General features: G+C 35.4%; 2 protein-coding genes across 7 annotated transcripts in view; one reads left to right on the top strand and one right to left on the bottom strand.

Moving 5' to 3' along the window:
- Positions 1-1,448, bottom strand: part of CNEP1R1 (CTD nuclear envelope phosphatase 1 regulatory subunit 1) — a 9,431-nt gene extending 7,983 nt beyond the window's left edge. The window contains 2 exon segments of the mRNA XM_031954456.1: positions 1,255-1,327; positions 1,329-1,448. Coding sequence (XP_031810316.1) covers positions 1,255-1,327; positions 1,329-1,433 — 178 coding nt within the window. The 5' untranslated portion in view covers positions 1,434-1,448.
- A 17,392-nt stretch (positions 1,449-18,840) lies between these two features.
- Positions 18,841-50,502, top strand: LOC100928248 (nuclear receptor coactivator 5). 6 transcript variants are annotated; one of them, XM_031954450.1, is made up of 13 exons: positions 18,858-19,001; positions 19,601-19,643; positions 22,738-22,819; positions 24,246-24,342; positions 25,597-25,664; positions 34,062-34,136; positions 39,550-39,635; positions 39,776-39,902; positions 43,074-43,273; positions 44,855-45,130; positions 46,073-46,276; positions 47,826-47,966; positions 49,859-50,502. In XM_031954450.1, exons 5-13 carry the CDS (start codon positions 25,606-25,608, stop codon positions 49,906-49,908), a joined length of 1,218 nt encoding a protein of 405 aa, XP_031810310.1. In that variant the 5' UTR covers positions 18,858-19,001; positions 19,601-19,643; positions 22,738-22,819; positions 24,246-24,342; positions 25,597-25,605; the 3' UTR covers positions 49,909-50,502. The 6 variants fall into 6 exon arrangements, with proteins under 6 accessions (XP_031810311.1, XP_031810315.1, XP_031810310.1 ...); XM_031954452.1 differs by lacking the exons at positions 19,601-19,643; positions 22,738-22,819 and having other exon boundaries at positions 49,862-50,502; XM_031954449.1 differs by lacking the exons at positions 19,601-19,643; positions 22,738-22,819.
- The last annotated feature ends 21,587 nt before the right edge of the window (positions 50,503-72,089 follow it).

The following is a 72,089-nucleotide window of genomic DNA, read 5'->3' as shown; positions in this document are numbered from 1 at the left end:
TTAAACTTCATAGCATTAATAGCTATACAATTTTTAAAAAATGACTAATTAAAAGCCCTCCCATAAAGTGAATTCAGACCTTGAATTATTTACAAAGAGCTATTCCTTCAACTCAAGAGAGTATGACTTTGGAACCAATTAAGATCTGGGGTCAAGTCCGGCCTCAGACACATTCTAGGGGTGTTAAGCAAGTTAATGAATCTTCCAATGACCCAGACAACTTTCCAGACTATAAATTAGTCAGAGTTGTAGATGTGCATCTGGGGGTGGAATTTCCATACAAAGCTTTCCCTATAGACTCCTCCCCCATCCCTGTATAGTCTTCTACTAATAAAATATAAAAACTGGGGCAGGTAAGTGGTGCGGTGGATAGATAGAGCTGCGACCCTGGAATAGGGGACTACTGTGTAACCCCAAGCAAATCACATCCCCCACGGCCTCAAAAAAATATAGAGATCTATCTTTGCATCTACATACATACACACACACACACACACACACACCCACCCCTGAAATTACGTACAACCACCTAAGACAGTTGTTCTTTTACACTTAAAAAGACGCTTTGGAGAGAATACTCTCTAAATCTCGAGTCTAGGATCTGAATTTACTTAAGGCTGGTGACTAAGTTCAAATAGGAGAGACTGAAGTGCTTTCTTACCACGATTAGTATCCGAAACCATGGCGAAGCAAAACTAAGAGTTGTTTATTGCTCTCAACTTGAGGAAATTGATATACACACAACCCACGACGCCAATCAAGCCAGCCTGACAGTCAGTCCTGAGCCCTTCTCCGGAACCGAGGGGCTGGGCCGGGGCAGTCCTAGGGGCTCCTGGGAGCACTGGGAGGCTTCCTCGCAGGACGTGAGTCCCGCCTCCCCCAACCCCGGTGGCGGCTCCTCGGGCCTGAGCTTCCTGGGCACCCTGGGGGTGGGGTCTCAGCTTCCCACCTCCCCCCCTCCGATTTCCTCGGTTCGCGAAGGAGAGCAGCTTCCGACTGGGCGGAGGTGGGCAGACACGAGCGTGCCGGCGTCCCTACCTTCCGCTTGCTCCAGCGAGTTCATGTCTGGCGGCAGCTCCAGTCACTGCCGCTGCACCGTCCGCATCCCGACCCCGGCCTCAGCCCCGCGGCGCCCCGCAACCCCTCAAGACAGCCTCGGTCCCAACCGTCCCTCACCCCCTACTCCGAGCCCGGCTGCCCCTCGCCTACACCCAACTCTCTCATTGGGCCCCAGGACCGTACCCCCAAACTAACCTGATTTCCCATTGGCTAGGGAGAACGCTCGCCGCTGTGCCATTTTAGGATTGGGCTCCTCCCCCTCACCCCGAAGTGAGCGAGTGTCTCCAGCAGAAGGACCTGTTCCTGCTCTGGTCTGGCTCCTCCCGCTGCACCGGTGCGGAATTGCATCCTGTCAAATGTCTTCCTATCACCATCTGGGGAAATCTACTTTTCGCCCAGCCGCTGGAAATGAGCACCTTCCTAAACTTTGCTTTCGGCCTGGTTGTTTGTTTTTCGTTTCCCTTTTTTCTAGATGGCATTTTCCCAGGCACCGAGGTACAGAACATAAAAAATTTGTACTGTTATTGCTCCTCTAGGATAAAATACAAATTACTCTAATTTTTCCAAGTCTTTCCCAAACTGTTCCCAATCAATCTTTCCAAACTCACACTTTGCAGTTTAGCTAAAGAGGCCTTCTGATACACAGTAGGTGAATAAGTGCCCATTGATTGATTACAATGCACTTTGACAGAGACCAGGAGTGATAGACAAATCATACATGTTCCCTGCACTAAAGTCAATAATCATTTAAAAATCACTGTCACTATGAATGTAGTATTTATAACAATCATTAATCAAAGACTGAGCCAAACATGAGATAAATCTCTTAAAAAAAAACCTTTGGGAAAGGGACCCACTTGTGCAAAAATGTTTGTGGCAGCTCTTTTTTATAGTGGCTAAAACCTGGAAACTCAGTGGATGCTCATCAATTGGAGAATGGCTGAATAAATTATGGTATATGAATGTTATGAGTGTTATGGGATATTATTGTTCTGTAAGAAACGGTCAGTGGGATGATTTTAGAGAAGTCTGAAGAGACTGAGACATGTAAGTCTCTTAGTGAGAACTAAGTGAAGTAAGCGGAACCAGGAGACCATCATACATGGCAATAACAAGATTATATGATGATCAATTCTGATAGACATGGCTCTTTCTAACCCTAAATGACATAATTCAGATCAATTCCAATAATCTTGTGATGAAGAGATCCATCTACATGCAGAGAGAGGACTGTAAGGACTGAGTGTGGATCACAACAACATTTTCACTCTTTTTGCTGTTGTTTGCTTGCATTTTGTTTTCTTTCTCACTTTTTTCCTTTTTTATCTGATTTTTCTTGTGCAGCATGATAATTGTAGAATATGTATAAAAGAATTGCACTTGTTTAATATATATTAGATTATTTGCCATCTGGGGAGGGAGTAGAGAAAAGAGGGGAAAAAATTTGAAACACAAGGTTTTGTAAGGGTCAATGTTGAAAAATTATCCATGTATATGTTTTTTTTTTTTATTATAGCTTTTTATTTACAAGACATATGCATAGGTAATTTTATAGCATTGACAATTGCCAAACCTTTTGTTCAAATTTTTCCCCTCCTTCCTCTCACCCTCTCCCCCATATGGCAGGTTGACCAATACATGTTAAATATGTTAAAGTATAAATTAAATACAACATAAGTATACATGTCCAAACAGTTATTTTGCTATACAAAAAGAATTAGACTTTGAAAAAGTGTACAATTAACCTGTGAAGGAAATAAAAAATGCAGGCGGACAAAAACAGAGGAATTGCGAATTCTATGTAGTGGTTCATAGTCATCTCCCAGAGTTTTTTCCTGGGTGTAGTTAGTTCAATTCATTACTGTTCTATTGGAACTGATTTGGTTCATCTCATTGCTGAAGATGGCCACGTCCATCAGAATTGATGATCATATAGTATTGTTGAAGTATATAATGATTTCTTGGTCCTGCTCATTTCACTCAGCATCAGTTCATGTAAGTCTTTCTAGGCCTTTCTGAAATCATCCCGTTGGTCATTTCTTACAGAACAATGATATTCCATTAATATTCATATATCACAATTTATTCAGCCATTCTTCAATTGATGGGCACCCACTCAATTTCCAATTTCTGGCCACTACAAAGAGGGCTGCCACAAATATTCTTGCACACATGTATATGTTTTGAAAATAACAAGCTTTAATTTAAAAAAAAAACCCTTAAAAATGATCATTTTATAAGTTGAGGATGTGTTCAAAAGTAGGAACATGCAGTTTAATAAAGTTGATTTTTTAGTTTCGCTTTGCTTTTTTTCCTCAATAGTATTTTCTTTTTCCAAATACCTGTAAAGATAATTTTCAAAATTCATTTTAATAAGATTTTGTATTCTAAATTTTCTTCCTCTTTTTCATCTCCTCTTTCTCCAAGATAGCAATCTAATATAGATTATACATGTTCAATGCTTTTAAGTGTATTTCCATATTTTTCATGTTGTGCAAGAAAAATCAGACCAAAAGAGAAAAAACCATGAGAAAGAGAAAACAAACAAACAAAAAAAAACCCCAAATTTAAAATACTATGCTTCAATCCACAACCAGTTTCCATCGTTCTTTGTTTGGATGTAGATGGCATTTTCCATCCCATGTCTATTGGAATTGTCTTAGATCAATGAATTTTTGAGAACAGCTAAGTCTTATCATAGTTTTGCTATTGCTATATACAATGCTGTTCTCCTGGCTCTGCTCACTTTACTCAGCATCAGTTAAAATAAGTCTTTCTAGGTTTTTCTGAAATCACCCTGCTCACTGTTTGTTATAGAGCAATAAATATTCCATTACATTCATATTTTTCCAATTGCTTAGATCTGATTTTAGTTGTGTGGAAAGTGTTTTGTTGTTGTACTCATATAGTTCCTCACTTTCTCTTGGCAGATAGACTCCCAAATAATTTATACTCTCAATAGTTATTTGAACTGGAATTTCTCTTTATATCGCTTGCTGTTGTATTTTGTTAGTGATATATAAAGATGCTCATGATTTATGTGGATTTATTTTGTATCCTGCAACTTTGCTAAAATTGTAGATTATTTCTAATAGTTTTTTAATTGATTCTCTAGGGTTCTCTAAATATACCATCATATCATCTGCAAAGAATGATAATTTGGTTTCCTCATTATCTACTCTAATTCCTTTCATCTCTTTTTCTTCTCATTGCCAAAGCTAGCATTTCTAATACAATACTGAATAGTAATAATGATAGTGGGCAACCTTGTTTTGCCCCTGATCTTATTGGAAATGGTTCCAATTTATCCCCATTATATATGGTGCTTGCTGATGGTTTTAAATAGATGCTATTGACTGTTTTAAGGAAAAGCCCATTTATTCCTATACTCTCTAGTGTTTTTATTAGGAATGGGTCTTGGATTTTATCAAATGCTTTTTCTGCAATTATTGAGATAATCATATGTTAATTTAGTTATTTTAGTTATTTAGTTATTAATATAATCAATTTTGCTAATAGTTTTCCTAATATTGAACTAGCCCTGCATTCTTGGTATAAATCCTACTTGGTCTTGGTGTGTATTATTCTGAAGATGATTTTCTGTAATCTCTTTGCTAATATTTTATTTAAGATTTTTGCATCAATATTCATTCACAAGATTATTCTATAATTTTCTTTCTCTGTTTTAGTCCTACCTGGTTTAGGTATCAGTACCATGTCTGTGTCATAAAAGGAATTTGGTAGGAGTCCTTCATTCCCTATTTTTTCAAAAAGTTTATATAATATTAGAGTTAATTGTTCTTTAAATGTTTGATGGAATTCACATGTAAATCCATGTGTTCTTGGGGATTTTTTTCTGGGCGCTGATTAATAGTTTGTTCTATTTCTTTTACTAGAATGGGACTATTTAAGTAATTTATTTCCTCTTCTGTTAATTTGGGCAATCTATATTTTTGTAGATATTCCTCATTTCACTTAGTTTGTCAAATTTATTGCCATAAAGTTGGGCAAAGTAGCTCCTAATAATTGCTCTAATTTCCTCTTCATTGGTGGATAATTCTCCCTTTTAATTTTTGAGACACAATTTGATTTTCTGCTTTCCTTTTTCTAATCACATTAATTAAAGGTTTATTTATTTTGTTGGGTTTTTTCATAAAACCAACTCTTAGTTTTATTTATTAATACAATAGTTTTTTTTGTTTTGTTTTGTTTTGTTTACTTTCAGTGTTATTGATCTCTCCTTTTAGTTTTAGAATTTCAAGTTTGGTATTTTATTGGGGGTTTTTAATTTGTTATTTTTCTAAATTTTTAAATTGCAAGCCCAATTCATTGATCTTTTCTTTCTCTGTTTTATGCAAGTAAGCCTCTAGAGATATAAAATTTCCCCTTATTACCAAGTTGGTTACATTCCACAAATTTTGGTATGTTGTCTCATTATTGTCATTCTCTTTGATGAAATTGTTGATTGTGTCTATGATTTGCTGTTTCATTCATTCATTCTTTAGGATGAGATTATTTAGATTCCAATTACTTTTTGATCTATTTTTTCCTGGCCATTTATTGAATGTAGTTTTTATTGCATCATGATCTGATAAAAATGCATTTACTAATTCTGCCTTTCTGCATTTGATTTTGAGGTCTTTATGTCTTTATATGGTCAATTTTTTAAAAATAGCTTTTTATTTACTAGTTATATGCATGGGTAATTTTACAGCATTAAACAATTGCCAAACCTTTTGTTGCAATTTTTCCCCTCCTTCTCCCCACCTCCCTCCCCTAGATGGCAGGATGACATATGGTTAATTTTTGTATAGCTTCCATGAACTGCCAAGAAGAAAGTGTACTCCTTTCTGTCTCTATTCAATTTTCTCCAAAGAGCTATCATATCTATCTTTACTAGTATTCTATTTACCTCTTTAACTTCTTTCTTATATACTTTGTGATTTGATTTATCTAGTTCTGATAGAGCAAGGTTGAGATCTCCCACTATTATAGTTTTGCTATCGATTTCTTCTTGCAACCCTCTTAACTTCTCCTTTAGAAATTTAGATGCTATACTATTTGGTGCAAATATGTTTAATATTGATATTGCTTCATTATCTATGGTATCCTTTAGCAAACTATACTTTCTTTTCTTATCTCCTTTAATTAGATCAATTTTTACTTTTGCTTAATCTGAGATCAGGATGGCTACCCCTGCTTTTTTTTTTTTTTTTTTTTTTTTACTTCACCTGAATCATAATAGATTCTGCTCCAGCCTTTTACCTTTAATCTGTATGTATCACTCTGCTTTAAATGTGTTTCTTGTAAACAACATATTGTAGAGTTCTGGCTTTTAATCCAGTCTGCTATCCACGTACATTTTATGGGAAAGTTCATCCCATTCACATTTACAGTTAAAACTACTAATTCTGTATTTCCTGCCATCTTATTAACCCCAAATTATACTTTTCTGTTCCCTTTCCGCCTTTCCCTCTTCCCCAGTATTTTACTTATGAGCATTACTTGCCTCAAGCAGTCCTCCCCCTTTAGGGATTCTCCCCCTTTCTTATACTTTTCCTCTATTATTTCTATTTTCCTTTCTATTTGGCCTATCCCTTCCCTTTTTGCCTTTCCCCTCCCACTTTTCTATAAGGTGAGAGATGTTTCTTGGTGAAACCAAATATATCTAATATTCTTTTTTTTGAGCCAATCTAATGAGAGTAAGATTCACACATTATTCAACACCCTCCCTTCTTTCCCTCAATTATAATAGGTTTTCTTTGCCTCTTCCTGAAATGTAATTTCCCTCATTTTATTTCCACTTTCCCAATTTTTTTCTGTTACAATCCTCTTTCCACCTCTCATTTCTTTTTTATAACAGTAAAATCACATTGTACATATCTTCTCTATGTATACCCATTACAGAAATAGTTCTCAAAGTTTTTTTTTTCTTTTTATTTTTTTATGCTTCTCTTGAGTTCTATATTTTGAGGTCACATTTTTTGTTTAGCTCTGGTCTTTTCATAAAAAATAAATGGAATTCATCAGTTTCATTGAATGTCCATCTTCTCCCTGAAAGAAAATGTTCAGTTTAGTTGGGTAATTTATCCTTGGCTGCATACCAAGTTCCTTCAGCTTTTTGGAATATCAGATTCCAGGCCCTTTGATCCTTTAAAGTGGAAGCTGCTAGGTCCTGAGTAATCCTTACTCTGGTTCCTTGGTATTTGAATTGTTTCTTTCTGACTGCTTGTAATATTTTTATCTTGGTCTGATAGATCTGAAATTTAGCCATGATATTACTTGGAGTTTTAATTTTGGGGTCTCTTTCAGGAAGTGTTTAGTGAATTTTTTCAATAGTCATTTTACCTTCTAATTCTATGATATCATCTTTGGTGATTTCCTCAAAAATAGTGTCTAGGCTCTTTTTTTCATCATGGATTTTAGGGAGTCCACTAATCCTTAGATTGTCTCTCCTTAGATCGATTTTCCAGATTGGTTAATTTTCCAATTGGGTATTTTACATTTTTTTCCATTTTTTCATTTTTATGGTTTTGCTTGACTGATTCTTGTTGGTCTCATTGAATCATTCATTTCCATTTGTTTAGTTCTGAATTTTAGTGAATTATTTTCTTCATTTACTTTTTAACTTCTTTTTTGTATTTGTCCAGTTGAATTTTTAAATGAGTTGTTTTGTTCTATGGAATTTTTTTCTATTTCACAAATTCTGTTTTTCTGGGAGTTGTTTTCTTTTCCCATTTTATCAAATCTATTTTTTAATGAGTTATATGCCTTTTCCAGATCTTCTTGCAAAGTTTTCATTTCCTCACCCCATTTTTTTCCTAGCTCTCTTTTAAGATCCTTTTAAATTTCTTTTAGGAGAGCTTTGTGTGATGGGGACTAAGTTATATTATCTTTTGGGCCTTCATCTGGAGACAATCTGCCTTTAGTCTAACTCAGGTTTGAAATCTGTTCTCTTTCACCATAGAAGTTGTTTATTGTCAAAGTTTGCTTTATTTTTTTACTTTATTTATTTATTTATTTATTTATTTTAAGTTAAGGTCTACTGTTAGGGCAGAGGAGGTTTTCTTTCTTTCTTTCTTTCTTTCTTTCTTTCTTTCTTTCTTTCTTTCTTTCTTTTTTTTTAAAATTTAATAGCCTTTTATTTACAGGTTATATGCATGGGTAACTTTACAGCATTAACAATTGCCAAACCTCTTGTTCCAATTTTTTCACCTCTTACCCCCCACCCCCTCCCCCAGATGGCAGGATGACCAGTAGATGTTAAATATATTAAAATATAAATTAGATACACAATAAGTATACATGACCAAATCGTTATTTTGCTGTACAAAAAGAATCAGACTCTGAAATATTGTACAATTAGCTTGTGAAGGAAATCAAAAATGCAGGTGGGCATAAATATAGGGATTGGGAGTTCAATGTAATGGTTTTTAGTCATCACCCAGAGTTCTTTCTCTGGGTGTAGCTGGTTCAGTTCATTACTGCTCCATTGGAAATGATTTGGTTGATCTCATGGCTGAGGATGGCCAGGTCCATCAGAACTGGTCATCATACAGTATTGTTGTTGAAGTATATAATGATCTCCTGGTCCTACTCATTTCACTCAGCATCAGTTCGTGTAAGTCGCAGAGGAGGTTTTCCAAGCTTCCTCTATAAGCATGGCCAGCTGCTCTGGGTCAGTGCTGACTCACTCCCGGTGCTGGATGGGCATGGCCAGGTCCCGTGAGATTCTGGCGTTTGGGGTTCACCATTTACCTTTTGTGTTTGTGTTGGATGTTTTCTAACATCTCTGCTGATCTACTGGCTTGTAGCCAGGCAGAGTGGCCAGCACTGTAGTAGATTCCTGTAGATTCTCAGCCCTGCGGAGTCCACACAGCCCTGGGGCTCTGTGCTGTCTGCACTGGCGTTTTTACTCAGCAGCTTGTGCTGGCTGCCTCCTTCCAGTTTCCAACTGAAACAGATCTGATGATCCTAGAAATTATCTTCTGCTGGCAATTTGTTGCACTCCCAATATTTCTGGGTTCTGCTGGTCCAGAGCTAAGTCAGAGACTGGATTTGCTAATTAGTCTGAGGGTTGTAGGAGAAGATCAGAGAGAAACATGTATCCTGTCCACCATCTTGGCTCCACCTCTGGAAATCCTCAACAAGATTGATTTTGAAGGCAATTTAATGATGTATCTCCTTGTATAACTTGCCTTTATGTAGCTTGTGTTATAAATATTAACAAACATTTTATCTTCACAACAATTCTGTGAAGTAAATGCTATTATTACCCCCATTTCTCAGATGAGAAATTTGAGGCAAGTAGAATTTAAATGACATGCTTAATTATTACAGCTAATTAGTATCTGAGACTAGGCTCAAACTTAGCCCTTCTTGGTTCCTGTTATGGCATTCTGTCCATTGAGCTTTCTCTCTCTTAGATATGAGGTAAACCTATGGATTAACTGAATCCAATTATTCATTCAGCAAGCATTCATTAGGCACTGCTTTGTACCAGATCAAGTGATATAAACAAACAAAACCAGGTGCTGTCTTAAAGGACCTTATATTCTATTGAAGTTTTATTCTATTAATTAATAATTGAATATGACTTAATAATTTTAGAATAAAATAATAATTTAAAAATAAAGCACTTCTGAAGAGTTGGTGAAGCCCTTCATATACATTTTCTTATTTAAACCTCACAATAACTTAGCAAGGAGATAGTACAGGTATGTGTGACCTTGGGTAAATGCTTCTCTTCTTTTTCCTTATTTGTTTTCTTATCTGTAAAATAATGCATTTGGACTAGATGGCTTCTAAGGCCACTTCCAGCTCTAAACCTATGATTCTACTTCTTAGCATCCTTATTTTATAGATGAAGATATTGAGAAGGTTAATTAGCTGCCTGTGGTCACACAGCTAGTAGCTATTGAAGGAATAGAAATAGATCTTTCTAATTCGAGGAATTTCAAAGTTCTATATCACCAGGTTGGGAAGAGGGAGGGAACAGTGAGGTCTCTGGACATGACCATGCCTATTTATGGCTTAATTGAAGTGAAAATATAGATCACAGGAATTGAAGAGATTTATGAGCTGGGAGGTAAGGCTGCTTAAAGTGTACATTGAAATCTGCTCCATGAGGGCAAAGATGGGGTATTAAGGAAGCCAGCTACAGAACTGTTTAAGAATGGAGGAAGAGTGACTTGGGAGTTGGCAGATGACAGCCTCTTCTACATATTACTAGTTAGATCAAAAAGAGAAACAATATTACAGTATGCATTAAAAGCAAGCAAAACATATCTATCAGAATTCACCTCTTTGTATGTAAAAGTTATATAAATTTTGGGTTTTTTTTTCATTTTAAACATTTATATTCTGAAACTTTGTATTGAACCTAGCAGTGAGCTGAGCATATGTTCCAAAAAAAAGTCATCGATAAAAAGAAGAGCTTACCTATTTACCAAAATATTTATGGTAATTTTTTTGTGTTATTGCCACAAAAAGAACTGGAAACAAAATTAATACCATGAATTAGGATATGGCTGAACCAAATTTTATATGTAAATATAATGGAATATCATTGTGATATAAGAAACAAACATGATGAATACATAGAAGCAAGGAAAGATTTTACAGGAATTCTTAATTTATCTTCAGCACACAAGAAACTGTTTTTTGTCCTAAGCCTTGATCTGATTTATATTTAAAGACTTCTCTTTAGCTTCCTTCATTTCTAAATTGTACCCCTTTAAAATAATTTTATATGCTATCTTTCAGCAAATTGACAAAAGCTATCTGGTTCAGAATTCTGGTGGTTCTCCAGATCCTTTGCATCTTTCAGACAAGTTAAAAAAAAGAGCAGGAAAACCAATTATAAAAAAATCTGAAGGATTGCTCTGAACCTCAATGCTGCATTCCAAATTCTCTCCTTTATTAAACTGCCAAGCATTCAATTTCTATTGCAGAGAGGGCAACTCAGATGGGTTGGACACTGTTTGAATGCCAAACCTATGCTCATCTAAAAGACTATTTTATGGTGAATTTACACAAAGGAAGAACTCACATGGTAGTGAGATGTGGCCCTTTATTGAATATATTCTTTATTGCATCATGGAAAGAAAAATATACATTTATTATTTCTGCAGCTTTCCATTTCTTTGTGCTATTTTCTTTCACTTAACTGTTTATTATTTTTCCAATTAAATGTAAAGATCATTTTCAACATTCTTTTTTTTTTTTTTTTAACATTTTGAGTTCCAATTTTTTTATTTTTCCCTTCTTTCCCTCCCTTCCTCCCCAAGATAGCAAACAATCTAATATAAATTATACATGTATAATCATTTTAAACATATTTCCATATTAATCATATTGTGTTTTGTTTTTTGCTAATTTGATCATTAATCATATTGTGAAAGAAAAATCAGAACAAAAGGGAAAAGCCACACACACAAAAAGGTGAAAATAGTATTCTTCAATCCACATTTATTCCATAGCACTTTCTCTGGATGTATATGGCATTTTCCATCCCAAGTTTATTGGAATTAATCTTGGATCACTCTATTGCTAAGAGCTAAGTCTATCATAGTTGATTATCACCTAATCTTGCTGTCACTGTGTACGATGTTCTTCTGGTTCTACTCACTTCACTCAGCATCAGTTCATATAAATCTTTCTAGGCTTTTCTGAAATCAGCCTGCTCATCATTTTTTATTTTTAATTATGGCTTTTTATTTACAAGATGGGTAATTTTTCAGCATTGACCCTTGCAAAACCTTCTGTTCCAACTTTTCCCCTCTTTCCCCCCTTCCCCAGAAAGCAAGTAGACCAATACATGTTAAATATGTTAAAGTATATGTTAAATAAAATATATGTATACACATCCATACAACTGTATATTTTGCTGCACAAAAAAGAATCGGGCTTTGAAATAATGTAAAATTAACCTGAGAAGGAGATCAAAAATGCAAGCGGACAAAAACAGAGGGATTGGAGATGCTATGCAGTGGTTCACACTGATTTCCCAGAGTTCTTTTGCTGGATGTACCTGGTTCTATTCATTATTGAACAAATGGAACTGATTTAGTTCATCTTATTGTTGAAGAGAGTCATATCCATTAGAAATGATCATCATATAGTATTGTTGTTGAAGTATATAATGATCTCTTGGTCTCACTCATTTCACTCAGCATCAGTTCATGTAAGTCTCTCCAGGCCTTTCTGAAATCATCCTGCTGGTCATTTCTTACAGAACAATAAACCCCAATCTGTAACTATTTGAATATTTTTATGATGGTAATTCCTGATTTTTGGATTTATTTGATGTATAATAAATTTATTTCCATTCTCTCAGTTTTATTTTGTGCATGTTTTTGCTTTTTAAATGTGTTTCTTAAAAGCAATAGATTGCAATGTCTTTTTTGTTTTATTGGATTGGCTTTTTTTTGCTGAGGCAATTGAGGTTAAGTGACTTGCCCAGGATCACACAACTAGGAAGTGTTAAGTATCTAAGACCAGATTTGAACTCAGGATGTCCTGTTCAGGGCTAGTGCTTTAGTCACTGTGCCACCTAGCTGCCCCAACCCATTTACTTTTAATGTTATGAAAAGGTTTATATCTTTTTCCATCTGTCTTTAAAATTGTTTTGTTTTCCAAGTTATGACTTTCCCCCCCTCTTCCATTGTAAATATTGCATTATGTTCCTTTAGTTACTTTATTCTTTTTACTAAGGTGGCCCTTTTCCCACAGGCTTTCTTCCCTTTCATTCCTGATTCTTTCTTCTGGTTTGTTACCTCTTTCCCTTTAGGGTCTTGTTTATTAGTTCCTCTCTCCTGTTATTATCTGGTTATATATTTCTTTCCTCTTTTTTTTCCTCTCAGTCAAGTAGATTCTCCCTTCCTTTCTTTCCCTTCAACTTGTTTAATTCATTAATTTAAATTTCATTTTGGCATCCCTTCCTAAAAAGAATTTCTTTTACTCTCTTCCTTATCTATGTTTTCTTTTTGCTTACTCTAAACCCTCATTATCTGATTCATAATTCCTCTAATTGTCCACTCTCTCTTTTCTGGTCCTTAACACTTTTCTCTTTATTCTTTTATATCATCAAAGTTTTCAAGGTATCCATTCTAAGATGAGCCCTTTAGGTTCTTTCTAGATTCCCTAAATTCCCCTTTTCTGATTGTGCTTCACTCTTAGAACTATGATAATTATTGCAGGTGTTAGAAATTCTGCTTTTATAATTCTCATTTTCTCCAAAATTCTCTCAAGAATATTGTATTGTGATTTCATGTTCTCAAATTCTGCAGGTTACTGTCTCATTAAATATTGGATCACTTTCCTTTACTTACACAATATTATTCACTAAAACTATTTACTAGATCTGGAGATTATATTTCCTTCTGTTGTCACCATTTTTCCTGATGATTTATCTGTTTGTGTTCAAGGTCTTTGAGATTTCTACTTTTTGAAATCTTGATACTTTCATCTCCAATAACTGCTATCCCCAGCCTTCTATTCTTTTTGCATCTGGACTCTTCCTCTCCCTTTGTGTGTGGTTTCCTTAGGGGCTGTACCTCAAAGATCTCAGGTTCATGGCAGGCTGGACAATTCACTTCATCAGTGTGAATCTCTACCCCACTGACTTTTGGTCAGCCCCAGCCTCAGCTGTGTGCTGTGCTCTTTCTCTCGGGCTTAGTGATGTGACAGCATCCTGTCCCTATGATCTGTTCCCCCTCCCTCTCCTCCTCAGTTCTCTGCTCCATCCCTTCTCCCCATCAGGAGTTCTGAACCTGCTCTCCTCAGGTCTTGCAGCTCAGAGGTTTGAAGAGTTGGGGTTTCTGGATTATATTCTCTGGCAGGCTTCTGTTCTTGAGGAACTATTGGCAAGTTGACTGTTTATGGCCAAACAAACTTCCTTGACTTGGAGCTGGGGTCTCCTTGGTATTGTAAAGAGCAAGAAGGAACTGGAGTATAGGAATAAATTTTGATATAAGTCTGTGTCATGTTCCTAGGTGTGCTAGTGCAGCCTTGAAGAGAGTATGCCTTGTAGGGGAGGAAGGCTGAGGACAGAATCAGGGAATATCAGTTCCCAGATTTCTGGTTTTAGTTTTTCTTGGTAATTTAATCATCTTATTAATAAGGCCAGCACATTTATTAATAAAAGAAGTTATGAGAATTGGAAATAATGTGTAGTCATATACTGTCCATATGGGGAAGGAGAGAAAGAGCACACAAGCACCCAAAACTGGGGCAGGTTCAGACCACTCAAAAAATCAGTTGGGGCAGAGACCTATGATAGTGAATGGTGAATGATGCAGCGTGGTATGAGCTTGAGATCCTTTGAGAGAAAACCCCGAGAACTCATTTAATCTGGAAGTCTCATCAAGGTTTTTTCTGTGTTTGTGTCTTGAGCTTTTATGTCATTATAGTAGCTCTTTTTTGTGATATTCTTTTTTATTTACTCATTTTTCTTCTTGACTTTGGATTTTACATTATAGCTAGACTCTGATCACTTCCAAGGGGAATGTCTCACCAGAATTGCTTTTCTTTTATGTCCTTATGTTTCTTTCACACCTCAGTCTGAGGAGCATAAAGATTTTCAGCGCTTCCAAATTAGTATGATCCAGGGAGTGGTTTGTTTATTGCTCTTCTGTTCTGAGCCCTACAAGTTTTTAACTCAGATTTTGGTCTGTTGGCTTGAGTATATGTGTAAAGTTTTAGGAGACTATTCCTGGACTGTCCACTAGAGGGGATAGGAGATTCAGATCAATTGCCTTCTGGCTCCGTTTTGATATGGGACTCCTGCCCTTGTTATTCTACTGTAGGAGTAAAGTAGATAATGGACTAAAAATGAAAACTGTTCTTGCTATTCTTCTCCTGGGCTCAGAGCCACACAATTATTCTTGTGAAACATATTCTTTGTTCAATATACAGTGACCATGGTCATTCCTTAGTACCTCAATCTGTGACCCTGGGCAGTGGGCAACAAGCTGCCAGATGACCTTTGTTTCTGAATTCAGAAATAGTTCCAACATCTCTTCTCTAGTGGTTTCTATCCTAATGTTCTCAGCTCTCTTTTCTTGAGTGTTGGAATGCTCCCTGCCACCACTGCTTCCAAATACATTCCTGGGCAGTCCTTTCTTCCAATGTACAAAGATCTGTGACTTTTTAAATGCTTTCCCAATAAGGGGAAACAGAATTCCCAATTTTCTGATATTGATTCCCCTTACTGAGGTGCTCTACAATTCAATGACATGGGCTATCTTGCTGTTTCTTGCCTTTTCCCAAATTTCCTTCTCTAACTGGAATTCTCTTCTCACTTCATCTTTGCTTTTTGGCTTCCTTGAAGTCTCAGCTAAAATCCCCTTTTTTGCAAGAAGCTAGCACCTTCCACTATCTCCAATTTGTCCTTTTATAAAGGAAACTGTTTGTACACAATTGTTGGCACATTTATCTCCCATTTGATTGTGAACTCCTAGAGGGTAGGAGCTGTTTCACCCCCTTTTTTTTTTTGTATCCACAGAACTTAGTATATTTCCTGACTCAAAGTAAGTCCTTAATACATGTTGTTGTCTTGAAAAGTAACCTTTTCTCTGACAGTGGCACTGCTAAAGTACAAATCTGATCATGTTGCTCCCCCAACTCAAAAACCAAAAAAACAAAACAAACAATGCCAGTGGCTCCTTATTGACTCCTAGATAAAATACAAAATCCTTTATTTGGCATTCAAAGCTCTTTGTAAATTATCCCTGTTGCCCCCTTCTAGTCTTTTTAATATCTTGCTCCCCTTGTGATGCAGTAATGCTGATCTCCTGTATGCTCCGTAAAAAAGACATTTATTTTTGGCCATCCCCCAAATCTGTGATAATCTCTCTACTTAACTCTACCTACTAACTTCTTTGGCTTCTTTCGTTATAGCTCGGTTATTTAGTCATATCTATTTTTTCATGATAGCATGGACCATATTATACCAGGCCCTTCTATCTTTTTCTATCTCCTGAAATCTGTCAATCTCTTACTTGCTGATTCTATAACACTATCTATCTATCTCATTCTTTGCCACCCCCTTCTCCTTTTATCTTCAGTCTTTCCCAACATCAGGGTCTTTTTCAATGACTGCTGTGTTTTCATTATACCAGAGTCATATATGGTCATATATGACCAGAGTATTTAAGTTTCAGCTTCAGTATTTGTCCTTCCAAAGAACAGCATTAATTTCTTTAAGTATTGACCAATTTGATCTCTTCTGTTCAAGGGAATCTCAAAAAGTCCTCTCCAATACCACAATTTGAAGGTATGGATTCTCTGGCACTCGGTTTTTTTTAATAGTTCAACTTTCACAGCCTTGGAAAAACCAAAAAACCATAGATTTGATTATATAGACCTTTGTCAGCAAAATGATGTCTTTGCTTTTTAGTATGCTCTCCAGATTTTCCATATCTTTACTATCAAGTGTCTTTTAATTTCATGGATGCAGTAATCATCTGCAATGATTTTTGAGTCCAAGAGTATGAAATCTGATACTGTTTCCATTTCTTTTCTAATGGGATCAGTTGCTACTTTTTTTGATGTTAATCTTTAAGCCAGCTTTTACACTCTCCTCTTTCACACTTGTTAAGAAACTTCTTAATTCCTCTTAACTTTCTACCCTCAAGGTGTACCCTCAACTAAGATTGTTGATATTTCTCTAGCAACCTTAATTCTAGCTTTTGATTTATCTACTCTGGCATTTGACATGATGTACTCTGCATAAAAGTTAAATAATTTAGGTATAAAAATATAGAGAGTTTTGTCATAGTCCTTTTCCAGTCTTAAACTAATCAACTGTTATATGTTCTGTTTTAACTGACTTGGCCCATATATAGGCCAAGTCAGGAGACACATAAAACATACAGTACTCCCATTTCAGTGAGGACTTGCCACATTTGGCTGTGATTCATAAAGTCAAAGGCCTGCAGTCAATGACACAGAATCTGTTGTTTTTCTGGAATTCCCTTACTTTCAACCATACTCCAATGAATGTTGGAAATTTGGTTTCTTCTTCCTTACTCTTTGAAAACTAGGCTGCTCTCCTTGTAATTCTCAGTTCACATATTGTTAAAACCTCGCTTGGAGAATCGTGAGCATAACCTTTCTGGAATATGAAATGAGCACAACTATTCAATCGTTTGGATATTTCTTTTTGGGATTGGGGTATAAACGATCTTTTCCAATCTGGCGGCTACTGTTGTGTTTTCCAAATTTTCTGGCATACGAAGGACAGCCCTTTAACTGTTGGAATTCTGTCATCTACACCAGTCTTAGCAAGGTTTCTAAGGCCCACTTGATTTAATTCTCTAGGGATCAATAACCATATTATTGATGATATTAATGTCTTTCTTGTATAGTTCTTACATATATATATACCTCCTCTTAATCTTTTCTGCTTCTACTAAATCCCTACCATTTAAAATCCCAACTAAACCACATCTTTTACAAGAAGCCTTTCCTGTTCTCTCTTAATGCTAGCGCCTTCCTTCTATTAATGACTCCTATTTATCTTGTATATTTGCACGCTGTATCTCCTGCTCAGACTGTGAGTTCTTTGCAGCCTTTTTGCTTCTTGCAGTATCTCCAGAGTTTAGCACAGCGCCTGTCACATAGGAGGCACTGAATTAATTCTTCATCGGTGACTTCCCTTCTTTGGAGTCCAGTATAAAACGAGGGGTTAGATTTCATATGTAACATATATGCAGAAACTATATATAATATGTATTTATGCTAATATGTTATTTATTTCCTTTGTAAAACTATGCATTTTTTTATGCGTTTGAAAACATGATTCTGCAGCTTCCAAAGGCTTCCTTAGATTGCCAAATAGGCGCTGGGTAAGAAAAAGGGGAAGAGTCGCTGGATGCCAGCTCTAATCTGTGGTGGTTTTCTGGGGGCAGCCTTAGTTTCAGTTACAATCAGTAATTACTCCAAAATGCAGCCAGCTGGTAAAAATGCAAATGTTTATTTCTCCTTCCAAAATAGCCCGGTTAGTTGAGGCTTATCTCTCTGCTTGGTTCTTAGAGCTCTTGCAGCTTTGTCCTTGGCTTCTTCCTCTGCTTTCTTCAGCCTCCGGCCTGCACCAAGGTAGAAGATAGATGAATCTCTCTTGCCTGGAAGATAGGGCTTGTAGGCTTTCTTCCAGTGTGTCCTGCCTCCGACCCCCATCGATGTTCTAAGAGCTTCCTCCATATATATCATCTCCCAAAGGTTAACTCCTCCTTCTGGAGGGAGGGGGATTCTGGGTTATCTCCCAGAGTGCTCTCTGGCCCTAAGAACTTCAAGGGAGGTGTGAATTCAGACTAAGCCAGCCCTGCATCCTCCCACACGTGTGAACTCCATGGAGTACTTAGATACTTATGAGCTCTCTAAAGGTGTGAACACAAGCATCGTTTCTATCAGTTGTACTTAGTACCTTGTTTCAAGTTCTGGCCCAAAATATCTCTTTCTAAGATCAAATCAACTGCAATGGCTTAACACTTTGTAAAGATTCCAACACTAATCCTTCGTCCTTGGGCTCCTCCTTCTTCCCCTCCCCTCCCCTTCTCTTTTCCTGCCTCCCTTTTTCCTCTCTCCTCTCCTTCCAGTTTTATCCCTGCTCCTTCTCTCTTACCTTCTGCCCCTCTCTTTAATGCGAACTCCGGTTCAGACCGCGCTGGGCCTCCTGTCTGGCAGAGGGCGCTCTCGTCCGCGTCCTGCTGTAAAGCGCCCGTCTCCAGGAGCGACGAAGCCGCAGCCAGGAGTACCGAACCGGAAGAGGAAGCGGAAGCTGGGCTGGAGCCGGAAGCGGAGCGAAGGTAGCCGCGGGGGGTGGGGGGACGGGTGCAGCGTTGGGGCCTGGACGCCGCTGCGGCCCCTGGGTGTGAGTGGAGGTCGGCGCAGTGGGAAACTTGGAGCCGGACGCCCGGCAGTGCCGCTTTCCAGCTCCGGTAAGTGCAACCCCTCCCTCCCTCCTCCCCGGGATGAACCTCTCCAGGACGCGGCCTCCCTCTCTAGCTCAGCCTCAGTCTGGAGCCTGGGCACTGGCCGACCTCGGGCCTCCCATTCCCAACACCTCACCCCCGGGTCCTCCCCCTTGCTTTTCAGCCCCGTCGGGCGCTCCGGCGGCGGTGGCTGGAGCTCTTCCTCTCCCGCCCCAGCCCTCCAGCCCTCGCTGCTCCTTCCGCTGCCCCCTCGCCTCAGCCCTTCCCTTCCTTTCTGGCCTCTGCCTTCTCCCGTGTTTTCCCTCCTTTTCCCCATTCACTCCATCCCGTGCCTGTTCCTCCTCTCCTTCCCCTCCCATACCTTCTCTTTCCCCGTCTCTGCCTCTCCCCCCTGCCTTCACCTTTAACCCTTCCCTTTCACGCTTCTCCCCTCCTCTTCCTTCTCAACCTTCCCCATTTTCTCGGTTTTTCTCCTTCCCCCTGTTTGCCCCTCTCTTTGTCCTCAGCCACTCTCTCGCCTTGCCCCTCTTTCCTCTCGCTTCCCCTTCATTTTCTCCGCTTTTTGCTTCGTGGTCCTCAGTCATTTCTTCTCTCCTACTTCTCAGCTCTCAGGATCGTTGTGAGGAAAGCACAAAGCGATATAGGAACGTGAGTTTCAATAGTAACTCCATTCCGATAAAACATCAGTGTGCAGCCCGTCTCCACTCTGATAGTTGACTCCCCTCCACATCTCATCCTGTGCGTTTCTTGTTTGTCTTTCTGTAACTCCGCTGGAGAGAACAGCTCACCTTAGTGTGATACCTTAATGTTCATTTCTGTTTTAAACTTGAGGGTGTGGAAGCTCAGAAAGGTGGAATGATTTTTTAACACAGGGAAGATCTTTTCTCTGCTGATTTTAACATTTTGCAAATAGCCACACACTACTGTCTCCAGTAACCCCTTACCTTATTGAAATTAAAGGCTCATTCATCTCTTTATCGTAGGCATCCTTGGTGATTTTTATGTTTTCCCCCAAAGTAAGTCATCAGTGATAACTGTCTCCAATAGCTCTTATACCAACCTGTCTGTCATTACTTGGCTCTTTGCCACATTTGTTTTTCTTATGAAATTGTGATGTTCCATGAATCCCAGATATAAAAGCACTAAGAAGATGGGTGGTTTTTGAGGCAGAGACCAGCTTGCAATGCCACTCTTTAAAAAATTGTTCATTTTCTCAAATTCAGACCTGCTGCTCAATTTTATCTAATTCAGACTTCAATCGAATGAATGAAAAAGAGCTTGTTAGGTATCAGGCTCTGTGCTAAGTGTTATTACTTGACAAATTCTGTTCCAAAGCTGGGGACACTCATGAAAAGCAAAGACAGTTTCTGACTTAGGGGAATTTGCATTCTAATGGGTGGAGACTCTTTTGGGGAGGGTAGAACCATTTTCCTCTTTGTTGAATTGGTAATGGTTACGAAACTGGTGGGGGTGGAGGAGAGGAAATTTTGTGCTAGAAACAGTTGAGAGGCTGTGGAGGACATAGTAAGGAGGGAAGTTAAAGCATGTTTAGGGGCTTTCCTGAAGTAGTATGCCAAGAGAGAATCACCAGTTGAGGGGAGGGAGGGGGAAAGGAAAGCAGAACTGAGAGGATCTGGGGAATAGGCAAGATAAAATTTAGTCAACAGGCATTAAGGGTTTATGCCATGCCTGTGTAAGCAAATTCATAGAAAAAATATAAGTTCCTGCCCTTAAGGAGAAAAGATGCACAAATCAGAACATGCAAAGTAAATACAGATTAGATGGAAGGTACCTGAGGGGCTAGCACTAGCAACTTGGGGGTCTAGGAGGGATAACAGTTAGACTTGGAAATGCCTCCTGGAAGTAGAATTTTAACTGAGTCTTAAGGGAAGCCAGAGATTTTAAGAGTCCAGGCTTGGGAAGAAAGTATACCAGTCATTGAGAACAGCCAGTGCAAAGGCATGAGAATGGGAAATAGCAGAGTAGCAAATAGATCAATATGCTGAATTATAAAGGGGTTGGAAAGGAGTAGAATGAAGAACATTGAAAAGATAGGAAGGTAAAGAGATTTAAATGGCTAAGTGTTTTATATTTGTTCCTGGAAGGAATAGGAAGTCACTGGAGTTTGTTGAGTAAGAGGTTGACATAATTACAATAACATCTTTTTGGGCAGCTCAGTGGAATAGGGAATACATGAAGGGGGAGAAACATGAAGCAGGAAGACCAATTAGAAGGCTATTGCAGTAAGTGAGAGGTTATTTGGACCTGAACTAAAATAGTAATTACATAATTTCAAAGAAGAGCTCATAATCGAGAGATGTTTAAAAGAAAGAAATTACAAGATTTGGCAGCTAATTGTGTATGTGAGGTAAGTCATAGAGAGATAACACTGAGATTTTAAACCTGGGTACTGGAAGAATGATGGTTCCCTTGACATTCATGGGAAAGTTCTGAAGAGGGGAAAATAGGAGGAGGGAGGTAATGAATCTTCCTTTAGAAGGGTAGAGTTTGAAATGCCAATGGAACATCCAGTTTGAGGTGCCCAACAGTCAAGTGAGTGTTACAAAACTGAAGCTTAGAGAAATTAGAGAGGTATATCTTCATTTCAGAATTGTGTGCAGAAAGATAGTAATTAAATCATAGAAATCAATAAGATCAAGTGTGATAGTTTAGAAAGAAGAACATGTTTGGAGACACCTACAATTATGGGTATAACTTGGATGAAAATCCAGTTAAAGAAGTAAAGGTCACACAAGTTGGTCAATCACTAAAAACCTAGAGATGAAAGAGCATCTAAGCTTTCTTGTTGTGGAACCTTTTGACAGTCTGATGAAACCTATGGATTCCTTTGCAAAATAATGTTTTGATGTCTAAAGAATACATAGAATTACCAAAGAAGCCAGTTATATACTTAAATATAGTTACCAAAATTTACCCCCCCAAAAAAAGTTTGTAGAACCCCTGATAAAGGAGAAGGTGATCGACATCAAATGCAGAGAAAACAAGAAAGTTGAGAGTGAGGATCAAATAAGAGCATAGATAAGTTTGGAGGAATCAGTTTCAGTTAAATAATGAGGTTAGAAATCAGATTTCAGAGGTTTTAAAAATGATAGTTGAGGAAGTGAAAGTAACTATTGTAGATGACTTTTTAGGGTTGAACTCTTCTGGTTTGTAGTCTTTTATCTGCAAAGGGGATGTGAAGTTGGCTGGAGAAGAGGAAGTATCAAGTTGTTGAAAGGGGCCTCAAAGGCTCTTGAATTGAATCCCTCCCCTCAGCTTATGGATGAAAAAAATAGGCCCCAGCAAGAGATTGTAACTTGTTTATGATAGTCGCACAGTGGCAAGATTTGAAATTTGAATAAGATCCTCAACTTAAAAACCAAATGCTCTTTCCACTGTTCCATGCTAAGTCTGATTTATTGTTCATCTGTTAGCATTTGTCCAATCTGTCTGTCTGTATACATTAAATTTTTTGGGAAATGTGTTCAGCATCTACTTCATTTTTCTTCTGTGGTTTGGTGGGCTGACCCATTTTAAACAGTTATTTTATTGAAGAAGCTGTGTTTCTAGTTTGCATTACTTGAATTGTGGAATTAAAATAATTATTATCCAAATTAACCTTCCCTCTCATTTTCTTCCATTCTTTCCCCCTTTTTCCCCTTCCTCCTTTTCATTTCTACATTTTCTTCTTCTCTCTTCTTGCCTCTTTGTGACATCTGACCTCTTTGAGAGGTGCTGACAGTGCTTAACTTGGATTGCTATCATCTCATTCCTGTCTGCAGAGATGAGGAAAGGCTCTTGTACTTCTCTAGACTTAGCACATGGTAGGCACTTAATAAATGTTTTATTGATTGACTTAGTTCTGACTTGCAATAGAAACTGGTTTGTGACATGAAAACAGAGGCCTTGGGAGATTGGTCTGTCCTGTTTTAGATTCCTGTTGGGAGGCACAAATATAGTAGGAAGAATAAGACCATAGAATTTAAAGTTAAAATGGACCTCAAAGATCTAGAGATTCTCAGTTTGGGGGTTAAGTCCATTCTCCTACTTTGAATCCAATTGTGAATTCATAAGTAGGTAAAATAGCTTCTACAGCTGGGATAAATACCTGACAATATACACATTATTGTTTAAATTTTATTAATATAGAAAATTTAAATTATTGTATTCATTATGTTTGTTCAGTTATGTAATACTAATATTACAACTATTATCATGTTAGGTCCAGGACATTTTTTATGTTAGAAGAGAATGCAAAGCATGTCTCTAATATCAGTTAAATTGAGGCTGATGGGTCTTTTGAGATTAGGAGTTCTGAGTTGCATTGGGCTAAAGCTGATTCAGTGTCTGTATTGAATTCTTAGTTAAGCCCAATAGGAAGCTTGCCTGTGAAGTTGCCTAAGTGGAAATGAACCAGCCCATGTTGAAAACAGAACAGGTCAAAGCTTTTCTGCCTATCAGTAGTGACTTTAGGCTGGTGAATGGCTATGGCTGTTGTGTTTCTAGTCTGGATGAGATAGAAGTTCTCATGTCCAAGATGGGGAAGGGGAGGAACCCTAACATTCGGTATTTTGGGGATCATTTGCTTTATAAATAAAAAACTGAAACAAAAAGAGATTGTGATTTGCCTGGGATTACATAGGAGGCAAATATCAGGTTCTGGATTAGAACCCAGATCTCTGAGTATAGTGGTCTTTTCATTAGATTCAGAAAAACCTATTTCCCAAGTTTTCTGAAAATTCTAGTTCTTGTTTTGTTACTTAACTATTCAAGTGACTGGGACAGTCACCTAATTGATTTCCTTTAATCTTAATGTCCTCATCTGTCCATAGAGATAATTCTTACTAAGTTTGTAAGATTGTGTCAAGGAATACCTTGTAGAATAGGTTATGCTGGGCTTGTGTTATGAATTGGGGGGAGGAGGGAATTTTGAAAAGTTCAGAGAATGTGAATATTACCCCTGAAATTGGAATGTATTCAGGAAGGAATGTCATAAAATTGAGGTCAGTCTAATAATAGTAAAGATGGGAAGAAATTGATGTTGTGGCTCAACTCTCCTGGTAATTGGAGAAGCTTGAGACTGTCTAGGCACACATACAGGGGAACACTATAGAAGCAGTCAGTGTAATCCTGTTTTCTTTGCTTTGGCTGGAGGATAATAAATAGGTAACTCTGAGATATAAATAAATCTACCTTGGATCTTTGAAGACCCCACTGGAACATCTTTTAACACCTCTTGTCGCACCCTAGGGTTTGCTTGAAAGACAAGGGTGGAGGGAGACTTCTACCTGCTTTCTTACCAAAAGGGAGGAGAGAAATCCAGCAACAGCATCTCCAGGAATAAAAGGTATAAAAGGTTTGAGCTAGGTTGATTTTTGCTAAAATAATAAAATTAAAATGTCAGTGAAAGGGAAATGTTAGGAAGTATCAAGGCTTAGCTGAGTCTATTCCATTGAAGGTCAATGTTCTTTTCAAAGATATCCTAGGAGCCCTGTAACAGGCCCCTTTTCAATTTAATGTAATTTACAAAATGTTTACTAAATACCTATGATATTCAAGGCACTGGGTATGGAAACAAAAAAAACCCCCTGTTATACTAGGGCATATATTGGGCTGGAAATAGCAATGGACCTGTTTGATTCATTGGCAGAGGGAACTCCTGAGTGAGGACCCCTCTCCCCCCCCCCCCCCCCAACACAACTGGGTAGCTTCTCTGTAATTTAAAGTCTAAAGAGCTACCTAGAATCCAGAGAAATGAAGTGATTTGCCCAGGTTATGAAACCACTATGGTTCAGAGGTGGAAAATCTTCCATTTCAATGCCACTTGTCTATGTGATATGCCCTGCTGTTTCTCCATACTTAAAACTAGTACCACTGGGTACTGCTATCTTGCCCTGCTCTTGATCAAATCCACTCTGTCATTGTTTCTAATGGGTGTATGTTTGTCTACTCCCCTACTTCTTAATTCACTTGTAACTTTCAGGATCAAAGTGGTTCTTCATGAGCAACTTGTGTACATTATCTCTTAAAAGAATAGAAGCTCCTTTATGTAAGGGAATCCAGATGAAAATGCTGATTAAACAACTTTGAAAGTTACATGTTGAATTTCTGTGCTTAAAAGGAAAAGTAATCTGGATATAATAGAGATTTGTCCTCTTTTTCTGTTTTACTTTATATATGAAAATGTTTATTTTCAATGAATAAAATAAGTTCAGAATTTTAAAAATTAAATTTAGGACATAACAAAAAGAATGTAAGCTCCTTGAAGACCAGAACTGTCTTTGCATTTGTATCCCCAATGCTTAGCACCTAGTTGGCTTAATAAATGTTTGTTCATTCATTCATATGTTACCTCAGTTCTTTCAGAGCTGCTGTCCTCCCATTTAAAATGACTTCATTTACCTTATAGCTTATAAATGAAGTTTTTATATTATTTGTGGATTTTAAGTTTATTGTTTCCCTATTACAATGCTTATTAAAAATTGACTATCATTGGTGAGAAATCTGGCTTTATTGGGGAAATTTTCTCTTTTCAAATGGTGGTGTGAAGTATTTAATCATTTTGATCCTGAAGGCAAATAACCTGAATTAATTGTTGTAGGATTTAAAAATGTCTTCGTGGGTCAAGGTTAACAGAGGACAAACTCAAAGATGTGCTGCAGATAAAAGGTGAGGTAAAATACCCCCTAAATATTTATGCTAGCTGTATTCCATTAGAGTTTCAACAGGTTAGTCAAATTAGATGAAATTATCAACATTGTTTTCTAGAGTTGTTCACTACTATTTAGTTGTGAAGGCTTTTCCTAGAGCAAGTTGAAAGAAAGACTTAGCATTCTTGTGAGTGTATGAGTCTTTGAATATGTTCATTTCTTTCAGTTTAAATAGTTATATTTAGCAACCTTAGCTCTCCAGAGTGTGGGCACTCTAGATGTCACAAACTTCTTGCACTAAAATTAAGACATTTTCCTCCTATAACCCCTTTAACCCCTTAGAACCTATTTTTAGAGACAATTCTTAATATTTGTTTAACTAGTTTCCAAGTCCACTATAGATTTATGTTTTGAAAGATCTGTTGGTTTACCTTTCAGAAAGCAAGATTACAGCTTCAGTTATATGGAAAGTTCAATTAACCATATTACCTTGTCCTTTCATGATGCAATATAAATGAACTATCTTCTATATGTGAATCTTATTTGTTAAACCTTTTCAACAGATGCATTTACTCTAGAAAACTTTTGACAGATTTCAGTTTTATAAAATAATTCTTATTTAAATTTTTTAGAATGGCTCAATTGTGCTTTGAGTTTTTTATGGTTGTGGCTGTGATAGTATAACAGAATAGCATGGAATTACAGTAATATAATTTAGGCTAAAAACCCCATACCACTTTTAAAAATACTGCTTATTTTAAATTCTAGGTAGAATTTAGGTTATTATTTGTCATCTTTGTCATTTTAACAAAGTAAATTGATTTCCTAATGATCAGTGAAACCCCATCAGTGTAAATTTAAAAGGAAGTTACTTTAAAATTAGGTGCTGTGGATTTATACTCCTGGAATTAGACTTCATAAAAGTGGGATTTCCTTGCTGTGGATACTCCCTCTACAAATTTGGCAGATCACAACTCCTCTATACATTAGATCAGTTTGATGAGTAGCCTTATCCTGGGGGAAAAAAAATCATCCATTGACTTGGAAGCTAATGTAATCATTGAGGCTGGTCCTCTGGGTTCTCCTAACCTTTCCTTCTTGAGAAGACCTATCAGAGCTCATGCTTTGTTTGCTTTGCTTTTTAGAACCCAGTGTTGTGTCCGTACCTGTAAACCTCAGGTTCTACAAAGTCACCAGAAGATCTAGGTTCTAATAGTGCAGTTGTTAACCAGCTATGTGACCTTGGGCAAGGTACTTACCATTTCTGACCTTAGTACCCTCATATATAAAAATAAAATGAGGTGTTTGGACTAAGTGACTATGGTTAGTATTATTACATTTTTTTTGAAATAGAATCATAGGTTACCTAATAGTAGCTGAGAACATATGTTATGGAGAAGTAGCACCTGCTGTCACGGTCTATAGCTTACGATGCATTGTCAAAGAAGGAAATGATGGCTCAAAACTCTAGTGAACAATGGAGTCCCTGAATTCTAGAACCTGTATTTGAAAAATGATAGCTATGAAATCAAGCATCTTCTTTAATTTCATAAGTTTTCAAAATATGTCATACCATGGAATTTCTTTATTTTAAAGCAAAATCTGTTTCTCTTGATATCAAGGTAACCTAGTAAATGGAGTGTGACCAAATAGCTGTCATTGAAATATGTGATTCATGGAATCTGGTTCTCAGATAAAAAACAATTTAATTCTTATGTAGTTGAAGCTTTTCATTAATACTTTTTGAATCTTGAGCTAGCATTCTGGAACCTGAAAAGATTGAGAGTAGCCTGCATATGCAAAGGTGGCATTTCCATTGTCCTTGTTTGATGCAGAAAAATAATTGTCTCATTACATTTTAGTGTTGTTTCTTTTTATCATTCTCCAGAAACCGTGACAATTGTTGCTTTGATTTTCTATAATTCTTTAAAAATGTGCTTTTTATTATTATTACTTTGGTTTTTTGCTGCTTCTACGAGTTTCATATTTCCTGTGTCTTGGAGCAGTTTCCAGTATTGTTCTTAGTATTTAGAGTTCACATTAGTTTCCATCTAGAACAGAAGTTGTATAGTTTCCCTTAATTTTTATTTTGATTTGGTTTGTAAATTTTGAGTATATTTTTGTGTGCTATTTTGAAAGGAAGAATTTTAACAGGCCATCTTTAGACAAATAGGAGTTTAGATGATTGACATTTAGGCAAAAAGGTGTCAAAGCAGAGGGAGCCCTGAACTCAGAATGAGAAAGGACTACATTGGAATTCTGCCTCAGCTAGTGTTACTTCATTTTCCCATATTCCTCCATCCCTTCAATTTGCTCATTTGTAAAATTGGGGAAATAATAGCCCTTATTTCCAGGGTGGTTATGAGAATCAAATGAGGAATGTGGAAAGCATTTTGCAAATCTTAAACTTTGTAAATGCTAGCTATTAGTTACTTGCTTGAAATCTCCTTTGAACCTAATTTTTATAGCTACCCTATGAGGTAGAGAATACATAGGATTCCAAGGTCATGAATGAACCTAATTACTAAGAAAATTATTGAAAAATAGTTAAGGGGTATGTGTAAAGATACTAGCTCTGGTTCTTCTATTATATGTGACATAGCAGTGTAGTTGAAACAATTATGTATCTAAGTCAGTGACTTTTTGTTTAAAAATCTGGCTCTGCTGCTTATTATATGCGGGACATTGAGGAAGTTACTGCCTTTCTTTTGGCCTCATTTTCCTCATCTGTAAAAAGTAAAGAGTTGAACTAGATATTTGATCATTAACTTTGAAATTCTATGATTGCATTCTCTCTTTAGGCCTAAGTTTCCTCATTTATAAGAAGTATCATTAAGGTCCAGTCCAATCAAAACTTGATATTTAGACTGCTGTAGTTGATACTAAATTGTTGTATCTTTCAAAGACCACTTAAAAAGTTAGACACTTCATTCTCTTATTTTAGTTTCTGATGCTCTGGATTATTTTGAGGTGAGCTACTCAAAATTTGTCTTTTGAGTAACTTTTCATAGAATAACTTTTGCATTTTACTAGATTTGAGCAATAGAAGCTCTTTCCAATTTTTGTTCACTGATTCATATTTCTTTAGAGAAGTATTAAAATTCAAATTGTTTTCAATAAAACCAGAAACAGCAATGGCAGTTTTATGAGTGCATTTTTTAAAAATCTCTTTATTTTAAAAATTTCTCCCCATGGGTCACTTGATGAGGGTTTAATAGACTATTTAATGAGTTGGGGATAATTGAGATATAATATTAAGAATGTTAAAGTATTTTTTGTGTTCTAAAGTCTTTTGGGTCACAAGTCTTAGAAACTGGTCTACATTTACAATTATGAGTGGTATTTTAGTAGACGTTTTTATAGATTTTTGCTTGAATTTATTACAGTGGATATATAAAGACAAATAGGAAACCAAAATCCTTTCGAGAAAGTCACTTAAGTATATTTTCAAATTAAGTAGCCTGTTATACTCTTTAACAGATTTAAAGAATCAATAGCTTAGCTTCACTCTTCAAGTTACTATAACAGTTTATTAATTGATTCATTTGTACAATATGAATTTTGGTTTACCGTAATTAATGAGTCAGTTCTTAAGCTCTTCTCTATCACATTTCACATCCACAAATTGATGTTTTAGAATAAAATTTCTTTGTATTTCTTCCAGAATCCTAGGTAGTTGTCTGCTGACTGCTTTTCAGAGTCCCTGACCTTGAATATGGCATGCTTCTTTTTGACCCGTTCTGTCTGTTGTCCAGCTGGTTGAGGTGTATTAAGAGCCCAGAAGGAAGCTGTTTGTGCATTAGTGAATTATTTTTCTTCAGGGGCTTAGTCAAAGTAACCATTGGATATGACTAGTTCTTAGCAGGTTTTCCATTACATGAGTTTATAGTTCTAGCATTGCTTAAAATAAATGGCTTGGGCAGGCCAGAAATGTCCCCTCTAGTTAAGGAGGTGTTTGAGGTGAAGCATTATGCTTATGGGTGACACTAGACATTCCTTTTTTTTTGCCAGGTAATTGTATCTTGAGATTTCCTTTCTTTTGCTGGCCTGTTGGGTTCCAGGTATCCTGCTGTTTTTCTCCTTGGAGCCGGCTGGCTTTCTTGGCATCAGTCAGGCTCATTTACTAGGAAGCTCTGTAAGGCAAATGCAGTTTCCTTTTGACTTATGCACCTCGAACCATCTGCTAATGCCTTCTCTTGGTCTTCAGACTTGGCTACTGTAATCAAGAGAAGAACTGAATCAAGCATCTGTGCTTTTCCTTTTTGTAGAAGAATATATTTCCTAGGCACTCTTTAACCCTGTCGATCCAGATTGCCAATAGGAATTCTCGTTTTGTCGTTTTTCCATTCAGATAACAGTTTGGAGTATACTTTTTTTGCTTTTACTTGTTTTCTTTGTGCAATTTAAGCTGTTTGTTACTTAATTGAAGTTAAATTCAGCCCCCCCCCAAAGTCAAATGTACTATATATTAAGCATCAAGATCCACAGATATTTATTAAATAGCTACTCTTTAAATTTTTTAAACTTCAGAACTTAAAACAAAAAAGAGCATTGTCATACCCATAGCAGAACACAAAAAAGAATTCTATATGAAACTATGTCTTCATTTTATACTTCTTATTTTTTTAAGTATAAATTTTACACATTACTTTCAACTGTCCTGCTTGTTTGTCTTTCCTTCTGAACTTTTTTTTCTGTACTTTTCTATTTATTTAAAGAAATTTTTTAGCAACTCTCCTTTTTTGAGCACTGCCATTGCTACCTCTTTGCTGTCCCATTCCTCACTTAAAATCTGAGAGAAAGGAAGGGAAGGAAAAAAAAAAATCTTGCAGCAAATAAGCATAGTTGATAAAAGTGAATCTGCACAACAGCCATGCCCAAAAATGTATACATATCTCTTTCTGCATCTTGGATCTGTCACCTCTCAGCCAAGAGGTGGGAATCATCAAGGAATCATCAAATAACAACTTTGTACTAGGTACTGGGTATCCTAAGACAAAAGTAGACTTTTCTTTTGTGAGCTTTTGATTTGTTAGGGTAAGCAATAAGTCCACATGTATGTAAACAGAAAGTGAATATAAAACAAATACAGATTAGTGGATTGGGGTAAGGCATTGCCAGCTGAAACTATCAGAGAAAACCTCATGAGGCTGGGAATAGCCTTGGATATGAGCTTTGTATGAAGCTAAAGATGTGGAGATAAAAAAGGGAGGCCATTCCAGGCATAGAGGACAGTTTGTTCAAGGCATGGAGATTGCTTTCGGTGGAGAGTAAGATGTAATAGACTTGGAATACTAGGTAGTATTCTAATATAATACTATATATTATAGTATTATAATACTATAATATAATATAGGTATATAGTCTAGATAGTGGTTAAATAGGTTTTAAAAAAGCAAGCAGAGAGATTTGTATTTTGTATTTTGTCCTACAGGCAATAGATAGTAACTGGAATTTAGGGAGCAGGAGAGTGAGAGCCCTGTGCTTTAGAAGGGTCACTTTGGCAGCTATGTAGAGGTGGATTCAGAGAAGGAAGGGACTTCAGGCATGGAGATGATTAGGAAGTCATTGAGCATTGTGCTAGTTGCTACTAGGGATTCAAAGATCATGCTTATTAGGGGGGATATGTTGTATACAAAATAATGCATAATAAGTAAGTAGGAAGAAATTCAATCTTGTATAGTGAATAGAGTGCCAAATTTGGATGTTAGGAAGATCAGTTGACTATGGTCACCTCACCTTTTTGAACTTCTGATAGCTCCCTAAGATATACTTTCAAAAGATAAATTGTATGATCAGTGGATACATTAGGTACATTAGAAAAATTGTGAAGTACTATATGAAACCTAAGTGGCTGAAGGTTAATTACCAGTTGAGTAGACTCATTGCAGTGTTGAATGTAGTTTGATTTTGAATTGGAGAAGGTGGCACTTGAGTTGAATTTAAAAGAAATTCAGTAGAAGAAAAAAAGGGGATTAGTTCATGCATCTGAAAGAGTATGAAAATAGTTCCTACAGAAGCCTAAGGAAACTTTGGTCTGAGTCCCAGAGATATGTGGTCAATCAGTGGAGGGTGACAAAATGGATTATATTCCTTCCTCCTTAAATAGCCAGTAGTTGATCTCCACACAATCTTTCCCCCATACTCCCTCACTTGTTAATCTCACCACTCTTGTACAAGCTTCCAAATTTCTAGATATTCACAACATAAGGTTCAAAAGTATCATTAGGAAGCCTTATGGTGGGTTCCCCCAAACATACCTAACTCCTACCCTTTAGACCAAAACTTATTAAACTCTGGTTTGTAAACCCATATGAGGTCACATAACAATGTGCAGATAGTCAAAAATAAGGCAACAGAAAGAGATATCAAATATTCTGCCAAGATTTAACTCTTTACATAAAAATAAATAAGCACATCCATCTTATTAGTGTGCAGATTTACTTTTATCTTCAATAAACAGTAAAATTATATGTATCCCAAAGAATTGTTTGAAAATAAATTTCTTTATAACCCATTATTAGTAAATGTCTGATTTATATACATATTTTTAATACCTATAGACCCAGAGTTGTGTAAAAATTTCTCAGGCAAAAAAAGGATCACAGGTGAAAAAAGTTTAAGAAGTCCTGTTCTGGATTATTAGCTCTTCTCTGGAGAGAGAGTACTTCTGGGCAGTGATGGATAATTTAGAGACCCTTCTCCCTCTTTTTTCATCTTTTTCATTTTGGACCAAAATATAAATAGTATTTGGTATCAATAAACTTTTAATTCATGAATCTCTTATTTTTACATCTCTTATTTTCTAATCAGTCAGGTGTTTTTTCCAAGTAGAGAAAGTGTTGTTAACTGATTAGTTTCAGGTGAACCTTTATTATATCATAGGAATGAATGAATGAAGCAGGAATGAATAAATTGTGATATTCATCTCAGCATTACGATATTTCTATCTTTCTCTCCTCAGTTCTCTTTTAGACTTAACATGGGAGGGCACCAACATTCTTTAATTCTCTCGGATTCATGTCATTCATGTCCTAAAGTCATTGTCATTCATCCCTTATATCTAGGCAGGCATTCCTTATCTTCATAAAATCTCTTGTATTTACACTTTTGCCTTTATTCACATTTTTTATTCAGATTCTCATCCATTCACATAGACTCTTAAAATAGTTTCCTAATTGATCTTGTGGCTTCAGGTTTCTACCCTCTCATCTAAAGCTGCCAGAGTTAAATTTTTTCTAAAGCACAGGTTTGACCAAGTCAGTCCTCACCTCAAATCCAGTAGTTCTTTGTTGATTGTATTATTTCATTTTATTCATTAATTGTTCATGATTATAATTATTCATTACAATCAAATATTTCATTCACTTAAAATTTCAACATTTTATATTTTATAATTAATATATGTGTATATGTAGTTTATAATCTATATAGTTTATAAAAATATAATGTACATTGGGATTCATGCTGGTACTTTTTTTTATTAATGAAAAAAGTTTAGAGAACATTGGTTTAAAGCAGAGGTGTCAAATTCACTGCTAAGCTGGAGGCCTTAACTAGATATAAAATGTAATTAGGAAATGTTTAATAAATAAAAGAAGAACATAATATAACTAACATTAATTTGTGGTTTTCTAAGTCAATATGCTGGAGGCAGGAATCTGTGTTAGTTTGAATTTGATACCACTAATCTAGAATTTGGGGGTACATGGAGAAGACTTTGAATATCAAGGTAAAAATTGAACTTCATTGTTAGTAAATCTTCAAAATTTTGTGGTTTTTTGGTAGCCTTGTACTTTCATAGCAATATAGCACAAACACTATATGTAGTATGTTAAAATTTAAACTTTTAAAAACTTATCCTCAAGTTCCCTAGGCTGTACAACATACAAACGGTAGTTAGGATTAATAAACTTTTAATTCATATTATGACAATTTTCATAACCAAAGTCAGACATTTTTTCCAAGTAGATAAAATAATATAAATTAATTTTGCTGAATTTTTACTAGTAGAAAATATTAGCCAGGTTTTCTTGGGAAAATTAGTATTGTACTTGATTATTTTTAGTGTAGTTAGTTTGAGGAAATCAGATTAGTCTGGAATTTCTAGTTTTGATTCTCAAAACAACTTTTTGGTGAGTTGCAAGGTTTCATAATATTTACTTAATACATCTTTCTTATGATAAATTCACTAAAGTACTTGTATGAATATAGTAGAACAAAAATAAAGAACAGAATAGGAAGAACTTGAATAATTTTTATTTTAATCTTCAGAGATGATTATTTTTGGAAAATTAAACTTGTAACTTTGAATCTGTGATTTCATCTGTATGTTATAAATATGTGAAAATCAATATTTTGGGTAAACTGCCATTCTGTGTGTAACTTTGCATTTATTATATTTATATATTTTTAGCATAAATCCTTATAAACCTCATCTGATCATTTCTTCTGGAGATGGTCACATAAAGGAAAGTGAAGACACTAAAAGGTAAAGTTTTTACTAAAATGGTTGGTTTTGCTAAAGATTTTAGAAATTACTTTTGTGTTTTAATGTCTACTCTTTTTTGGTTATCATTATTGGTAGTACTAGTTGCTTATTTGGTAAATAGTTTGGGTTAAATTCAAATATCATTTGAATGATAATGGAAGCAAAAGGAGAAAGTTTCAAATGAGCTGGAAAATAGAGAATGATAGGAGAAGCTTGGGGAAGGTCTTGGAGGAAAAGTTTGAGAAATTCCCAAAGCAGTACAGCCAGATGAGAAATGAAATTTTCTGAATTCAGCTCCCTCCTTGAATGGGAGTTTGTGAGTTCATGACTCCATACTCCAATCAGAGAGGCTAATGGGATGTAACTGAATGATGATGATGATGTCCCAATAATAAGAGGGTGAGAGGAAATTATAGGAGAGGAGTGTGAGAGGATATGACAAGTGGAGAAGATTTTTTTTTAATAGAAGAGAAATTTGAGAAAATGTTTAGCTAGAAGGACAAATAGCCAGTAGGGAGGGAAATACTGAATTTCAAAAGAGAAAGAAGAACTGACAGATAAGGTAATCATGGCTCAGTAGAAAGGTCTTGGGGTTTAGCAACAGAGGCTGCATTGGACTGCAAACTCTGCCTATTGTGGTGTGACACCTTTCCCAGTCTGTGTAGTGGCTTTAGGTTTCCCTTTTCTAATACATAAAATAGGGATAAAATATATAGTTTTGTTAGTAGATAGAACATTAATTAGATTTGGGAGTCAGGAGGTCCTGCCTGAGACATTTTAGTTAAGTGACTGTGGGTAAATCACTCTCAGCTTCTTCCTCTGTAGAATGGAGGCAGGAGTAATAATAGTGCCTGTATCCCAGGATTCTTGTTAGGATCAAATAGAATAACATGTGAAAAGCTCTTTGCAAATTTGATCTTAAAGTGCGACATAATTTTAGCTATTATTAATTGTTATTATCATTGTCTATAGAATAAATACTCAAATTCAGGATGCATCTTAGTTAGAGATTAAAGAAGAATAGAAAAATATACTTGAGATAAATTCAGTTCTCTTGTCCCTATGGAATCTAGAACTACATAATCAAAAGCATAAGGATAAATAAGAAATGTGCCTAAAGTGAAGATTATTGTGAGAATCCAAGAAAGTTATCCAAAAGTAAATTTGAACTGTTTTTATAGAACAAAATTTATAATGTGGGAGAGGGATGGGATCAAGAGTATGGATGGAGGGAGAAGCTTTGCAAAAGAAAACTACTTTCTCAGAGAAAGAATGATTGAAGATACAGAGAAATTTTGAAGTAAATAGAGAAAGTGAAGCAGTCTAAATGATTCTTGTTCTCAGTAAATATGGAAGTGAAATCATCTGTTGAGTGTAAGAGAAAGAGGAACAAACAGTGCTCAAAATAAGATTTGTGAACTATTAACAAGCATATGAGAGTCATTAAGGGAAATGCAAATCACAGCAGCTCTGAGATTTACTTAGGAAAGTGACTGACAGCAGAAAATGAAAATAAATGAATTAAGTGCTTACTATATGCCAGGCCTATGGTAAGTGCTGGGAATGCAAATGCAAAAGTAAGACAGTCTTTTAGGAAAGTGGTAGGTAGGGGAGGAAGTTTTATCCTTTGGGGTCAGTGGGTTATTCATTTGAACCTCAGGGAAGTTGATTGACATATCCTTTCTAAAAGTAATGATAATATTGATTGTGGTAGTTTACATTTCCCGATATACAAAATAATCTTGTATAAGTGGTTTTCAGCCTGGCGCTTACATTGTCATCTTTCTGAGGGAAACAGGATGATAGAATTACATCTTTAGTGACATGTCAATAGTAGTGATCAAGGAAATGATGCCCTGTGGCATGAGCTTATCTGTCTGTGAGTCTACACCTTGTTACTATGTTCAGAACAGAAGGTAGAATAGAAATAAAATAATTACACAATGGTAAGAAAAGATGGCTCACCTTGTCTGGGAAGTAAAGTATAATGCACTGTGGGATAGGCTGGATATGGACAAAAACTGGATGTATTAACTATCTCAGGTAATAGAGATGAAATTTCTGAAAATCCATTTAAAATAAGGAGAAGTAGAGCAGCAGAAGGGAAGTTTTTTAGATGGGCTGAATGAGAATAGTCAAATATTAGAAAGATATGGAAAGAGAAGCATTATAATTTCACTTTTGGCCAAACTTTGAATTGATCCAACTATTCTAAAAAGTCATTTGGAATTACATGCATACATACAGGCACGTGCACATATATGCACGCACACACGATTCACTTAAGTCCAACTCTTCATGACTCCATTTGAGTTTTCTTGGAAAAAAGAGTGGCTTACCATTTCTTTTTCCAGCTCATTTAATAGATAAGGAACTGAGGCAAACAGGGTAGCTTGCCCATATCACACAGCTAGGAAGTGTCTGAGGACGGATTTGATCTGAGAGATGAATCTTCCTGACTCCTGATCTGGTACTCTCTCTCCACTGTGCGACCTAGCTGCCTCTGCTCATTCTCACTTACTTTTTCTGTCTCCCTCTCCTCCATGTGTGTATAAACACACACACACACACACACACACACACACACACACACACACTTACCCATACATATCCAGATTCATGAGACTAAACTAAAATGCCCATAGCCTCAAAGATAGGAAGAAAGGTCTTAGCCATATAGGCCAGAACAATCATATTACTATCCTTTTTTTAATGGCAAAAATGGGAAACAAACAAGATTGAGCAATGGTTAAGCAAATTGTGGTATGTGAATGTAATAGACACTGCACCATAAAACATGATGAATATAGAGTTTAAAGATGCATGGGAAGACACTAATTGATACAAAGTGAAGAACTAAGACAACATTGTATTATACTGTGACTGTAACAGTGAAAATGAAAAGACCAAATAAAAATGGAAACTAAATGCTATGTAATTATCATGAACCAAGTTTGGTCCTAAATGAAAAATAAGAAAGTCCCTTCCTTTGCAGAGATTGAGGACTGTGAATATGGAATTTTGCATGTTCTGTCTGACTTGGTTAATAATTTGTTTAGTTTTGCTAAACTGCTTTTTCTTTTATTATTTGTTACTAAGCATGGTTCTTTGGGTGGGAAGGGGGAGAAAGATATTTGTATAGAAATGCAAAATAAAAATAAAGAATACCAGTTAATTTAAAAAATTAATAAAGAGGAGAGCTGGAAAAAGTAAAGACATTTCCCACTAGTCACTTTGGGATTCTCTGCAGTAAAATAAAGGAACGCAACAATGAAAGACATAAAAATTTCAATCAGTGCAGTAATCTGATGTCATTTCAGAGGCCTTGTGGTGAAGCCTCAGACTCTTGATGCTGGTAGAGGATTACAGGTGTTTCTCTTTACTGAATTTAATACAAAGAAAGTGGGAGAGGAAGATGAGTAATTGGGAAGTGACAGTGAAATTTAAAAAACAATAAAACACTGAAAGAATAGTCCTTTAGGGCTGTAGGATAAGTTAACAAGAGATGAATCAAAATATTACTAAGTAGTAATGAGGGCCCTCATTATTTCTCAATTAAGTGTACCAATATCTGGCAATTTTGTGAACTTTTTCCTTAGTCTATGTGTCATTTTTTAAAAACAAGTCTGAATAATGCTTTTTACATTCAGATTCATCAGATGTGCATATCTTGGCAAAAGCAAAAAATTTAAGTCCCCTCTCTTATATTTCTAAATTTATATGGACTTCAACAAAGCTATTTGTCTCACCTACATTAAAGATGAAATTTGTATCATTTTAAATTAATAATTCAATTTTGTATGCTTTTCCTGACTGTGTAAATGTAAAGTGTAAAATTTAGTAGTTTTTGTTGACAGAAGTTAGTTTCAAGTAACATTTCAATGAGTCATATCTAGAGTGTCTATTGAATAATACTGAAATGTATTTATAAACTTCTGTGGAGAGATCCTCCAGAATCAGTTAATAAATACCAGCTCAGTATCTAGTTTCTTGGACCTATCAGCTCATTCTGTTTACTTGGTTTTGGTGGGGTGTTTTCTTTAGTTTTACTAAAGTAAAAAGTTTTGCACCATCCAGTCTTGGGGAAAGAAGGCAAATTTGTTAGGGACCTTAAATGGAATCCTTTTTCCTTCACAGGGTTATATATAAGAAAGGAAGTAAAAACAATATTTTAGCTTACTACTTTTCAAGCTCCTTGAGGGCAAGGACTCTCCCATTTCATTCTTAAATCCTCACTGTGATTAAGTAGTACATTGCCTATGGCAATTATTCACGTGCTTATTGGATTTGTTGCATGTGAATACGTTGTGTTGGAAACAATAAGCCAGTATTCTGAAAGAATATATGATTGAACTATGCCATGATTTAATGGAAGTAGAAACTAGATGTGTGGGGTTCTTATTTTCTTTCTTGTTGATTCCTAACCTAAAGATCACAAGTTTAGAGCAGTGTTTCCCAATGCAAACTATATGGAAGATAAACAGTATTTATAATCCAGTTCTTTACTATGTTCTCTGGAACCACAGTTCCACAAAAAAAAAAAAAAAAAAAAAAAAAGGAAAACCAGAAAGGGACTTGTTTATTTTTGGAGAAAATAATTAATTGCTGCCTTCTTGGTGTCTACATCTGGTTGGATATTCCTTATGGACTAAACTTACTGGTCCACATTATAGTTATTGGTGAGCAAATGTTGTCATATTGTTTTGATTACAGCTTGTATTTCTTTTGTTTCTTATGTTAAGTCACAGGAAAGGGGACTCTGTGACCTGGATAATAAACAGATCCTTATGTATCTGAATACTCTTTTCACTTATACATTTAGAAATAAAATTGATTACTAAAGCCGTTGTTTTCAGAGTATTCTGTATTCATTCATTCAACAAATATTCATTAAATAGTTGTAATATACAGGACTCTGCTCATGGACCTAATTCTGGTTAAACTGAAATTTTAAATGTTCCATTTCTTTGCATGAAGATCTAATTAAAATCCTTCAGGTATAGTTTTGCTTTACATTTTCTAGGTTTTTACCTCATAACTTCAGAAAAATGATGTAAAAGTGACTTATGTGTCATTTAGAGGTATTTTTTGACTTTCTGTTTAAGGGCTTTGCATTATTGCAATATAGTAAAAAAAAAAATGACAGTGCTGAAGAGACATCAGACCAAAATTTGACTGTAATGATAGTAAAGAGATGTAAATTTGTCTTATTTTTCTATCTTTCTAGCATAAATCATGTACTGAGGCTTAAGTAGTTATTGAATGAAATAACAGATTGAATTTTTTAGAAGTCTTAAAGCAAAGGGTTTTTTTAAGTATTAAAATATCCTGGAAATTGCTGTCAAATGGAATGTGTGAATGTGTTTAGAGGAAAAATATATATGAATAAAATCATTTATTTTCATTTGTACAGTAACTTTGAAGAATTATTGGGGAAAGAGTATGATTATTCTAAAGGAAGTGAAGATAACTATGAGAGATACCAGTATTCCCATAAAGGTAATGACAGTCTTTGAAATTTCACTTATATTTTCTGGGGTTTGGAGAGATTGTATAGATTTTTATTTTGTTTTGTAAAACTCAGTAGTTGGCTTTTGGCAATCTTTTTTTATTTTTTAATGTGGTTCATTATTTTCCAGATGATGACCACAGTAAGGACCATCGAAAAGAGAAGCTTTATCAACAGTTTTACCAACAAATACAGAATGAATATGATAAAGAAAGACCTTCAGATTGCACTATTGTTTCTATCAACAAAGACCAAAGGTAGGTACATTTCCTTTTATTGCATCAGTTATAAACTTTGAAGCAGTATGGTGGGCTGGAAAGAATGTTGAATCTGAGATTCATTTTCCACTGTACTGCTTTCTGTCTTTGGGACCTTGACCATTGATATTTGAACTTTCTGAATCTCATCACAAAAGTGAGGTGATTGGCTAGATGGTACTGTAAGGAACAATACCAAATGTAATTAATTGAGCCTTCACTTATGACTAGTTTACATGATCTGGAAATGAATTCAGTGCTCCATCTCTTGGAGGTACAGTTGAATATTAAGGAAATAAGTTGGTGAAAATTAGAAATCTTCCAACAGTTCCAACATGGGTTGAAACTAGCCAAGGGTTCATGAGACAAGAAAAGGTTAAGAACCCCTGAGCTATAGAGAGGTTATACATAAGGTACCCTTTAAATCATAATAGGTTTATATAAATGACAAATGATACCCATCTCTCAAGCTTGCCTTTTTATGTAAGTAAATTTATTACTTTTTTTGTTTCTTCAATTTGACCCCTGTAAAGAATTCACTTTCCTAATAAGATGTGGGGGGCGGGCGGGCAGGAGATAGAGCTTTTTGAAAGCAAATTTGACTTTGAACTTAATTTGGTTCGATTATTTTGCACTAAAAGAACACTGAAAAGAGAATTGAAAGAGTATTGAGAGTAGGAGAGCACAATTTCCTGCACATTAGGAGATTATAGAATTTCATGTTCTATCTAGAAAACTGGTGACTTGGATCCATTCAATGATACATTCTTAATGTTGAACTCAGACCCAGAGATAATGAAGAATCAGTGTATTTGATTGTTTGTGTTCCCCTAGAATTCAGTGTCTCCACTCTAAATCTATTTGCACCACTAATAACCCAGACCAGATTCATTGTATTATTCTTAGAATAGATTAACTTCCTCAAAATTAATGTGTTTCAAAATTTGACTTAAAGCAACCTTCACAGCTTTTATAATTGAGACTCCAGCTGCTCCATCTGAGATAGCACTGGTATTTTTGCTTCTTTTATATCTAAAAAAACCAGATCTACTGGTATTTAATTCTAGTACTTTGTCAGGTATTGGAGAGGTATATTGGTGATTACTTTTCTTTTCCTTCTGTCTGGAGTGGCTTTTTAAAACAGCTCTTCAGATTTTATCTAAGCTTTGCCTGGTGTTTCGCAATGCTGGCATTTTGCCATGGATTAAGATACTGTGGATGAGCTCTTCAGAGTCAGCTTAGGAAGTCCTCTGCCATTCTGCAGTTGTGCTCCTGACTGGGAAATGATGCAATGTAAAATATTTTTCATTTGTGACAAAAACATTTGAACTTATATAGAATAAATTGATCATTAAATACACTCCAATTTTCCTAGTAAATGAGCACAAAATGAATTGTTTTCAAAGTAATTTTGTATAATTGGTAGGGACTATACACATGAATTTTTCTTCTGTCAAGTAGATTTTTATGAATTGTCCACCCTTTGAAAATTATTTTTATTTAAGTTTCCTTTAAATTTTTTTTTATTTTTCAGTTATCAAGCATTTCTTTTTTCTTTTACTTTTTTCTTCCTACAACCTCCCTCATTCCTATATAAAAAAGTAAAGAAAAAACAAGTCTTCTAAGAAATATGTATAGTCAGGCAAAACAAATTCCCCTATTGGTCATGTCTAAAAATATGTTTCATTTTGCATATTTATCCATTGCCTTTCATAAGGAAACTAATCTACATTTTTATTTTCCAAAATTGCGTGGTTTCTTCATTAAGAAATCAGCTTTTGTATCTCTCTTGTGTTCAGAGTCAGAATATTAGATTCACCTATGCCCAAAGGGCAATGAAACTCTGTATATCCTTTGATCTAGCAATATCACTAGGTCTGTATCCCAAAGAGATCACACAAAAGGGAGAAGGATCTAGATATACAAAAATATTTATAGCAACTCTTTTTGTGATAGCTAAAGAATTCAAAATTGCAGGAAGTGAATGTCTATTAATTGGGCAGTGACTATGTAGTGTATGAATATAATGGAATACTGTTGTCCTATAAGAAATGATGAGTATGATTTCAGAACAACCTAGAGAGACTTACATGAACTGATGCTGAGTGAAGTGAGTAGAATCAGAAGAGCATTGTACATAGTAACAGCAAGATTGTGATGGTCAACTACTTAACTCTTATCAAAAATGAATCAATTCAAGACAATTCCAAAAAATTCATAATGGAAATTGCTATCCACATCCAGAAAAAGAACTGTGGAGTTTGAATACAGATCATAGGATGCTATTTTCACTTTTTTGGGGTGAGGTGGTGGTTTTTCCCTTTTGTTTTGTTTTCTCTTTCATAACATGATATTTCTAGAAATGTGGTAATATGTGTGACATGATTGCACATTTATACTTGCTGTCTTGGGGAGGGGAGAAACGAAAGAGGGAGGGAGAAAAATTTGGAATTCAGGATCTTTACTATCTTATAAATTGGAAAAAAAAATACAATTTACAAAAAACCTCAAGAATATTAGGTTCAGAACTATGCTGTTAATTTTTCAGAAGTGAATTATCTACAGGGTACTAACTGCAGCAAGTATTGGAATATCTTAGAAATTAATCAGATAATTTTTTAAAAATTTTTTTCAGTTTTTCATTTGTTTGGTAACTTTTTATTTTTTCTCAAATATTTATAGTTATCTTAAAATTTCCCTTTTGAAAGGGAATGATAATGCACAATTATGTTTACATGACTATGCTTGACCCACATGACCAAGGGTCAATAATAATAGTAATATTATTGTTACTTGCTATTTTGTAGATATAGAGTTCTTTAAATATATTATCTCACTTGAGTATTAATAGGGGGGCAGAAAAACCCACGACTTTAGCAGGTACACTTTTCCCTTAAAATGTTAACTTAAAACTTGCAAATATTGGAGGATTCCAATACAAATCTCCCCTTCTAATGTTTGGTGTCTATAGGAAGGAAAAGGAATACCATCTAAATCTACCATCTAAAATAATCTAAAATTTAATGGCATGGGTTACTACTTTTGAGAAATCTCTTTTTATTTCATATTCCTATAACTGAGAACAACTAAAAGGCAAACACATCAACCACACAATGATTCTTTCTTGTGTTTGTTTTAAAGTAATTTTCCTTTTTTTAATTTTTCTTTAAGGGACTATGCAGTAAGCATAGGTCATCGTTTGCAGGACCATGGTCTTGTGGTTGAAATGATTTATCTGACATCAGAGGCAAGTCTCACCTGTGCACTCCAGGAAGTGAAAAATGATGGTTCTCCTTTTTGTATTCTTGTCGAACAGTCCAATGTAGCACTCTCCTCTTGCACTGTGATTTCACTTCACAAGTCTATCACAAGTAAGTATAGCTACTTTTAGAAATGTTGTTTAAAAGTGTCTCCATTTAAAAATACAATTCCATATCATTTTCTTGTACCCTAAGTCATTTTATGGAATCCTTTTAAACTTTCCATTAATCACTTCCATAAAGAAGCCAGATAACATATTATGAACCAATATCAAAGCTTTTTATGTGGCTCTCAATGAATTTAAGTTCTGTAATCCACCTTTCTTCTTCATAAATTGTTCCAATTATTTTGTCCATAATGAGTTGTCTTAAATATTCCTTTCAGCTAAATTTTAGATCTTAGCATTCTGATCCAAATTCTAACCTAAAGTTAACCAGCTTATTAGAACAGTCACATTTGCTAATACTTTCACTTAGTCGTTATTTGCTTTTATCTCTGGCCAACTTACAAACCTTGCCCTCTCCACAATGCTGTTAACCAACTTAAATCTCAGTTCTTTCTGTCCATTGTTTTGTCAGTCTTTGCCCCTTCTCCATAACCCTTGAGTTAATCTAATTATCTCTAGTTGTAATGATTCATAAATAAAGTGGACTTTCTCCCTTTTACATACATATGAGTAGATATATAAATATGTGCACATATTTGTAAGTTGATATTGTCCTCCAGAAAAGCTTTTATTCTTGAGATACATATTTTGCTCTTTCTTAAATTACTTTTTTTTTTTTTTTTCTGAAAACGATGATTCACTTCTCTATGAATCTCATTTCTCATTTCTTCTTGTTTCAGTTAGCTGGAGTGAAAATGTTGTGAATGTAAAATAAAGATTTACATCTGAACAGAAAATTAAGGTGTTAAGACATGACATTTACCACACAATAAAGAAATGATATACTATTTAATTTTGACAGTATACCTATGATTGAAGTCCACATGACATTATAAACAGTTATTTCTACTATACACAAAATATAATATATTGCTTCAAATACGGGCTTTGTGTCTCTAAGTTTTTTTTTTTGTTGTTGTTGTTGTTTGTTTGTTTGTTTGTTTTTAAGACAAGAACAAGTAGGTTTGCACTGGAAAATAATTTCCCTAAAATTCAACACTATCATTTGTGAATACCAGTATAATAACTCTGAAGTAGAAATTGTGGACTATAGTCTTGGTGGGTAGTGAGAGAGGATGAGATTGAAGAAAAAGAACAAGCAAGGGAACTTGTAGAACGTTCACTGTACAATCCTGCTACCCCAAACATAAAGTAGGAGGAAAATGATTTTTTTGGTCAACTAATTCCTGTCTCTTCCTGACCTTTTCTGTTCTGAGGCCTCAAATTGAACAAAGCACTTTATTCACAATAGAGAGGGAGATAGTAAAGGCATTATTGTGTCATTTTATAGATGTGGAAATGAAGGCAGATAGTAGGCACTTAATAAATGTTGGTTGAATTGGGTTGACTTGTTAGGCTCAGAGAAGGGAACTAACCCGTTCCTGATCATATGACTTTGAGGTGTCAAAGCCTGGATTTGAATCTAGGCCTTATGCCTCTAACTCTAGGGCTCTCTAATATTTCATAAATATAATGTGATCAAAGTGTACAAAGATCAAGCTGGGTTTCTTTTTTTTTCCTCTAGTTCATCGCCATATGCCCCTGGAGGATGCATTAGCTCTAGTAGCTAAGGAATTTAGGACTATTTTGGCTGAGCGGGAACAGCAAGAAGGTGCTGGGATTTCACAAAAAGCAGCTGACCTGGTAGATGACTACTTAGAACGGGATCTCTGTGAAAGCTACTCTGTGCCTCTGGGCATCAAACACCTTCTCTTCCTTTTAAGTGAGGGAAAACATTTATATCAGGAGGAATTGAACACCATCAGTAATTACCTGAAGACTAGAAAAGAGGAATTAGAAGGTATTCATGTATTTCCGTCCCCAAAATAAAACAGTTTTCATCTTTTTAGATAAAACTCTGTTTTGAACAGTATCATATAAAAAACCTTCATATAATCAGGTAGTTAAGAAAGAAGATATCTTTATGATTTAATAGCCCTTTTGGTTCAGACTATTAGACTTAACACAAAGATTAAATTGAATAAGTATGTAGGGTAGAAATGGCTTTTGTATAATTATGTCTATAGTATCACTTTAAGCTTAAAATTTTATTTATAAAGATGAATGGACTCCTTATAAAAATAGCTCATTTATATATGCTCTTTTTTTTTTTCCCTGTTGGAATTGGGGTTAAGTGACTGCCCAGAGTCACACAGCTAGGAAGTGTTAATTGTCTGAGACCAGATTTGAATTCAGAGCTGGTGCTCTATCCACTGCGCCACCTAGCTGCCCCATCTGCTCTGTTTTAAGAAAGTTCTTTGTTCACCACAACCTTGTGAGAGGTAGATATGAGAATAATTATTTGGCTGGTGAGCAAACTGAAACTTAAAAGTCTTAAGTACCTTGCCTACTATGGTCAAAGAAAAGATTGCTAATGTTCATTTTAAGTTCTTAATTGAGCTCATATAATGAAACAGATCTTGAGCAGATTGTTCTACTGTGATCTGTTTTTCTGTTATTGGATAAGTTCGTCAAAAGTTGCTGGTAAGCAACTCTTAATCTTGATTCAGAATAGATTGAGTTTGACAGTACATTTTGAAGAGAATTATAATAATCACAATTCCTAAAAAAGAACACTTTAAGATACCTAATGATAGCCATAAACTGCAGATGGATGTTTAAAATAGTATTTTTAAATTTGATGTAACATCTCTAGAGCCCTAGAAGTTCCATCATATTATTTTCTCTTCAGTTGCTTTGGCCTGTATTCTAGATTCCTGTTGACCTTGATTTCTTTTCTCAGGTTTTGTTGAAACACCAGATACTTCAACTGCAGTTGTGAATGCTTTGATTGAAGCTAATCTGATGCCAAGATCTCATACTATGGGCAAACCACCTCCTCTTCTTCCAACCCCTGGAAGGAACTCCTTCCAGGGCCAGCCTCTCCTTCCTCCAGTTAAGCCTCCTTTATTAGGTGATAGGCCTGGAGGACTCCTTCCAACACCAGGTTAGTGCTGTCCTTTCCCCAATAGTATTGCCATATGATCATTCTCCCTTTGTTCTTTAGTTTTACTAAATATGCAATTTTTGAATTTTGCTCTATGAAAAATAAAAATAAACTTGTCTAACTTGGCAATTTCTATTTAACGAAAAAATTAGCCTAAATGAGTTAAAGAGAAAAAGTGAAACTCTTGAGCCATCTTAGCTGTCCTGTGAGTTCTCTCTTGAGGAAATGAAACAGTTATGACATTTGTTTTATTCTCCATAATATTGTAAACAAATGTGAAATTGCCTGGAATCTTGGCCTTTAGATGGAGAATATTCTTACTTTTAATTAGGTTTTTCTGTTTGCCCAAAGTTTTTTGAATGAAGCTTATCATATAAACTCTGGCCCTTTTATGTCATATTTGAGTTACCCAAGTTTTCCTCCAGGGTTAAGACTGAAGTTGATGAAGCTTGATAGGGACAGTGACACAATACTCTCAGAATTACTTGACTTTTCTAGTATTCTTTTTTGTTTGTTTTTTTCTGAGCCAATTGGGATTAGGTGACTTGCCCAAGGTCACACAGCTAGGATGTGTTAATTGTCTGAAGCCAGATTTGAACTCGGGTACTCCTGACTTCAGGGCTAGTGTTCTATCCACTGCACCGCCTAGCAGCTCCTTTAGTAAATTTGAAGAACAGTTTTTAATGCTAAGCTGAGATGAATTGTGTGCTCATTTCATTCTCTTATGTGAATTTATGAAATGGAGTTAATATTTCAAGATGTTTGAGACTTAAAAAATAATTTAAAAACTAAAGAAAAGGCCAATGGTAGAATTTAAGTAGTCTGTAATTAATGAGATTAAAGAAACATGATACATATAAAAAAATAATTTATTACTTTGTATTTCATTGCCATCACTTACAAATTCATTTCTCTTTATGTGTTAAACTATTTTCCTTTAAGTTCATAGTAGTAATTTTCAATCTTTTGCTTCAACTGTAACATTATTCAAGAAAGGGAGCTAAAAGAAGTTATTTCAGAATAAGTGCTCTGTACCATAGATTATCTATTTAGGTCTGTCATCACATTAAATCTTAAGCAAACAATCTTAATTTTATTGAAACTTTGCCTGTGAGTTCTACATTTATACCTAATTCAGCATTCCAAAGAAATCCAAATAGAATAATGCATGCCAGTTTACTCTTGAGTTGTATACTCTTAATGACATGTTCACCTGCATTAATCACATTAGTCTTTATTTAGGGTGTAAGAGTCTGTGTTATAAGTTTCTTTATTGCACACTTAAGTACTATTTAGAATATCTTTGAATGTAAAATATAGTTATTAAGTTTTGGTTTTCAGTTGCCCTTTAAATAGAGAAATAGAATTGTGACTCAGGGTCAGTAGATGACATCATCAAACATGGTGACTTAGAAGGAGATAAATAAATTGTTAAGACAGGGTAATGATGTTAAACTCATAGTGTCACCAGACCATACATAAGTATTTATACAGGTGCATGTTAATCAATTTATTTTTGTTGTTGTTTTTTGATTTCATATTAATGTAGGACATTCTGGGCCCAAGGGTAAACCTCCTCCCCTCCTAGCAGTACCCTCTAAAAGACCTGGTCTCCTGGGATATGCACCACACCAGCCTGCAAAGCGTCCAATGATGTGGGAGAAACCAGCCCTTTTGCCAACACCAGTAGGTGAGTTATGTTGCAAATACTATGATTTTATAGATGGCACAAAAATTATTGGTACCAAAATGCTTTAGTAACCATTTTCCAATAAGCATATTCCACAGGTCTTTCTGTGTCACAGTTTTATAACACAAGCCTTTCTCCTACCATTTCAAGATTAGTATAAAGTCTCTTTTTGAACCCAAAAAGTTCCATTTCCTTTTAATACATAAGTAATTGTGATTTCAGGATAAAAATAGCAGCATAAAACAGAACATATGATAATTATGCTCATTATCTCTCTGTGTGACCAAAATAATCTAGGATCATAGATTTAGAGCAATTGGAGAGGACCCTTAGGAAAACATTGAGTCCAGTCCCCTTGTTTTGCAGCTGAGTGAGTTGAGTTGGAGACAGGGTTTTATGTGACTTGCCCAGGGTCACACAGATACTAAGTGTATAAGGTAGGATTGGTTATTACACTTTTTGTGATATTTGTGTCTAGGGTTTTATTTGCTGTGCCACCTAACTGCCATAGACAAAATTGTCATTTCACTGACTTGCACAATATAGGAAAAAATGCAGGAAAAAACTGGACTTTTCCTGTTAAATCATTGAGGGAAAAGATAGGTGAGAGTTATAGTAAATCCAAGGAAATGGCCATAGAGGCAATCATCTATCAGTTTTTGAGGACTACAGACTACGGCATAGTGTCTTCATGGAAGGGATGATAATATTCTGAGAATTGCTGGCATTGTTAGGCTTCTGCCTAAAAGAGTAATTGAAATAGTAGGTTTTTGTAATGTTGTTTATAGTCAGGTCATTATGTGTTTTTACCATATTCCTCAATGAAGTTAAATAATAATAATAGAATATTTTTTAAAAAAATCTTTTCCTCTGTAAATAAAAGGCTATTAAATTAAAAAAAAATCTTTTCCTTTCATTCAAAAACTGCTGAAAGAATTTTCACTCTGTCCTCCTATATCATAACTCTTACAATATCTACATTAGAATAGCTAGCCTGCATGCAAACTCTGACCCGTAGGGATGTGAAAAGAATTCAAGGCAATAAAAGGACTGTAGAAATTCAGAAGAAAGTTTTTAAGAGTAGTTTGTAGGAGAAGGTTGATCTCGAATTAAAGGATTTGGATTGGAAAAGAGGATATGTAAGGATATCGATACAGATTTTTGAGTGGCTTGTTGATGGTACCGTTAGTTGGATCTAGAACTTGAGTATCCTGATTCTGTGAATACTTTTGTTCTCATGAAGCCATAGTGTTCCTCATTTTATGAGATTGCTTTAGACCCTTTAATGAAAAGTAAGTACATGTCTATTGTCATTCAGGCAGAAGAGCTTAAATAACACTTCAAACACTGCAGAATGGTTGCTGCTTTTTAAAAATCACAAATACACCTGAATTATCTGTTTTTTAAAACATTGCTGAAATCTTTTATGTTTACATTACCTTAATTTTTTAATATATCTCCCCCCTTATCAGTTGTAGTAAAGAATTTTTTAAAGAAGAAAAATCATTCCATCAAAATCAACCCCAAGTATCTACCATATCTAAGCATATATGTGTGTGTGTATATATACATATATATATGTGTGTTATATATATATATATATATATATATGTATACATACACACACACACACAATATTATCATCTCCATAGCCCCTAACTTTGCAAAGAAGGGAGCAAAGTAAATTTTTTCAATTTTTCTCCAGAGCCAGGCTTTATCATTGTACCTAATTGCATAGTGAATCTATTACAACCTGCAAATGTTGTATGTCAATATGTGTAATGTCATCAGTGGTGTGGGCTGGTGGGTATTGGAAGCTTACAAAATGGTGGGGTCAGGTCTGGAAGTTAGAGAGGTTCAGACTGCATTAATTTTGTCTTTTTGCCTCCCAGCAGTTCAAACAGTGCAACCTCAACGAGCAGCTAAACCCAAACCTTTCTGAACTAAGGAAACAGGGCCGGGAGGAAAATGGCAAGGCATTCCAAGCAGATGGTGTCCTCTCTTCTTCATCACTAATGTCTGTGTACCAGGCAAGAAACTTTATTGTAGCATACTTTCTGTTATAATCTACATTCCTACGGGGAATTTTTTTAATTTGCGGAGACTGTCACAAGCTAGATGTTTGTGAAAAGTCAGTGTTGTAGATATTTTGGACCTTTAAGTTGTTCTATTACATATATTACACAATAAATTACTTGTTTTACACAACCCCCCTTGCTCATTTTTAAACAGTGGTTAGATTTCATCTATTTGGGGAATGTATGGGGAAGGAAGAATTTTTTTGTTCAGTAGCGATTGAACAAGGTAGTCAACCTTTTTTTTTTTTTTTTTTTTTTTTTTTTTGATTTACATGGGAGGGGTTGTATAAGGGTGGGGGTAGGGTCATAATGGGAATTTTTGTATTGGAATGAAAAGTCTAAGGGGGAAAATCAGCTCAGGGTAGCTGTCTTTTCTAAACTTAAATAAAAAGGAGTTGTTTTTCTTCTGTCTGGGAACTCTCTCTTTGAATAAACTGTAATACTAGTGTTTACTTGTCTATACCAGATGTCTATTCTTGTGTTGCAAGCACTTTTTACGTTAAGTTTTTTGTCTTTTCCTTCATTAAAATATGAAATCGTATGTCTGGACTGAAAACTCTTAGAATTGAATACAGATTCTATTGATGTGACTTAGTCTTTTGTCGTCTTATGAAGTATAGCTGATATTCTTGTATGGGACACCTCCCATAATAATATTCATGAGATATAAAGTGGTTAGCTATTAAAGAACTCGGTCATGTGGAAAAATCTCAAGTTTCTTGCTACTCCACCTAATGTCAGTTGCTTATTTGCAGAAATTGTTAGTAACCAAAACATTTTTCCCAGGTTCTTTTCATAGTGACAGTCATCTTCCAGAGGAGCTATTTCTTCAAAGTAATTTAGCCCTTCCACATAAATATAGTCACCTTTCATACTGACTTTTTTTCCATGTTAAGTTGCTGACTGAATCATTAGCATCTTCTGGGAGAAAGAACTTTCTCCCCCCCCCCCCCCCCCCCCCCCATATTCAGTTAAATAATTTAATAAAATAACATTGCAGTTGTAACTTCTTTTCAGATTTTGAAAATAGAATGTATATTTGTTAAAAGTACATTTTTTGATCTGAGTTTTCATATCTAATTATAGTATTATAAGTTTTTTAACCAATTCTAAATACTCACTTATTTAGTTCCAGCCAGTAAAAATGAAGAACAATTTCCATATTTCAGACACAATTGAGAATGAAACTTTAAAAATCATAATAACATTGAAAACATTTACTGTGGCCAAAGGATCATTTCTACAAAGTCTTAAATGTGAACAGACAGAATTATTATTGGTTAATGAGTGAGGAAATAGTATATAGATTTTCTTCCCCATTAGTTTTAATAGGTAATTCTAAGTATTTAAAAATAGACTCCTATTTATCCAGCAAAATTAGCAGGTCTTATTAATCAAAAGTATCTTATACACCATACATAGATTGACAGTTTTAATAGAATTTCAACAATAGAATAAAATATTCTTAGCATTAAAGGAATATTGAATATCACTTAATTTTAGATGACTCAAGAGGTACATTTATCATGGAAGTTCATTTTGCTCTATAAAATATCCCTTCTGAATTCCTGAATTGCAAATCTAATGAATACTGTTGATGAGATTTAATTTCTTTCTAGAATTGATAGCATTTCTTCCACCGAGGAGATTTGGATAGGAAGGAATTTTTTTTTTCTTTTAGTTTATCTTTTCTTTCTCTTTGGTAATCTTTACTTTCTTTGTGATTCTTCCCAGTATTCCTACAAACAGCTTTGTTTTCATTACTATCTGTTATAGGATTTTTTTGAGGTCATCGCTACTAGAATTCCTCTGTTTTTTTCCACAGAGTTAAATGTATTTGCATAACAGACCCAAGATTATATTAATTCGGTCTTATTAAGAACCTTTTGTTCACTATCTTGTGAGATAGGAAAGAGATCAAGTTTAAGGGGGTAGGGCATCTTTTGATTAAGGATGAGTTTCTTAACTTGGAATCCATGTATTCCTGCTGAATAGATTTCAAAGGGTCTATGAACTTGACTGGGAAAGAAATTACTTATTTATTTTCATCAACTTCTAACTGAGAAGTAGCATTTCCTCTAGTTATATATGTAACTAATAAACCTTAGTAGAATTAGCGACTGGTAACTCTCACCAATAAAAGTCACAGATTTTTTTCATATTACATTTGTTGCAGATTATCTTGAAATATCTCATAATTTATGCTAATCATTTCAAAATTCTGTTGTCATTAGACCTGACATTAGATTGCATTTGATTTCAATTTCTTATTTATAGACACTTATGCAGCATAGCTGCCTAATGGCTGGGCAGTTCTGTACTTAGTAGCCACCTAATGGTGAAGTGTTTACACATTGCTAACCCAGGCATCATGCTGCTTTCCATCGTTTCTGTTGTATAGTTACTGTTCATTGAAGTGGAAGATGAGTTGTTTTCTTATATAATAAATTTGGTTCAGATGTGAATTCATAACTCTCCATAAGATAGCATAGCCTTTTGTAATACCAGGAGTTAACATCAGTGTTGAGTATAGACCAGCTAAGTTCTAACACATCTGAAAATTGAGAGAACTGTTGAAATCTGTTATTTAAAGTATTAAAGATTGTGCACAATGTTGTAAGTTCTTTGAGTAGAGAGCTTCTTTCTTTTATTTGCTTTTTTTCCCCTAGAGTTAAGGAGTAAGATCATGCACAATGCAGTAGACTGTACAAGTGTTCTTGGGGTATTCTGTGAAAATACTGTATATTTAGACAGTTATTTGGGAGGAAAACTTTGATGTCAGAAATGAGAACCATTATCACTAGGAAGACACAGAAAGCCATGGGATAGACTCTTTTAAGTGCAGCAATACTGAATTCCAGGAAGGACTTGACTCTTGAACCACTATTACAATTATTGAAGGGTTAAAAGCCGGTAAGTATTAAAGCTTTGAATAAATTATAAAATCTGTCTTATTTTACTTGTCATACAAATTCTTGACTATCTTTCACTTATCATACAAATTATTGATTTCCATTCAGATTTATCAAACTATTTTAAGAACAAGCAAAGACATTGTTTAAAAAATCAGTAGAAATAAACACAAGGAGTCATAAATACCCCAAGTTTTTGTACAGGACTGAAATATGAAACAAGCCTAACCAAAAAGAGTACTTCAGTCTGTCTGTCCTGAAAAGACATCTTTGGGGTCATTATTGGTGAAAGCCATACTTTTGGGGTAAAATCCATTCTAATGGGGATTGGATGAGGGGAATGAAAGCTGTTTTTGGACACGGTGCCTAGAAATAACCTTACGTGTTACTTACTCAAACTGATCAGCTTGTGGAATCCTTATTGGGTTGAGAATCATAATGATATGATAATCAGATGCAAGCTAAAGCAAGACATAACAAGGACACAGCTACCAGAACATTATCTTCACTGTGTCTTCCACACCATCTTGGCTATCTAGGCACTCGCCCAAGTGGGCTGCCTTGTCACCTGAACCCTAGGACCCAGCCCCCAAATTAGAACTGTTTTCTAAGCATAATGCAAATCCTTAATGATGTATGTAATGATGCTTTTCAGCTCTTCCCTTTGTTGGGGGGAAGGGGTGTCTTTGTAAGGACATATTGAATAGTCTGACTTCCGCCTCAGACTACATGCTGGGGATCTGAGATCTAGTGAATTGTCTAGCAGCTGCCCCCAGATAGCTGCTATGTGAGTCATTATTATGATCATTAAACCACTCGTAATCATAATGGAGCTCTCTGCCTCTTTCTTTGGTACAATTAGCTTGCCCCTTGATTGGGGATGGGGTGGAGGCTTGATGTTCCCTTGCTTGGGAAATTCCAGACCATAAAATGTCTAAAGATATAGGTTCTTTTCATTCAAAGAAAATTAATTAAAAAGAGCTGGGACACACAAATTTTTTTTTTTTTTTGTTAAATAACCTATAAAGTTGTTTAACTGGGAAGCCAAATAAAAAGTTCTTCCAACCTCCCCCTTCCTCCATCTTCCAACCAGCCCATTGGTGATGCTTTATTCAAATCATGCCCTAGAAATGGTTCAAGTAATTTGTGGAACACTGGAAAGCCTTGTTCACCTATGGTTCCATGGTCAAAATGACATAATTTTTATCTAATTGATGTTTCTTTTAACCTTTTGAAGCAAGGCATTGAAGAATTGGCGATTTGTACCTGGATGAAACTATAGACATCTCGATGTCCTTTCAACAACTCCTAAAGATTTGTCAACAATTGTAAAACCACCCACTTTATCAAAAGTAGGTATTGGAAACATGGCATTTTTAAAACATTTTATCAAAGATTAGAAGGGAAGCAGAAAATTGGGGGAAACATTTCTTAATATCCAAAGGTTTGATAAAGGCCTCATTTCTAAAATAGAGAATTTACTCAAATTTTTAAGAATACAAGTCATTCCCCATTTGATAAATGGTCAAAGAATATGAACAATTTGCAGATGAAGAAATTAAAACCATTTCTAGTCTAGTATGAAAAAATGCTCTAAATCACTTGATCAGAGAAATGCATATCTCTCAGATTGGCTAAGATGACTAGAAAAGATAATATTCAAGGGGATGTGGGAAAACTGGGACACTAGTACATTGTTAGTAGAGTTGTGAATTGATCCAACCATTCTGGAGAGCAATATGGAACTGTTCAGAGGGCTATCAAAATGTGCATGCCCTTTGATTCAGCAGTGTCTCTACTAGGCCGGTATCCCAAAGTGATAAAAGAGGGAAAAGGATCCACACGTGCGAACACATTTGTAGCAACCCTTTTTGTAGTGGCAAGGTACTGGAAATTGAATGGATGCCTGTCAGTTGAAGAATGGCTAAATAAGTTATGGTATATGAATGCTATGGAATATTATTTTATAAGAAATGATCAGCAGGATGATTTCAGAAAGGCCTGGAAGGAATTACATGAATTGATGCTGAGTGAAATGAGCAGAACAAAGAGAACAACGTACACAGCAACAACAAGATTACACAATGATCATTTCTGATAGACGTATCTCTTTTCAACAATTCAGGCCAGTTCCAGTGGTCTTGTGATGAAGAGAGATATCTGTACCCAGAGAGAGGACTGTGGGGCCTGAATGTAGATCGCAACATAGCATTTTCACTCTTTTTTTGTTGTTTGCTTGCTTTTTGTTTTATTATTTTTTTCCTTTATTGATCTGCTTTTTCTTGTGCTGCATGATAATTGTGGAAATATTTGTAGAGGAATTGCACATGTTTAACATTATTGGATTACTTGCTGTATAAGGGAGGAGGTGGAGGAAGGAAGGGAGAAAAAAATTTGGAGCACAAGGTTTTGCAAGGGTGAATGTTCAAAACTATCCATATACTTTGAAAATAAAAAGCTAAAGAAAAAAGGAAAATATATCAGGAAAAATAGAAAGACAATTTGCAATTAAAAAAAAAAAACATTTTGTCAAGAAACAGCAAAATATGAAGTGGTTCTTTACCAAACAAGTTTGATGACTTTCAAGAGGACCAATCTTAAATTGCTTATTTAAACCAAAGGCAGAAATTTTACTTTTTTCTTCCCCCCTTCCCCCAATAGTATTTTATTTTCCCAAATACATGTAAAGATAGTTTTCAACATTCATTTTTATAAGACTTTGTGTTCCAAATTTTTCTCCCTCCCTTACCTCCTCTTTTTCCAAGACAACCTGATATAAGTTAAATATGTGCAATCCTTTTCTTAACATATTTCCATATTTGTCATGTTGTGCAAGAAACAATCAGACCAAAAGGGGGGGAAAAAAACCACAAGGAAAAAAAAAAGGTGAAGATATTGTACTTTGATCCACATTCAATCTTTATAGTTCTCTCTCTCAATGTGGATGGCCTTTTCCATCCCAAGTCTTGGAATTGTCTTGACTCACCTCATTATAAAGTACCAAGTTCATCACATAATCTTATTATTGTGTACAATATTATCTTGGTTCTGCTCACTTCACTCAGCATCAGTTCATGTAAGTCAGGGTTTTTCTGAAATCAGCCTGCTTAAGAACAAAAGAATATTCCAAGAACAAAAATATTCCATTACATTTATATACCATAATTTATTCAGCCACTGATGGTCATCCACTCAATTTCCAAGTTCCTTGCCTCTACAAAAAGAGCTGTTGCATTTTGGACATGTAGATCTTTTTCCTTTTTTATGATCTCTTTGGCATTACAGATCCAGTAATGAAGTTGGGTCAAAGTGTATGCACAAGTTTATAGCCCTTTGGGCACAGTTCCAAATTGCTCTCCAGAATGGTTGCATCAGTTCACAACTCCAACAATGCATTAGTGTCCCAGTTTTCCTACATCTCCAATATTTATCATCTTTTCCTGTTATCTTAGCCAACATCAGAGAAGTTAGGTGGTACCTCAAAGTTCTCTTAGTTTGCATTTTTCTAATCTATAGTGATTTAGAGCATTTTTTCATATGGGTAGAAATGACTTTAATTTTTTCATCTTAAAATTGTCTTTTCATATACTTTGACCATTTATCATTTGGGGAATGATTTATATTATAGATTTGACTTAATTTTCTATATATTTTAGAAATGAGGCTTTATCAGAATACTGGCTATAAAATTTTTCCCCCAGTTTTCTGCTTCTTTTCTAATCTTTGCTGCATTGATTTTTTTGTACAGAAGCTTTTAAATTTAATGTAATCAAGATTATCCAATTTGCATTTCATTATGTTCTCTAGTTTGTTTTTGGCCATAAATTCTTCCCTTCTCCACAGATCTGACAGATAGACTATCCTTTGCTGTACTAATTTATAGTATCAATCTTTATGTCTAAATCACGAACCCATTTTTGACTTTATCTTGTTAAAGGGTATTAGATGTTGGTTAATGTTTAGTTTCTGCCATACTTATTTCCAGTTTTCCCCAGCAATTTTTGTCAAGTAGTAGTATTCCAGAAGCTGAAATTTTATGGTTTATAGAACACTGGGTTACTTTAGTTATGGACTATTATATATTATGTACCAATCTGCTACTATTTCCAATCCACTATTTCTTACCCAGTACCAAATTATTTTGATGACTGCTGCTTTATAATATAGTTTTAGGTATACACCATCTTCCTTTGCATTTTTTCCCCATTAATTTCATTTGACCATTTGTTCTATCAGTTGAACTTTACTATTTTTTTCTAGCTCTATAAAATAATTTTTTGGCAGTTTGATTGATATGACTGAATAATTAGATTAATTAGGTAGAATTGTCATTTTTATTATATTTGCTCAGCCTACCCATGAGCAATTGAAAAGAAATTTTACTTTTTCTAAAACAAAAACAAACTTACTCTTAGGATGCTTTGAAAAAAATTATTTTGTTCAGTTGGCTGATTTCTCTGGGAAATATTTTTTAACTATAGGAATAAAGTAAGTTTTTCACTTGAAGGCTAACATTACAGGTGCTACTGAAAAATTGTAAGCTTTCTCAGCTAAATTGCTAAACCCAAAGAAAAGTAGAAGCTAACGTCATTGCAAACTTTCAAATACTAGACAAAATGCAAAATTCTCTTGTCATTTGCTTTTAAAAGCTAAATCTGTAACCACCTGGAAAAACTTCAGAACTCTTTGTGAAGGTATTTTTTATCTTGATGATATAATGTTGGACTATGGATTTGCAATCTTTTTCTTTTTGATGTAAACTCTGTCAAAATTGTAGACCTAATCAAAGATGAACTGAACTAATTGATCTTAGGAGTGAAAATTGACTATAATTGGAGTTTGTCAAAAGACCTTGGAGAATTTTAGTGTTTCAAAGCATATGGAAGCTTTAATCCCCTTCAGAGTAACAGATCTTTGAACTGAGATTTTCTACAATTGTAACCATTAAAACAGAACTAGAGTTGATTGGATGTTCAATATGATACGCATTTTCTTATGTCAAAAATTACTGGATTAATTTAATGATCTTTTGTTTCATCCAAGCAATAATAACCTTCAGATCATGTCCTTTTAAAAACTAAATTTAACTTGCTTATAATTAAAGTTTTTGCCATTATTTTATATATATTCATAGAGAAGCAATATTGTGCCATATCACAAATATGTTTTTTAAAATATTTTTATGACTTTCAGCATGCTTAGTTAATTGGTAATCTTATGTGCTTAATTTTATACAGTCAGAAGTATTTTGGAAAATTATCCATGGGCTTTATCGGAGTACCGAAAAAGTATGACAAAATAAGATTAAGAATTCCCTGGATTGACTTATTAAGGTTCTTTTTACTTTTTTTTTACCCCTGAATACACTAAAGGATTTTTTTCAATCAGTCTTAACAGATTGATTACTTTGACTATGAAAGCTTTTTAATTTTGAAGAGAACATTTCTAATAATTTTCTTAATGTACTGATTAGAGTTTTAAATTCTTACATTCCACCTCCAGAAACTTGTTGCAACTCACTTCTTTGCTAGAGTTATACCTCACTTTAAAATGTGATCACATGTGATCACAAAATACAAATTGCTTTTGAATGGGCTAAATTCATCTTTAGACATTTTAGAATTTAGATAATTATAGAAACGGTGTCTAAAAATAGACTAGATGATATTTGATTCCTCAACTCTGTATTTCATTATTCTGGTACCTTTAGTCGCTTCTTTGACTAGAGAAGCCAGGAAAAGGAATACTTTACTGCTTAGGAATCAAACATGGAGACATTTTATGATTTTAATTTTAATTTTAATTTTTATGATTCTAATAGCAGAGAATAAGTAGATGTCTATCCTATTCCTCCCTCTTGTCCAAATTTTTGGATCTTATTTTTCCTTCAAGTTCCAGATCCTTCACTTCCTTCAAAGATAATTCTTCTAAACTCAGAGCATTCCAGGTTGTAGTATTTAATGAGGAATGAAACACTGAGCATTTTCTGTCTTTTACTGCTATTTTAAAATTTCTCTTGTTTGGCAGTTGGTATTGCAAAGCCTTATGCTGGATGCAGGGAGAAATCAATGAAGGGAAGCATTTTTAATAAGTAAGTGCCTGCAGTGTTCCAGACACTATGGTAGATGATAGAGAAGAATGAAACATTGCTATTCTAGAGTCTTCATGTTAACATGGCAGATATGTAAGTATTTAAAGAATATAAGGAAAATAAATACAGATAGGGAGGATACTAGCAGTTGAGGAAATCAGAAAAGAGTTCATGTAGAAGATGCTTGAGCTGTGCAATAAAGAAAATGACAGATTGAAACATAAGAGGAAGGGAGTTCATTTCTGTGGTAGTGGTCAGTTGTGACCTACATTTTGTTACCCCATTTGGGGTTTTCTTGGCAAATATACTAGAATGGTTTGACATTTCTTTCCCAGCTCATTGATGAGGAAACAGGCAAGTAGGGCTAAATAACTTGCCTGGTGTTACACAGCTAAGTCCCTTGGGTTTTCCCGACTAGGCCTGGCACTCATCAGTAGATGTACCACCTAGCTGCTCCTAGAGGAATGTGTAATGTTGCATTTCAAAGATGCAGTGGCACAGAGATAGGAGCTGGAGTCCCATTTGTGAAGAACAAAGATCCTAATTTGGATGAATTTTAGAATTTGTGGTAAAAATTAAAACTGAAAGATGGAATAGAGCCAGGTTGTGAGGGGCTTTAAAAGCTCAAGTAGGAGTTTGTATTTTATCTGGGACAAAGGGGAGTCATTGAAGATAACCAATTAGGGGAAGTGAGGCAAGATCTAGGCTTAACGAAAATCATTTTGGCAGCTGTGTAGAAAATGGACTGGAACGGGAGAAATGTTTGTCTAGTCAAGATAGATGAGACTAGATTGTTAATGTCTTCAGCAAAAATGGAGAGATTTCAAAGAGGAAGGTTTGAGGGAAAGATCTTACATTCTGTTTTGGGCATCTTGTGTTTGAGATAATTAAGCAGTTGGTAATGTGGAACTGAAACTCAGAGGAAAGATGGGGCTGGATATATAGAATTGAATCTCTGCACAGAGGTCTTAATTAAATCTATGAAAGTTATCAAGAGTTTAAAGACAAGAAGACAAAGAACAGGGTTTGGTGGAGTACTCAACAGTTATAGACATTATGTGGATGATGAATGGTTTAGCCAGGAGTGAATAGTATTATGAAAACCCAGAGAGGGGAGACCATTTAAGAGAAAATAACAGCAGTCACATAATGAAGAGTTTTGGGTTTTTTTTAATTGATAAGAGAGCATTCATTTGTAATGGCACTATAATTGGATTATGTGATGAACTTGAAATGTTAAGATTTGAGAAGAAAATTAGAAAATATTAGTGTAGACAGTTTTTACTAGTAATTTGGATGAGAAAGCAAAAAGAGCTTTAGCTTCATATCTCACAAAGGCTTTTGGTTTTGTGTTTTTAAGATGGGGGCAGATGGATAAAATACAAAGATAAGTTATCATTCCTGCCCTTAACGGAGCACTATTATGCATTCTTGTAGAGGGTTGAAACTATTGAATTCAATGCACTGAGGTCAGGACTGCCCAGCGCTTTGAGGCTAACTTCTGATTGGACGATACTCTATGGGCTTGGAAAATGGTCCTTTCCACTGTCCGTACTGGCTCAGTGATTGGTGTATAGATTATTGTGGGAGGGACTAGGGAGTAGAGTAAAGTTAGCCAGGGACACACTCTGGCTAGGGAGTGAGAAGAGGGAGAAGGGCCTTTAGGAGATTCTCTTCCATCCCCTTCACTTCTACCCCTAAAGACCAAGACTAAAGATGGACTTTTGCTTATTCTGACTCCAGTTGATTCTGGGGTGTCCTGGGTGCTAGCGCAGTCGTTACACATTCCTTTACCTCAACTATTCTATAAGCTTCCTATAGATATTAAGGAAGATCCTGACCCTACTTTTGCTATTAACCAACAAATATTTATTGAGTACTACTATGTATGTGCAAGGCAGCATATTGGATTGCTCCTAATTTTCCAAGAACTTTGTGAAAGTAATTTTAGTGATTTCTTGTTTAGATAGATAGACCTGTCAAAGTTGAGAGGGCCAAAAGTTAAGGACAAAGGGACTCAAGGATATTAAAGATTAACTCGGAGTTAATTTATTCTTCCAGCATTTTGCACATAGTAGTACTCAATGAATATTTGTTGCTGGGTATCAAAAGTAGGGTCAAGAGTTTCCTTAATGTAGAAATGTTTTTATCAACATATATTCAGAAGTGTGAAAAACAAGCCAAAAGATTTGTAGTAGTCATTTCATTTGTTCATTTTGCTTATTCTTCTGTTTTTAAAACAACTGCTAGGCAAAAGTTTACACATGATTTATTTGTACAGTAAATTTGTTTGAAGTATTAACATTGCTGAACACTTTTTTTAAAGCATCTTCTGTGTTAGCTGATTTAACTGGTTATTTTAAAATGTCAGGGGATGGAGGCACCATTTAATTACCAGCAAAGTACCAGCAAAGTAAATTATATTAAAGAGAACGTTTCCTCCTTTTAAAAAGATGGTTTCCTAAATTTGGGGTGTGGGGTAAAATGAAAATAATTTTAATCAGAGACTACCTACTTTATGCTCATTTGTATATGTTAAAATTTCCTGAAGACATTTGAAAAGTAAATATTTGATTTGTTTTCCTTCTCTCCCTTCCCCCACTTCTCTCTTATTTAATCTCCTTTTTGTACTTTGCTATTTAGTGGATTATAATCTAGTAGGACATGGCAAAACCTGATATTTTAATATATGGGAATTAAAATTGTCCCTTGTACAATAAGACAGAGGCAAAGCTTTGAACTAATGGCACTTTGTTAAAGGAGCGGTAGTTCCATCTAAAGAAGTAGACCTCAGATTTATCTCACAATCTGAGAAGCCTCCTTCCAATGCCCTATTTTTATAGGGCTAAATATTTAGATAATCAAGAACACTTATAAATACAAAATAATTCCATTGATGCATAATCTAAAATAAACAAAATAATATATCCACAGAGTCATGAGTTGAGTGAAACAAGAACTATCTCCACAGAAGATGGGTGAGTTTCTCCTTAGGTTAGAAGAGATGGTACAAACTATCACAGATTGGATGAAACTTGGGAAACTGACTAAGTGGTCATAATTTGGACACCTGTTCATGTTGGACAAGAAAGAATGGTGCAGAGGTACAAAAATAAATTGGGGGCTTTGCATGTAGTTGAATCACCACCACCACCACATTGGGCTTGGTCACCATGACAAGGAAAAACAAGGCTGGAGAACCTCTAGTTAATTTCCTATAATTTAGCAAATGAACATAAAATCTGCAGCCCACAGTTGAACCCCTACTCTATTCCAATTAGTATTGAAATAGAGTAGGGGTTCAAATGAATTATTTTTCACAAATACATTAGGTTTGCTGCTAGTAGATAAATTATCTATTAGTAGCTTGCAGAAAGCATTTGCTTAGTAGGGGTCAGGCCTGGAGCTAAAAACAGGTAGAAAAAGTCCTCCAGTCCCTGCCTTCAGGGAAGATCTGTTTGTTCCTAAAAGAAGAGGCCGCCATAAAAAAAAAAACATAAAAGAATTTTATTAGAAATACTCTGAACTCTCTTGGAGATCTGTCTACTTCTTTATGAACCAATGAATCTTAGTCATAATTAGAAGAATGATCTTGGATCACCTCATACCTAAGCAGGAATGTCATCTATACAGACATCTTTGATAAAATCTCTGACGACTTCAAAGGAGTCCATTATCCCTGGGGGCAACCTATTCCTCTTTTGGACAGTATTAATTAATAGGGAGTTTCTCCATATTAAGCTGAAATTTGCTTTTGCAATTTGAATCCATTACTCTTACTTCTGCCTTTGGCAAAGCAGACCAAATCTAGGACAGCCTGTCAAATACTTGAAGACAGCCTGCTGATCTCTTCCTTGGGCTAAACATCCCAAATCCTTTCAACCAATGTATATATAATGTCTGGATGCTTTACTGTTCTGGTCACCAACTGTACATATTCCTAAGGAAGTAGTGTCCTGGACAGCCCTTGCTAACTTTGCTATATCATACACTAGCTTCCAAGGAGAACTTTTATTTTGGGCAGTCTTTCCCTAAGTTATACAGAGCCCTGTTTGGGCACTGTGAAAATTCTTGCTTATGAAATTTGCATACTCATGAATATGGAATGGTATGGGGTGATTGAAGTAATTTGTTGGATGATTTTCTGATTTATATTTTAGGCTTGTTTAAGGACCTACATTTTTACAGACAATTAACAGATGATGAAGTAAAGGGACTTGAGTTGGGAAATTAGGGCTTGGTTGACTGAAGGACCCCAGGAAATTCTTACTTAACTCCTGTCCTGAGGAGAGTTATGATAGAGCTGAAAGGACCAAGAAATCATTGCCTACGGCATGATGGAGCACCATGGGTCCTATATCCCAAGCTTTCACTTAAAAGAGAAGCAAAGAGACAGAAAGTCCCTGCTCTCTTCTGATTTACATGGATGGTTTGAGATTTTTTGAATAATACTTCAACCCCTACTGTCATCTTTTCCTCTAGAATGAGTTTGGTTGAATTAATACTTCATCTAAACATTACTTAGAAATAAATTTTGTCACTCATTTGAGAAATCATGCCATGCTTCATATGGGGAAAAACGGGAGGAAGGGAGAAGACATAAGCCATGCCTAAGACTCAAACCAGAGAAATCAGTAAAAGAGGGAAAATAAACATTGTTGGTTTCCAAGATTTACAAGCAGAAGGCAACTACTGTTCAAAAAATGATTTGCTGAACAGTTCTCTGAGAAATACCTTCCACTTATTATCCTCTACAAATTTGTTCATTCTTACCCTTTTGCTTTTATATCTGCCTTTGTGTAGGCTAGGAAGTTGTTTCCCTTTTCCTTCTCCCTCCTGTAAATCTATTTCCTTTAAAAGCCAACTCAAAGGTTACCTCCTAAGAAACTTTTGCTAACTTAACTCCGTTTTAATTATTTTTTTATTCCATGTCCCCTCAGTCCTTGTTTGTGCAATTTGTTCTACATCATATACTCATTCATATAATCAAGTACTTAGCTGGGATTTTGGTTTCATTGATTCAGGGATGCAAATTGTAACCTATCCATGCTTGTCCATCCTATGTAACTTGTACATGTTTTCCCCAAAGTTGGCCCCAGAGCATCTACCAAATGTTCTGGGGATCTTCTTTGTTTTCTCTTGACAACAGAGTTGCCAGGGAAACATGGGCTATCCAAATCTTTTTCTCACCATTTGAATACCCTCTTATTTTTCATTTGTATTTATTGTCAGTGACATCCCTTTCTCTTCATATTTAGTTGCTTGTAAGGTATTGCAACCCACTCACTTCTACCAGACATCCCTACATCACCATTTGGGTGGTTCCTCAGTTTCCAATTTTTGAAAATTCTGTGCTTTGTGATTCACAAGTACAGTACTGATGGAATATTATAAAATACTGGGTCTTTGTTTCAGGGAAAAGCTTGGAGTCATTAAAATAACAATTTTCCAAGGGCAATCCATATATGTTCTCTTTCTCTTCCTCTTCTCCCTGTTCTGGGGCCACTTCATGTTCTATTTGCAGTGTTTATCTAAGATATATTTAGATAGATAGAAAGATAGATAGATAGATAGAACCTATTCAGTTGCTGAAAAATAGGCATTCTTAAATCATATGGCTTCTCCTCTATGAATCCTCATTTATGAGGATTTTTGTTTTTGTTTTTGTACTGTTTTGTCCTGTTCTGGAATTTGTTATAATTCATATATCTGACCAGACAAAAGTATCTGGAAGACTTCATCATCTATGGGAAATCTTTCTTAAACTTTTCTGGTTCTCCTCCAGGATAGGAGCAAAAATCTTTGATGAGCATACATTTTATTTTTTAACATCTTCTAATGGTAATGACCAGTAAGGGTTTTTTTTTTTTTTTTTTAATCTTTCACAGAAGTTTGTATAAGTTGGAAATATTTATAGGAGACATCATGTTGGAGGAAATTCTAAGTTTGCGATTTGCTTTATCAAACCAAATGCTTATTTTTAAGCAAAAACAGTAAGCACAATGGAACCTTTTTTCAGTGGAATCTTATTCTTTACCTTTTTTTTCAATGAATTTTGTGATGGTAAAGATGTCCACTAAGTAATAATGGTTTTGAAAGTTTGCCTGTATTCTTCAAAAGTATGTGTTTAAGTTATTCTCATACAAATTTTATATAAATGGGAAATTATCCTTATGGGTGGTAAATAGGCTTTTGGTCACCTTTTTTTTTTTTTTTAATTGAAGCTTTTTATTTTCAAAACATATGCAAGGATATTTTTTTACCATTGACCCTTGTAAAACTTTGTGGTCCAATCCTCTCCCCCCTATCTCCTCCCCTAGACAACAAGTAATCCAGTATATATAAAACATGGTAAAAATATATGTAAATCGACTATAGGCATACATATTTATATAATTATCTTTTTGCATAAGAAAAATCTGATTAGAAAGGAAGAAAAATGAAAAAGAAAAAAAATCCATGCAAACAACAACAAAAAGAGTGAGAATGCTATGTTGTGATTTACTCTCTTTAGATACCTGGAAAATTAGTCCCTCGATACTCTCAAAATTGTATTGCCTTCACCATGCTTCTCCTCTTGGTATATACTTGGCTTTATTCAGGTATTTGTCTCCTTTTAGTCTTCTTAAATGTTATTTCTGATTCCACATATCTCACATCAGGGACTGTAATGTTATTGTCCAAATGTAGTATCTTCATTGTCCTTGATGGATGTATAATCACTGTTGATCTTTTTTCCATCTTTCAACTGTTTATTATGCTTTGGTTTCATGCTTAACTACCTTCAAGAAAACTTGGCTTACAAAATGTTTGTGGCAGCTCTGTTTGTAGTGGCCAGAAACTGGAAACTGAGTGGATGCCCATCAATTGGAGAATGGCTGAATAAATTGTGGTATATGAATATTATGGAATATTATTGTTCTGTGAGAAATGACCAACAGGATGATTTCAGAAAGGCCTGGAGAGACTTACACGAACTGATGCTGAGTGAAATGAGCAGGACCAAGAGATCATTATATAACTTCAACAACAATACAATATGATGACCAATTCTGATGGACTTGGCCATCCTCAGCAATGGGATCAACCAAATCATTTCCAATGGAGCAGTAATGAACTGAACCAGCTACGCCCAGCGAAAGAACTCTGGGAGATGACTAAAAACCATTACATTGAATTCCCAATCCCTATATTTTTGCCCACCTGCATTTTGGATTTCCTTCACAGGCTAATTGTACAATATTTCAGAGTCTGATTCTTTTTGTACAGCAAAATAACGGTTTGCACATGTAAACTTATTTTGTATTTAATTTATGCTTTAAAATATTTAACATGTATTGGTCATTCTGCCATTTAACATTTAGGGGGAAGGAGGGGAAAAATTGGAACAAAAGGTTTGGCAATTGTCAATGCTGTAAAATTACCCATGCATATAACTTATAAATAAAAATATATAATTAAAATAAGAAAAAAAGAAAAGTTGGCTTAATTGGAGCTCCTTGCTAACCTTTTTAAAAACTGTTTAAATTTCTTAATATTTTATAAGGCAATGCTGCTCTTCCATTCTTTTCTTCTAGGATGTCACAAATGAGTTTGTATTCTAAAGCAACATTTCTCTTATAAGTCAAATATGTGCTAGTTAAGAAAGTTTTTAGGCTTTTTTTTTTGAGGGGGAGAGGAGTCTCATTGCAAATTAAGTGAGTCAGATTCTGTATGAAATTGTTATTATTGGTATTGATGTCCATTCCTCAATCTAATTTGTATTTTTTAAGTATTATTAACTTGTTTAATTAGGTCAGACTGAAATTGTTTTAACTATATACTATATTATCTTCTTCTCAAAACTCTTAGTTTCCTATCATTTGGATCTTTGTTTTAATAAGCAAGTGAGTCTCATTGTACACAGATATTTTTATTACTATTATTATAGCTTTTTATTTACAAGATATATGCATAGGCAATTTTTCAGCACTGACAGTTGCAAATCCTTTTGTTCCAACTTTTTCCCTCCTTACCCCCACCCCTTCCCCCAGATGGCAGGTTGACCAATATATGTTAAATATGTTAAAGTATAAGTTAAATACAATATATGTATACATGTCCAAATAGTTATTTTGCTGTACAAAAAAAGTTGGACTTTGAAATAGTATACAATTAGACTGTGAAGGAAATCAAAAATGCAGGTGGACAAAAATAGATTGGGAATTCTACGTAGTGGTTCATACTCATTTCCTAGAGTTCTTTCGCTGGGTGTAGTTGGTTCAGTTCATTACTGCTCTATTGGAACTGATTTGGTTCATCTCATTGTTGAAGAGGGCCATGTCCATCAGAATTGATCATCATATAGTACTGTTGTTGAAGTAAATAATGATCTCCTGGTCTTGCTCATTTCACTCAGCATCAGTCCATGTAAGTCTCTCCAGGCCTTTCCGAAATCATCGTGTTGGTCATTTCTTATAGAACAATAATATTCCATAATATTCATATATCACAGTTTATTCAGCCATTCTCCAATTGAGGGGCATCCACTCAGTTTCCAGTTTCTGGCCACTACAAAGAGGGTTGCCATGAACATTTTTGCACATGTGGGTCCCTTCCTTGCTTTAAAATCTCTTTGGGAAATAAGCCCAGTAGAAACACTGCTGGATCAAAAGATGTGCACAGTTTGATAACTTTTTGAGCATAGTTCCAAATTGCTCTCCAGAATGGCTGGATGTATGCACAATTCCACCAACAAAATCAGATATTTGAGCCAGGAATGCTTACCATATAAGTAACATATTTTTGCTTCTTTATTAATAACATATAATCAGTTCCATTTTTGTGATGTTATTTGGTGTTCACTGTGTTGACAAATCAGCAGCCATTAAGTATCCACTGTGTGCTTCGCACCATGCTAAACTTTAGGGATTTTTTTTTTAAAAGGCAAAAACAGGCTTACCCTCAAGGAGCTAACAAACCAAAATGTGTCTAGCCCTTCTAATTCCACATTTATAGATCACTTTAAAATTTTTAAAGTGTGTTTTATGAATATCTCATTTTATTCTCCCAACAACTCTGGCAGGTAAAGGTTATAATCCTTCCCCATTTTATAAATGAGGAAACTGAAGCAGACAGAATTGTGATTGGCCCAAAGTCACATGACTAATAAGTGTCTGAAGCTGTCTTTGAACTAAGTTCTTGGCTTCATGGTTCTGATTTGTTTCCATTGGGGTCTGAGGTCACATGATGGTCAACATAGTGATGGCCATGGGCTCCCTATTCTGTCCTCTTATTCCCTTGTCCCTCATCCCTACTCTTTTCTTTTTGAGCTTTAAATAGGCGAGATTTAATTTAATTTTTTAAAAAATAGCTTTTTATTTCTAAAATATATGCAAAGATAATTTTCAACATTCACCCATGCAAAAACTTGTGCTCCAAATTTTTCTTCCTCCTTTCCCCCCACCCCCTCCTCTAGATGATGAAGTAATCCAATATATGTTAAATATGTGTAATTCCTCTATGCATATTTATGCAATTATCATGCTGCACAAGAAAATCAGATCAAAAAGGGGAAAAAAAAAGAAAAAAACAAGTGAACAACAAAAAAAAGGTGAAAATACTATATTGTGATCTACATTCTCCATAGTACTCTCTCTGGATTTCAATGGTTCTTTCCATCACAAGTTTATTGGAATTGGCTGAATCATCTCATTGTTGAAAAGAGCCAAATCCATTATATTTGATTATCACATAATCTTGTTGCTGTGTACAATTTTCTCCTGGTTCTAGTCACTTCACTAAGCATCAGTTTATGTAAGCTCTACAGGCCTCTTTGAAATCATCCTGTTGGTCATTTCTTACAGAACAATAATATTCCATAACACTCATATATCATTCTCCAACTGATGGGCATCCAATTAGTTTCCAGTTTCTTGACACTACAAAAAGGGCTGTCACAAATATTTTTGCACATGTGGGTCCTTTTCCCTCCTTTAAGATCTCTTTGGAATACAGAATAGTAGAAACACTGCTGGGTCAAGGAGTATGCACAGTTTGACAGCCCTTTGGACATAGTTCCAAATTGCTCTCCAGAACAGTTGGACCAGTTCACAACTCCACCAACAATGTATTAGTGTCTCACTTTTCCCACATCCCCTCCAACATTCATCATTATCTTTTCCTGTCATCTTAGAGGTGTGTAGTGGTATCTTAGAGTTGTCTTAATTTGCATTTCTCTAATCTCTAGTGAGTTAGAGCATTTTTTCATATGACTAGGAAAGGCCTTAATTTTTTCATCTTAAAGTTGTCTGTTCATATCCTTTGACCATTTATCAATTGGCGAATTTGCTCCTACTCTTTTTCCCCACAAGCAATACTGAAATTTTTATTAAGTATGTCTTAGGCCCTTACCTAGGATTTCAGCTTTCTTAGATGGGCTAACAATAGAATCTTAGGTCAGTATCCTTAGAGCCAACCTGTTCAGGGTCCCTGAGTTTTCTTGGTACTCCATTTAATGTTTTAAGATGGGATTGGGGAATTGTTTTGGGACAACTTCATTACTTTTGGGACTCGTTACTTCATCTAACATGTCTCCCCTCCCTCTCCCCCAAATCATGAAGACCACTTGAGAATTGAGGATAAAAGGAAGAGGCACCTAAAGTTTGGAGCCAATCTGGAATGAATCCTTGGAAGGTAGTAGGAGAGGAGAAGCTTATTTTAGTCCTTAAGATTTAACTTACCTTTATCTTGGTTTTACTTTATCATATCTTGATTTCTCATGAATTTATTAGGTTCCAATTTCTCAATTTTATTTTTCAAGGAATTATTTTCCTCAGTAAATTTTTATACCTCCTTTCCTAATTGGCCAATCTTGCTTTTTAAAGCATTCTCCTCTTTGACTATTTGTATTTCCTTTGGCATTACTCCCAGTTCTTTTCCTAACTTTCCTCTGTCTCTCTTGACTTCCAAAATCCTTTTTGAGTTCTTCCATGGCCTAATCCCAATTCTTATTTTTCTTGGAGGCTTTGGATGTAGGACCATTGACTTTATCTTCTGAGTATGTTTTGATCCTCCTTCTCACCATAATAACTTTCAGTGGTCAGAAACTTTTGTTGTTTTCTGCTCATTTTCCTAGTTTTATTATTCAGTTTTTAACTCTTTGGTAAAGTAGGGCTCTGTTTCCAGGGTGGAGAGGGCACTCTCCCAAGCTTCAGGGGTTTGTACAGCTGTTCTTAGAGATACTTTCGGGACCACAAGCTCTCTTTTCTGCCCTAGAGCTGTTAGGTGTGTCCCACACCCCACTGTACTGTAGCTGTGAGATCTAGTGTGCTAAAGCAACAGAACTCTGCTTGTCTGATGCTGGAACTGCTGGAGTTGGGTCCTGGGCTGTGCTGACCTGGGCTGCACTGGGACTGCATACCAGACTCCCACCCCATTGCCACAGACCATCTCCACTGACCTTCTGAGTCCTCCCTGGTGGCCAAGAAATTCAGAAGTCTTTGGCACTGCTGCTGACCCAGAGGTCCTACCTCACTGACTCTGGCGTACAGGCCAGCATTGGGCCTGCCCTGGGATTGCACTCTGGACTCCCACCCTGGTTTCACAAACCTTTCATGCTGACCTCCCAGGTCCTCTGGTGTCTCTGGGCTGAGAGGTCTTGAAGCCACCAGGATTGCTGCTGATTCAGAGATCCGGCTGGGGCTGAGTCCGGGGCTGCATGCTACACTCCCATTCTGGTGTCACAGAACTTCTGATCTAAGTTGCCTTTGGTGGAAAATGATCTGCTCCATCTTTTTGGTGTTCTGATACTCTAAAATTTGCTTATTTATTTAAAGAATTTGGAGCTGTTTGGGGAGAGATTGGGCCAGTTTCTGCCTTTATTCCGCCATCTTGATTCACAACCTCTTGCCTTTATCTTGGAACCAATATTCTTTAATGTGTATGTTCTAAAATCCTCATTGCAAAAACACCCATCCCTCAGCTCCCTTCTTTCCATTTTGGATAACTGAGATTCCTCCCCCCTTGCCCCAAACAGTGTCATCTAAAGAATCTAAAAGACTCATCCTTCTCCTTTTGGGATTAAGGAAGAATGTATATTTGAGTTTCTTAGCAGATAGAGTTTCTGAAACTTGCCCTCTCTATTTTGTACTCCCTTCCCCAGATAAAACAAGGTAACATGTTGCAGGCCTTGGGCTGTACCTGAGTAGTGAATCTTACATACTATAAAGTACTCATATACCCAGTAAGTAACTACTTAAATCTTAGAATGATTGTTTTGAACAAACTAGATAGATACATGTGAAGAGAACTCTTAGATGAAGGAACAAGATGATAGCCATGTAGAAGGATAAAAGGGAGAGGAAAAAGCTTTCCATGTGGGGAACAACTTTTTTTAATATATATATAATAAGATAAATTTTCCATAATATTTTATTTTTTTATTTATTTTTTTCATAATTATAACTTTTTATTGACAGAACCTATGCCTGGATAATTTTTTACAACATTATCCCTTGCACTCACTTCTGTTCCGACTTTTCCCCTCCCTCCCTTCCTCCCTCCACCCTCTTCCCCAGATGGCAAGCAGTCCTATACATGTGAAATATGTCACAGTATATCCTAGATACAATGTATGAGTGCAGAGCCCAGCAGTTCTCTTGTTGCACAGGAAGAATTGGATTCAGAAGGTAAAAATAACTCGGGAAGAAAAAACAAAAATGCAAACAGTTTACATTCATTTCCCAGTGTTCTTTCTTTGGGTGTAGCTGCTTCTGTCCATCATTGATCAATTGAAACAAAGTTAGATCTTCTCTTTGTTGAAGAAATCCACTTCCATCAGATTACATCTTCATACAGTATTGTTGCTGAAGTATATAATGATCTCCTGGTCCTGCTCATTTCACTCAGCATCAGTTCATGTAAGTCTCTCCAGGCCTTTCTGAAATCATCCTGCTGGTCATTTCTTACAGAACAATAATATTCCATAATATTAATATATCACAATTTATTCAGCCATTCTCCAGTTGATGGGCATCCACTCAGTTTCCAGTTTCTGGCCACT

Source organism: Sarcophilus harrisii, chromosome 2, assembly GCF_902635505.1.
Source record: "Sarcophilus harrisii chromosome 2, mSarHar1.11, whole genome shotgun sequence".
NCBI classification, from domain to species: Eukaryota; Metazoa; Chordata; class Mammalia; order Dasyuromorphia; family Dasyuridae; genus Sarcophilus; species Sarcophilus harrisii.
This window is presented reverse-complemented; position numbering and strand designations above follow the sequence as displayed.

Excerpts from the sequence above, each read along its gene's own strand:
- LOC100928248 (XM_031954451.1), top strand. The coding sequence starts at position 25,606 with ATGTCTTCGTGGGTCAAGGTTAACAGAGGACAAACTCAAAGATGTGCT. Across the intron at positions 34,137-39,549 it reads GAAAGTGAAGACACTAAAAG|TAACTTTGAAGAATTATTGG; the intron begins GTAAAGTTTTTA and ends TCATTTGTACAG. Across the intron at positions 47,967-49,858 it reads CCTTTTGCCAACACCAGTAG|CAGTTCAAACAGTGCAACCT; the intron begins GTGAGTTATGTT and ends TTTGCCTCCCAG.